Below are 72,089 nucleotides of genomic sequence, written 5' to 3' on the forward strand. Positions count from 1 at the left end.
TTATTTTTGGTTTGACTTAAGTGAATTGGAAAAATGTTTTGATTGAAATTCTACATTATAAGTTGATTTTCCTCGATATTATATAAGTGTGTTAGTCATCATAGCTTGATGCGTGAATTATTGTTGTCGGCTTGATTCAAGTGTGTTTGTTGTTTAGGTTTTTAGTCGAGTCTGTTTATTGTTGTGTTCTTTACTCGAGGACGAGTAAAGGTTTGCTTGGGGGAATTTAATAGGATAGATTTTTAATATCTTTTTAGTCTTAGTATTTTTAGTTTTATTATTATTATTTTATATTTTTAGTTATTTTTATGTGTGGTTGTTGTATTTTTCAGGTTGTCATTTGTTAAATAGATATTTGAGAAATATTTCAAAATTTATTTGAAATTTTATCTTCAATCAAGAGAAAAACAATAAATAGATATTTATTTGAATTGATTGGAGAAGTAAAGGAGAATTCAAACTTAAATTTTTGGAAAATTTGAGATAGTTTTGGTATTTTGACCATATCTCCTGACTCACTTATCCGATTTTTGTGTTCTTAAGTCTATTCAAAGACCTACGAATGCCTGTTTCACAATAAAAGTCAAATTCGGACGTTTACGTGGCGTTATTCGACTTACAACATTACGCAAGCTAGAGTTACGAGATTTGAAATTCAAATAAAGATATTTTAGAGCATTATCAAGTAACAAATGGAAACATCTAGAAAACTCTTTTCACAACTGTATCACTATAAAAATAATGTTTTATACTATTTTAGATCTCTCTCTCTTTCTTCTTGACCTCTCTCTACTTCCTCTCTTTCTTCTCTTACTTCTTTTTCTATTCTTTTTCATGAACTAAATTTCTTATCTAGGGTTTAATGTGGTCACTTGGATTTCTATTTAATGTTCTTACAATGTTCTATTGATTCTTCTTCTTTATTCTAATTTATATAATGTTTGCTTAAATCTAGTAAATAGCTGATCAATATTTTCTTGATTTATTGTTTTGATTCAAAATTCGAAAGATGAGAATTGAATATGCTATCATTATATAGACATAGGTTACATATTGGACGAAAATACCTATATGGCTTGGGTAGTAATTAGGTTTCTATGCTTAATGCTTGCTATATGTTTAAGTTTATCATAGAGATGTAGAAAAATTGCATGTAGGATGAGATCTTATATCTTGAAAAAGAATATGAGTCGATTTATGTTAACTTGCTATTAGAATAAAAAGAATGAAATTTAGAACTGATTAATAAAATTAGTAGAATGAAAAGTTGATGAAGTTAATACCCTAGGTGTTTTTATTATTGATTTTCATCTTTTGATTAGTTATTTTTGTTCATAGTTATTTAAAATTTTATAATTAGATTTATTCATCTAAATTTTGTTTGCCAAATAGAAATTAAAGAACAATTAATGGTAATTGGTTAATAGTCTTTGTGGGAACGATACTCTATTTGCTATCTACATTGCTTGAATCGATTGCGTGCACTTGCGTATCGTATTTCACCAATCACTCAAGGCTCGGGCCATTACAGAATTCTATCCAGAATAAAAAAATAAGTTACAAAATTCCTATGCCCCAAAATGTTTTACAATTTTTGTATATCAAAAAAATTTAAGAACATTTCACAACCCAAAAACACCATGAAAACCAAACCTTAAGAACATAAACATCCATCCATTCATATATTACACATAATATAAAAAATACATATGATACTCACAGAGTAATTAACATATGCATGGACTAAAGATGGCTCTTTTACTAATTGTTAGGAACAGTTCCTAGTGCTCAGTGTAAATTGGGGTAATGGTAGTATCGTATCCAACAAAAAAATTTTATATAAAAAACTTTATATGAGGATCCTTTAATATGCAATATGCTAATTAATATAATATGTATATGAAAAATACTACGAAATAATTTACCTCTTGTAACCTATCAAGAGTCCTTGAATCTTTTCGTATATTTTTCAATCTTCCTATCCTCGCTAGAGTACTCACAACTAGATCTTCCAAGACGTTCTCTTCGCCTCAAGATGTGGGTGGGCAGATAGAGAACAAGAATCAATATTTGTGAATCAAAGTATTCTCAACACATGAGACTCTTGATTATAGGCTAGAGAGAAATGTTTATCTTTTGTGTGAAAAAAACTGATAAGCTTTTCTCTTATGTAAAAACTCTTCTTTTCTTATTTTCTATCATATAGAATATATAGGTATTATTATCAGAATAATAATAATAATAATAATAATGATAATAATGATAATAATAATAATAATAAAATTGATAATCTTTAATAATAATAAAATAAATGATAATTAAAGAAAAAGTCTTACATTCGATTTTAAAACCCTTTTAAAAATATTTAATTAATTAATTAAATTAAATAAATAATCAATAACTGATCACCATCAGTAGTGGTTCATGCATAGGGCATTCCAAGAAGCCTTATGCGTGTAGCACTTCCCTGAAAAATGGGATTAGATTTTTCATGCATTTTTATTTTAATTAATTAATAATTAGAAATTCAAATAAGGTATCATCTTTTTAAGGAAAATATAACAACCTAAATTTCAAATTTCAAAATTCAAAATTTGAATTTCCATTATCATCTTATTATTAATTAAATAAATATAATAATCAAAACCAATTTTGACTATCCATATCTATCATTTCATAATTAAATAAAATAATTGATTAAAATGAACTTCTTTTATTTCTACACAATTTCGAAAATTGCATTAATGCAATAATAAATTATGCAACTTCAATTATGACATAATTGCATATTTATTCCAAAGAATAAATATTCTGTCAAATAGCCCATTCACATTTTGACCCTTGTATCAACTCTTACCTTGAATAGTGTTTATAGAGCCGCCCCGGGGACCTATGGACCAATAATTTCAAGTTCCAATAAATAAAATATTATTAACCAAAACTCTTTGATTCAATAATCATATTTATTAATCTCATGGTTACTTCACTATAAATATGAGACTGCACTCCTGAGAATTAAAGACATATATTTACTGAGTACTTTATTGTAACCATAAAACGTCCATTGATATAATCATTACGTACGAATTAATCGTCTATTGATGATTCATAAATAAGTGGGAATAAATTATTGTTTTACCCTTTTAATTATATCTTGATTCCTCTTATACCATTGACTTTACTAGTGAAGGTTAATTCATAATCTGATTATGAATTTGACGTCAATAACCTTTTCAATTCCAAAAGTCAACCATATAGGGAACCATCATTTAATCTATAAGAAGTTATAGATTCCATATCTATTAAGCTATGTCCCCAGTCATATATATCATTGAGTCCCCAAAACAGTAGTTCTTAGCCTGATCATTCTGACATACCTTAATGCATGAATCAAAGGATCAAATGACATATATAGGAGTTCATAATAACTTCTGGCATAAGATCAGTTTATATATGATCATCAGTTGATGTGTTTTATAATACTATGAAGCGATATTCAAATAAGTATTATTAAATCACATATGGTTCAGGACTACATACTCTCAATATGCAAAGTACCTCCACTAAAGTGTCCTACTACACTAGCAACCCGGATCTAGGTCACATGTATTCATAATAATAGCGTACCGCACTAACAACAATTAATGTAAAGATTCCATAACTTTATTTTACTGGAGACTATTTAAGTTCATTTTCTCAATCTTTATCCTCTCATACCAATATGAGATGGAGACCATATAAATTAACTTCAGAATTATCTGATATTTAGTTAATATTATTAACAATAATATAGTACATAAGCTACATATATACAATAATTCAATTCATTCATTTATTTCATTAAAATCTTTGTCAACTACAATTGCATTAAGGGAACAATTTCCAACAAATGTCATCAACGTAAAGAACTAAGGAAATCACCACTTTTCCTTTGATGTATTTATACACACATACTTCGTCGACATTCTGTTTGAAGCCATATATTTTAATTGTTTCATCAAAAGTGATATTTCATGATCTAGATCCTTGCTTTAATCCCTAAATGGATTTCAGTAATTTGCACACCTTTTGATATTCCCCATTCTGTATGAACCCTTCTGCTTGTACCATATAGATACTTTCATCAAGATAGCCATTCAGAAAAGCTGTCTTGACGTCCATTTGCAATATCTCATAATCATTGGCAGACGCTATGGATAAGAGGATGCGAATGGATTTGAGTGTAACCTTTGGCTACTAGCCTCGCATTGAAAGTCTCTACTTTCCCATCTACACCTCTTTTCTTCTTGTATCCACTTACACCCTATGGGCCTGACATCTTCAAGTGGATCCACAAGTTCCTAGACAGAATTGGAATACATCGATTCCATTTCTTGGTTCATGGATTCTTGCCATTTCTCCTTTTCAGGATCATCCATTGCTTCTTTAAACCTTAATGGATCGTCCTTGTCTATATCAGAAACAAGGACATGTGCTTCATGTTCGTAGCGAACATGTTGTCTCATAATCCTCCCACTACGACGTTGCACCGGGGTTTCTCTTTCAGGAATCATGGTTTCCTTGGTTTATCGTTTATCATTTAATGATGAAGATAACTATGATGGGATCTTATCAGCTATGTGTTCCTCCAATACTATCTTACTCCGAGGTTTATAGTTACTCATATTGTCATGTTCAAGGAAGGTCACATTTGTGGAGACAATTACCATTTGATCCTTTGGACTATTGAAATAACTGCCTCTTTTCTTTGGAGCGTAGCCTACAAAAATGCACACTTCAGACCTTGAATCAAGTGTCACTAATTTAGGTCTAAGAACATGAGCAAGACAGCCCCAAATGCGAAAATGGTGCAAACTAGGTTTGTTTCCATTTCAAAGAGTGTTTTGCAAATGGTCTTAGATGGGATTACATTCAAAATGTAAGTCGCCGTTTGAAGTGCATATCCCCGAAATGAGAGAGGAGGTGATGAGTAGCTTAACATAGACCTGACCATGTCCAACAAGGTTCAATTTCTTCTTTTAGAAAAACCATTTTGCTGTGGCATTCCTGGTGCTGTGAGTTGGGATAGAATACCATGCTCCAGCAAGAAATCTTTGAATTCTAAATCCAAATATTCTCCACCTCAATCAAATCGAAGTGTCTTAAGAGTCTTACCTAATTGCTTCTCAGCCTCAGCTTTGAATTTTTGAAACTTACCAAAGGTTTCAGATTTACTAAGCATTAAGTAAGTATTATCATATTGTAAATAATCATCAATAAAAGTGATGAAGTACTCATACCCAACTATTGCTTGTACAATGTTTGAACCACAAACATCGTTGTGTACAAGCTCCAAAGGTGTAGAGTCCAAGGACTTTACTTAGCTAGTTAGATAGTAGTAGTAATAGTAGTAGTAGCTAGTAGTAGTTACAGTATGTTTATGACTCTGGATTTTGGTTCAAGCCAGGACTTAGTTGAACACTCGTAGTAACACTTATAGATTTTATAAGTTTAACCTATAGTTTAAGAATATTAATTATAACGTAAGGTTTGATTAATATAATTGATTATGAAGATGATATCTATTATACTATAAGGTTTGGATAGAACAATAAGATCATGACACTTGTCATGTGCACGTTTATTGAAGAATTAAGTATTTTTGAGGAATAAATATATAAGAGGAATATTTGAAAACCCCAGAATCTGCCAGCAGCTTTAAAATCGTTAAATGACTCAGTCAAATCTGTTTACTTAATTAAAATTAGGCTGAAAAAGTGCAATTACGTGTATAATATTTCAGCATATGCCAATATATCGCGGCTCTAGGGGCGATACATTGCCACTCGGGGAATATGAAAAACATGTAACTTCGCACGAACGTTTCGACGAGCCTTGGGAATACAAGCCCAGGCGATATATCACTTACCATGGGCGATATATCGGCTCTAGGGCAAGTTTTTTCAAATGGTTTTGAAACCGAGCTCATTTTAATCCTTAACCTCTTAGCAAGCCTCTAAATCTTTTTGACCGAGTCTTAAGCCTCTGCTGAACGAATATTCAAATGACTTTAAATTAAATATTCATTATTTTATTCAAGCTAAAAGAAGATCTTTTCATTCTTGAACTCTATAAATAGGACCTAGTACCCAGCCATTTCTTTCATTCTTCAAGCAAAGTTCAAAGCCTTTAAGCAGCTAGGTTTACTTTAGAGTGTTAAACACATGGGTTGGGTTATAAGCTTTATCATCTTAAGCTTATTAAACACTTGGGAAGTAAGGTTAATAGTGTGTTTTTCGATGTCGAGGTGTAATTCGGTTATAGAGCATTTAAAGGTAATCCTATTCCTAGTTCATTTTTGTATGTTTCATTAGTTTCTTATAGTTTTCTCTACTCAAATCCTAACTCAATATTTTCCATTCTTAGTTAGGCATTTAAGTTCTTTGAACTTGAGGTTTCTTTTCGGTAAGCTCTGTTTGTCAGTGGTTTTAGTTAATTTCTTTTCATCTCTTTCTTTTAGAATACTCACATTCTTATTGATGGTTTTTAGGAGTGTTCCAAAATCCCCTCCTTGTTCTCACATCCCGGTATTGGTAAGGAAAATAGGATAGTTTCTAAATGCTTATGTGTATGTTTATGTATAATATGTTTATCCTATAGTACGTTATGTTATGTTTTATCTAGGGCTCATAGTTGCTTACTGCCCTAGTGTTTATCATTTTTATGTTTATAGTTATGATTTACCCTACCTCAGATATTCGACAGGGGACTTAGATGGGTTATCATATACTATCATGTGATCTAACCTACCTCAGATATTAGACAGGGGGCGTAGATGGTTTATCACATGTCTTAATGGCCATTAATAGTGTAGTCTTATACGGTATACGTCTTTATAGTCATATGTTTATGTTTTATGCTTTTAGTAGATTTTCCTTTCTGGGCATTAGGCTCATTCCTTTATTTTAATATGTGTAGGAAAATAGTTATGGCGGCGGAAAGATTCGTGGCAGCTTGGGATTCTGTATTGAGGAAGAATGGATTCGGTGGACTGCGTGAACGATTTGAGGACGAAGTTGATTTCAGTCTTTTTAATTATGATGTCTATGTATTTTCCGCGCTTGATTGTGTAACCAATTTATTTAAAATTTAAGTCATGTTTTATTTTATTTTCAAACAATGGGATCCCATACCATACTCTAAATTTTATGTATTTCGACATTTCCTTTATAGTATTTAATAAAGTTATGAATGTTTCATATGTATGTTTTCTTAAGAATAGTGTCTATGTATAAGCAGTTTTAATGGTCCAAAGTCTAGAATTAGTTGGGTCATTACAGTTGGTATCAGAGCAACGGTTCATTCGCATGAAGTTCTTCTCGATACACACGCTTAAGCTCCGGATCTAACCGCCAAGTAAGTGTTTATGATTATAGTTATTATGTTTATATGTATAGCTAACGATTTTAGCCTTTATGTTTTTAGTTAAGAATGAACGGAGCATTAACTTATGAGGATATCCGAGCCAATAAGGCCTTATAAAGAATTAGAGAACCGAGAAACACCGTAGGAGTGCTAGAAAGAATCACTCGAAGACTACTTTTGTTCCACAGGGAGACAGGTCACCTCCAAGAATCTAAGCAGATCATGATGAGATCAACAGAGTAATACGTTTTACTAATTAGACTTTTTAGATATTATCCTACTGTGATTGCAACCTTAGAAGAAATTTGGGAGACGATAGATGATGAAGATGAATTGCCGGTAGCTATGAGATATTATTTTCTCATACTTAGGTTCACTTCAAAAATGGAATTTCAGTTACAAATGAGCAAAAACATAGAATTTTTACAAATCTTCCTCGAGGGAATTTTGAGGCACAAGACAATGATGACTATGAAGAAATAGATGATGATATGTTAGATGAAGGATCGGATGTAGAAGATCTCGATTTTTAGAATAGATTAGTTTTGTTATTTATTTTATTTATTTGCATTTATGATTGTAAATAGTGAAAAGCTTTCTTTTCCAAATTAATATCATTGTTATTTTGTTAACATGTATGAGTTTGATTTTCCTTTGCAATCATAATAAATAATAAATTGAATAAATAATGACTAAGTTGGGTGAGGGTGGATACAAATCAATGAACCAAGTTCTCTATATTGAGAGATAGGGGGCCATAGTAGTGGGATTGATTTTACTGAGCCCAGCTCTCCCTCAATATGATTAACTTTGGAACAAAGATGAGTTTCGAGCCTGAGAATTAAGTCATATAGGATGATTAGAAACAGACTAAGAAAATAATAAAGGTGGCTTATTTTTCTAAGTATAGAAACCCACTCTAATAATAAAGAAGGCTTATGTAATTTTCATTAGAAATCATAATTAATAGGTCCGAGTTATGTTTGTTTATATTAAGTTTTTCCTTAGAGACTATTAGGGTAAAGTTCTAACATGTTTTCCTAAACTGTTAGAACTCTGCTAAGATGTCGCTCCGAAGATCTGCTCACACAAATGGAAATGCCTCCAACGCTGCACCGGTGAACAATGAAGCCCCTTCGGTTCGCAGAAGGGGAGTGGGTGCTACTGCCAACCGCAATGCGCCGTCGCCGCCACCGGTTGACAACACTGCGAAAACAGCCAAACTGCGTCAACAAGTTGTGGAGTTACTGCAGCAACAACGACAACAGGCTCAGCCTTAGACTCAGCCTCCACCTCCGCCGCAACCACAACCTCTGGAAATGGCCCCAGCACCCCAACAAGTAGGTCCATATGGAGGATGGCCAATGGCGAACTATGCGCCATACTCTGCTCAGCACATGGAGCCAGTTTATGAGAAGTTTCGTAAGCAATATGCTTCAAACTTTGAAAGGACAACAGACCCCTTCGAGGCAGAAGAATTGCTCAGAAATGTGGAGCCAATCCTGACGCACATGAATCTCGGCAACGCAGACCGCATATCCTGCGTTTCGTCTCTGCTCAAGTAAGATGCCAGAATATGGTGGTATTTAGTTCACTAGACGCATGATGTTGCTACCATGACTTAGACCAAATTTGTGGAGCTGTCCCACAAAAAGTACTACAAGTCAACAGTCATCGCTTCAAGAGTTTAGAAGTTTGCTGGCCTGAAGCAAGGGAGTTTATCAGTAGCAAAATATGCTCGGCAGTTTGACCGATTAGCTAAGTTTGCACCAAAAATGGTTCCAACTGACTTTCTGAGGGTGACCAAGTTCATTAGAGGACTTTGACCGAAATTGAGCTAGGGGTTAAGCTAGCAAACCCGGGTAATACTACCTATGCCGATGTTCTAGAAACAACAATTGAAGTAGAAAGGCTGCAGGCTAATGTTAGTAAAGAGGAGGCCAGTAAGCCTGAGCATAGACAGCAGAGTCAACCTCAGACTAGTCGGACCCACAACCACCACAACAACAGTAATCAGTCCAACTACAACAATAACAGTCAGAAAAGAAGGCATCCTAACAACAAGCAGTCCGACCATGATAAAAGTGTTAGGTTAGCTTATACATGATCTTTATTTATTTTCATGTATATCTAATATTAAACAAATTAATACGAGATAGCCTAAAACATGTTTCTAAAATTGAATTCAAAGAGAAACAAAGAATAGAATACTTACAGTATACGAAGCAGAATTAAGAGCCCTTCCTTCAGTTTCTCTAACTCTTGAATCCTTTCTGTCGCATAGTATTATCAAAAAACTGAATCGATCTTCTATTTTCTTCACAATCTTCCAATGTATCCTTAGAACCACCTAGACTAGTGTGGGAAATTCTCAACACATGAGAAAGATATAGAGAGAAGAAGACAAAATACTAAAGAGGCTTAGAAAATGACTTGTGCTTAGAGAGAATCCAAAACTATCAGAAAACCAGTGATTAAATTTATGTTTTGACTTCTCTCTAAGCACTCCTTTTATAGACTCAATTAGGCCATTTAATTTAATTAAAACATCAATAAAATAATAGCTATTTTGAAGCCCTAGGTCAAAAATATCATGTGTTTTAGGCCCGTGAAATTTCCCATTTGATTATAAGCCCATTGGACTTAAAAACAAGGCATGTATTATTTTGTATTGATTTAATTAATTAAATAATTATTTAAATCCTTTATCAAATTAATTATTTATAATTTTAACCTTGATTTAAAATTATTTATTAATTTAGATACCGATTTATCTTAATTAATAAATCTGCCATAATTTCTCTTTTCTTCTCAAAATTACACAACTCTCTGAAACTATCAAAAATTGACCTGGTCAACTTTGATAATTCTAATTGATGATTAAATCAATTAATTGAGACTATCTAGATGATTTTATCCAAGGTACAATGGGGACCATGGGCCTATGAAATCAAGATCCAATAAGTTATCATAAATCTAACAAATAAATTTACCAACTTATTAATTCCTCGTGACTCCACTATAGACTCGGAATTGCACTCTTGAATTCATAGAATGCTCTATAACAAATATAGATATGCTATTAATTATCCATTTTTACAACCATAATTGTCACTCAATCCTCTATAGATGGTCTACAATGAGATAGGACTGAAATACCATTTTACCCCTCATTGTACTTTATCCTTAAAACCCTTAGTTCCTTGTAAATGATATTTCAGCAAAGACACTACCGCCCCGCTTTGTGGTTGTTGCTGATGTTGCTGTTGCTTTTGCTGCTGTTGTGGCGGTGTTGATTGTCTTTGTGGTTGTTGTTGTTGTTGCTGTTGGAGTTGTGTTTGCTGCTGGGTGGGGGTAATCTGGTGGGGACTGCGCGCAGCCCGGAGGTCTCCATCACCTCTGGGAGAAGAGTGTCTAAGGCGTTTCTTCTTGTCGCCCTCAGCCTCTCCTCCGGAGCGCTTGCTCACCCCGGCCCTCTTCGCGGGGAACACAAGACCTTCCCCATCGCTGCTACTGCTCGAGACCACCATGTTCTCGGAAGGCCCCTTGACAGGAGGCTTCTCCACCACGGGCACGATCGACCTCTCCACCACCGGAGACCCTTACGCCTCGCCACTTGTATTTTTGGGTGTGGCAGCTTTACCTCCCCTACCAGCTCCGACCTTTCGTCTTTTCCCCTTGGACGGGTCTTGGCTGGTGGCGGCCTTCTTGATAAGAGAGGAAGCTCTCCCCAACATCTTTGCTTCAGGATGTTCTGCAAGAAATGTGCGAAGCAAGGTTAACCAACCAGCAAGCAATGTGAAAAAAGATAAGCAGAAAACAAAACAAGCAACAACATAACAGCACAAACAAGTCCCCCAGCAGGGAACAAGAAACAAAAAAAAGGGAAAAGTTTGAAAGGGACGACCATGCATGAGAAACGTGGATGGCCTTCCCCGAGCAAAACAAAACACCGCTTCCTGCTCCAGGAAGCTCCCGTATTCCTTGAAGCCCGGGAATGACATGCTGAGGGAAGAAGGGTCAACCATGATGACACCTTCTGGCAGACTACCGTCACTCAAACACCCGAGGAGCTCATCTATCCTATCGCAATATCTGTCAAAGGGGTATCCTACGCGGATCTAGCCTAAGGAAGTGGGGATCGAACCCCGCCTGAGAAGTCCGGGAAACCTCAGACAGGCTGGGGGTGTGGATCAATCGAAAACTAGTCTTACCTCTTCTGGAGGTACCAGCTCCCGGAGTCCCTTCATTGGGGTAAGCTGCGGCGTGGTGAGCCTCGATCTCTTCTTCCTCCAGCTGGGGGTCGGGGGACCTCTCCGCCCAACTAGGAGATAAATTATTCTCGTCCCGGGCCGCTTGGCAGATCACCTTGGACAGCTCCAGGGCAATCTGCTCCCGGATGTCGGCTGACACCTGACTTTGCCCCCTGCCACTCACTGGCTCAATACTTTGGAAAGAGGCGAGTAGCCCATACTCCCTCAAAGATTCGGTGGTCACAAGTCCTTCCACCTTCAGCTCTTCCTCCGAGAGCCCCTCGTAGAATTTTGACCTCCTTATCATCTCCGCACAGCGAGGTGTCCGCGGGACGGCTTCTGCAAAATCCAAACACGAGTGTTAGAGATCCTCCCGAAAGGCAAACCAAACGTAAAGAAACAAAGTTAAAAAGGAGAGGAAGGAGCACTTACCAGGGACTTTGAAGTCCAAAGATAGGGCTGGCACCCTCTTCAATGGGAAGCCAGTCGTCAGGAACCAGTACTCCCGGAGATCTGGAACCCTCGCGGTATGACAGGTGGGACACATCACGTCCGGGTACCTCTCCAGCCTGTAAAACCCCACCTTGTCTGGATGACCTCTCATGGGCTGAGACTTCAGGCCATAGAAGTATAGCACCTCCTCCGGGGTAGGGGCCTCCAGGTCCCGGGACTTGCAAAAGATGTACCACCCCGCTAGGAGCTTGTAGCTGGGGGGAATCAACTGGAAGGGGGCAATCCCCGCCTTCACACAGAAATTGGCAAAATAACTTCTTAGGGGCAAGTGCGCCCCACACACTATGTGTGCCCAGCTCCAGGCACCAAAACTCTCGTGACTCTGACTAGCAGACTCACCCAGCACCGACAGACGGTGCCACATCAGGCCTGGGATGTTCTTCAGGCCTGCCTCTGAGGAATACAGCTCCAGCATGCCGTAGTTCTTGAACAGGTTCGGCTTCTGGTCCGTCTCCCAGATTGAACTGTTGATAGTCGGTGGGCTAGCCGCGACCACTTTAGTTTTTCCTTTCCCCTTTGCGCCAGCGACAGGGGAACCTTTCTCCTGGGCAGATTCAGCCTCTACCACAGCGATGATTTGTTCCTTTGAGGTGTTCGTCACTGAACAAAAGAAACAAAGAAGAAAACACTCTAAGCAGTCAGCACCCTTGTCATACCCTAACGGTATCAAAGGCGTCGGGGAGACCCTCCCCGAAAACTGCTTGGAGAGGCTCCCACCGAGCTTGCCGAGGGGTTGGCACCATGCCACCCGAAGGACAGCAAGGAACCAAACTCAAACTCCGAGCCTAAGCCCGCCGAGAGAAGTGTTTTTCCAGAGGAAGACACCCTAAAGGCGTTCACGCTTATGCCCTAAAACAGCAAACCAGAACAGCACAAGCAAGACAAGGAACAACTTTCCAAACGCAAATCGTCAAAGCATGCAAAGAGATCACTTATTGGCTCACATCAGTCACATGCCTATCAAAGCCCTATTCACGCATGCATAAAGATGACACCGGAAGAAAACTCAACCCTAACAACTACCAACAATCTGAGGTTTAGAAGGAAATTTCAAAGTAAAAATACTTACTGGTATTCGGGTATTTGAAGATTGAGGGAGTAACCGGATCACTGCACCGCACGAACAGGTGAAGTGAAAGCTGCAAAGACAAGCAACGATTCGAACCTGGAACTTCGGCGAACAAACCTACTCCCAAAACGAAAGAAAAGTTTCTGGATTCCTTACCAAAAGAAGTGGCGAATTCGAAGGAAAGGAACTTGGAAGCTTGAAAGTTCGAAGATTTGGGCATCTGAGAATCTGAAAGCTCGAGAATTTGAAAGCGTAAAGAGGAAGAAAGGTCCGTTCCCTCGTTTTTATAGCAGGAAAGAAGTCATTTCGAATTCCTCGGATGGATGGTCCCGATCTTCCCATTCCACATGCATCAGATCCAACGGTTGGGGATGAAGCGCCGGTCCCATTTAAGACTCCTCAGATGGGAATATAGTATTTATTTCCCATCATTATACCATCTCGGGCCCAGTGCCCCATTAAATACCGTCAAATCACTACTCAGCCAGTCGCCTCACGCACACGTCTTGGTCACATAGCCGTTCCCTGCATGACGCGTGGCCCTTGCCGCACTTGAGTGTTTGAGTTCAAACAGAAGAAATTTCCTCTTTTTTTTTGTACTGACACTCAGGCGGGAAAGAGGAACTCTTCCAGGAACACAGGAGGTGACCCCTCGCCTAATCTAGAGACCAGAGCACCCGGAGGACTGTACAAGCTCCCGGACCTCTCAAGCCCCGTGACCTTGGGGGGTAAATGTTATCCAGATTTCCGGATAGCGTTTAAATGGATAGCCTCGGGGAAGCAGAATTATCAAAGTCTTTCACGAAAGGTGACCAGAGCTCGCGGATGGACAGAAAGGCCTCGCCTCTCCCGTTTAGTGTCCAGCATACTCTTTCAAGCAACCGCGACGCGGAAGCTCGTCGATTCTCCCGGGCTCCCGAAGGGATATCCGTCAGGGAAGGTCCTTCCAGGAGAAGCTCTTCAGGTTACCTTCGCGGATACAGTTCCGTGTCTCGCACGGAAGAAGACCAAGCGGTCGAGTCATGGAGGAGGCATAGTTAGAATGATATCCACCTGACACAGGATCCCGCCTGACACGCCCGACAGGTCGAGGCCGCACACATCCCAGCACGCCTAAAAGTACTATTTCGCCTACTGTTCCGCTGACAGCCTGGAAAAGACAGCTGCCTTTGTGCATTCCCCATACTTTCACGTAAATATACCCACATAGAGCCTGGTATCCAGGCGACTACGGTAATTGTATCCCCTATTTATGGCTGGTGTCATTAAGACTCATGGGGGCAGAGTAAAACCCTAATAAAAAACTCTAGCTATAAAGACCTCCTCATTTTGCAATAGAGGGGGGGAGAAGGGATTACAGAGGAAGAACTCTGTCAAAATCTCTCTAGCTTCGTCTTCTTCTAGAGAACTCGAGAGAAACATTGTGAGTTTGTGAGGTTCTTGTACACCAGCCATTTTACTGTAATTCTCTACAAGTATAATAACATCGACTCGTGGACTAGGGCTCGTTTACGCCTGAACCACGTAAAAAACTTATTTGTCTATTTATATTTCTGCACTTCTACAGTTCTTATCTTTTTATTAGTTTCTTTGTATTCGTTTCCGAAAAACTCGGTAAACATAAACAAATAATCATGAAAATAAAATATGTGAGCAAAGTGATTAACCAAGTCAAAAAATGATTTATATTCTTTTATTGATAATAAAATGAGATTACAAAGAATTTGGGTTTTAATTAGAGCATAAAATCCCAAAAAACTCCCACTTGCACTAATTGAAACGAATGCCTTAATTATACTAATCCCATTTCCTTCATATGGGTATCAAATGTAGCTTCTAGTAGTATCTTTGTGAACGGATCCGCAAGATTGTCTTTAGTTGCAATCTTCATAACCTTCACATCTCCCCTGGCCACATATTCTTGAATAATGTGATACTTCCTTTCTATATGCTTACTCCTCTTATGACTTCGAGGTTCTTTTGAGTTGGTTATCGCTCATGTATTGTCACAAAACAACACAAGCGGTTTATCCATTTCTGGAATAACACCAAGATCTGAAGAGAACTTCTTTAGCCAGACTATTTCCTTAGTTGCTTCTGACGCGGCTATGTACTCAGCCTCCATGGTGGAATTTGAGATTGTAGACTGCTTTACACTTCTCCAAATCACAGCTCCACCCCCAAGAGTAAACACCATTCCAGAAGTAGACTTCTTGTCATCGACATTAGTCTGAAAATCTGAATCGGTGTAGCCTATAGGGTTCAGAACACCACCCTTGTAGACTAACATATAATCCCTAGTCCATCTCAAATACTTCAAGATATGCTTAACTGCTATCCAATGTTTCGGTCCTGGGTTTGACTGATACCTGCTCACTACTCCCCCTGCATAGAAGATATCTGGTCTAGTACACAACATGGCATACATTGTACTTCCAACTGTAGATGCGTAAGGAGCTTTTCTCATTGCATCTTCCTCTTCAGGAGTCTGGGGAGACTGCTTCTTTGAAAGATTAATTCCATGGCGGGATGGTAGAAGTCCTTTCTTGGAATTTGTCATTGAGAAACGTTCAAGCACTTTATCTTTGTAAGCTGCTTGAGATAGAGCTAAGAGTCTGTTCTTTCTATCCCTGATAATCTGGATACCTAGAACATAACTTGCTTCACCCAAATCCTTCATCTGGAATTGAGTGCTCAGCCAATTCTTCACATCTGATAATTTCTTAACAATGTTTCCAATGAGTAAGATATCATCTACATAAAGAACCAGGAATACCACTATTTGATTTGCCTTCAATTGGTAAACACAGGGCTCATCAATATTTTGTTCAAAGCCATAGGTTTTTATTATTTCATCAAACCTAAGATTCTAGGAACGAGAAGCTTGCTTAAGTCCATAGATGGACCTATTCAACTTGCAAACTTTTCCTTCTTGTCTAGATACTTTAAATCCTTCTGGATGATCCATATAAATGACTTCGTCAAGCTTTCCATTAAGAAAAGTTGTCTTGACGTCCATTTGCCAGATCTCATAGTCGAGAGCGGCTGCTATGGATAGGAGGATGCGAATGGATTTGAGCATGGCTACTGGACTAAAAGTTTCCTCATAGTCCACGCCTTCTCTTTGGGTATAACCCTTGCCACTAATCGAGCTTCATAAGTCTCAATATTTCCATCAACACCTCATTTCTTCTTATAGATCCACTTGCACCCAATGGCCCTAAAGTCACTAGGTGCTTCCACAAGATCCTAGACGGAATTTGAATACATGGACTCCATTTCCTGTTTCATGGCTTCGAGCCATAGTTCCCTTTCAGGGCTAGCCATTGCCTGTTTAAAAGGCAACAGATTATCCTCACTAGTGTCACGAACAACCATATTGGTTTCACCATCCAAACCATAGCGAACTGGGTTCATAGAAACCCTCCCACTACGACGAGGCGCCGTGACTGTTTGCTCAGGAACAGTGGTACTTTCTTCATTTAAACTGATGTGGATGTGAAGAGTGGGAATTTCATTATCAACTCGCATTGATGACGATAGAACATTGGTTGGAGTCAATTCTTTAACCATCTCCTCTAAAACTACTTTGCTGCGAGGTTTAAAGTTCCGGACATAGTCATTTTCCAGAAAAGTAGAATTTGTAGAAGTAAACACTTTCTTTTCTGAATGACTATATAAAAGTCCACCCCGAGTACCTTTAGGATAGCCAACAAACATGCAAACTTCAGTTTGCAGCTCTAGCTTTTACTCATTTTTCCTCAGGACGTGAGCGGGACACCCCCAAATTCTATAATGGCATAAACTAGGTTCACGACCATTCCAGCGTTCTAAAGGTGTTTTGGGGATTGATTTTGACGGCACGACATTGAGAATGTCATTCACGGTTTCAATTGCATGTCCCCAGAATGAAGTTGGTAGAGTTGAGTAACTAAGCATGCATCTAACCATTTCCAATAAAGTTCTGTATCGGCGTTTCGCTACACCATTTTGTTGCGGAGTACCTGGGGCAGTAAGTTGTGATAAAATCCCAAGTTCAATTAAATGATCTTGGAACTGCATATCCAAATATTCTCCACCCCTATCAAATCGCAAGATCTTTAACGTTTTACCTAATTGGTTCTGAGCCATTGCTAGGAATTCCTGAAACTTTGAATATGTTTCTGATTTCCTATGCATTAGGTAAAAACATGAGTATCTAGAGTAATCATCAATGAAAGTGACGAAATACTCAAAACCACCCCTAGCTTGTACATTCAAAGGTCCACAAACATCTGAATGTACAAGACCAAGTGGATCTTTGGCCCTATCATCCTTTGCAGAGAATGGACGATTGGTTAGTTTGCCTTCTAAACAAGATTCACAGACAGGTAATTCACCTAAGGTGAGTTCTCTCAAAGGTCCATCCTTTGTAAGTCTTTGAATCCTATCATAGCCAATGTGACCTAGTCTAAAGTGCCATAAATAAGTCATATTATCGTTATCGGTCTTTTGACGTTTATTGGTTCTATGTTTAGCTACTTTGAATAAATCATTATTAAGAGCGAGGGGTTCGTTAGGTCGCAGAATATAAGGCCCGTTTTCCAAACATGCAATAAACAATTGTGATCCATTGAAAGAAATAGATACATTAAAACTTGTGAAAGTCATAACAAATCGTTCTAATTACAACATGGAAACTGAAATTAAATTTCTACTAAAATCCAGAAAAAAATACATCTTTTAAAATTAAAAATTTATTTCCGAACTTCAGACGAGCTCTTCCTCTATCTTGGACCGCAACGAACGCTCCGTTCCCAACTCTAAGCTTTAAACCGCCTTCATCCACTTCCTCCCACGATTCAAGAAGCTTTGTTTTTCGGTGCTAGAAACTTAGGGCAATCTCGTTTCCAATGTCCATTCTCTTTGTAGTGAAAGCACTTATCTTTACCTTTCTTGTTTTTCTTGTTCTTCCCTTTAGGCGTCTATGCACTCGTCTTTGCAGCCTTTGCAAGCTTGGGGTTGTTTATTTGTCCACCTTTCCTCTTGTTTCCTGCTTTCGAAGACGAAGCTGGATGAGCTTCAACCTTAGCTAGATAAGCAGCAACATCAGTAGTCTTATTTTCACTTCCTTTACTAGGTCCACCCATGACAGGTTCAATAATCTGAAGCTCGTTCATGAGCTGCGCCAGACCATAGTTGAGTTGAGCACGAACATGCAGACACGGTGCCATCCAAAAATTTACGGTTCCATCACGAACATGCAGAGACGGTGCTATCCAAGTATTTACGGTACCATCACGAGCATTGACGGTGCCATCATGAACGTGCGGACACAAAGCTCGTTCTGGTGATTCCTCAATCATGACGAACTCAGAGTTGTCACCAATCAACTCTATGTTGATATTCTGCTTCCAATTAAGGAAGTTTTCTCCAGTGAGTTTCTCCATCAAATGTTGAGAAAGTATGGGAGTAGACACTACTTAACTGAAAACTACATATTACCAATAAAATAGAAATCAATCACATTTGCTCAATAAAACTTCTATTCACACAAATTTCAAGAAATAGCACACATATACCAAATATATGTAAAATATGAGAAAAAATACCAAAAACAATCATATCTCTATTCTTTTAGGTTTTTAATTAATCTATGATATCCTTGTCCCGGTTGGCGAGAGTAAAAAATATCACTAGTTAAATAGAGTTGTAAACTCATTTAATAATGGACACCACTATTAACAACCTACTATTTGATCAAAATAAGAAAACAAAATCTCTTATTTTATGAGCTAGACCCACGGTTTCAATAATCATAGATTTAGTCCTAGTAGTCACCGTAGGAGTGAGTCTAGTACAATTTGACCTATAATTATCTTTCTTTCGAAATCTAACCTTGTCAAAATAACTAATGAACACCTTCCATAGGGGGACGAATCAAAGCGCCTCGAGGCCCCATTAAGTTATTGACTATGTTAAACCAACGGTGGAGATCGATTAAAATCCTTAAAATAAGCTCATTATAAAATTTAAAATAGTATTTTTATTATTTTTTTTTAGAAAATTAATGACTATGGTTTTCCAAAAAAAAAATAAACAGATAAAATTTTTAAAACCAAAATCCTATAATTTCTTATTAATTCTAAAGTGTCACATTGAAACAAATTCAATTAATTTAGAATTAATTTGTTGCTAATCAATATTTAGGTTTAACTAATATAATGAACCTATACAATTAAGTCCAACTCAGGTAGATGGGCCTTAACAATTGGGCTTGTATGGAGGAGGGCTGGGTTCATTATGTCGTTCCCACTTCAAAGACCCATATCTTCCATACAAGGTCCAAAAGACACGAATTTAAACCTTCATTTTATTAATTGTTATTAATAGATTAGGCCCACTATAGTCATGCAAAGCAAATGGGCCTTCACAAGTGGAATCGCCTACAAGAGAGGAATTTAAACTTTACATTTTCTAATGGGCCGAAATAAAACATATCATTTTATGAATATTTTATTTCGCAAAATCCCATATATCTAACAAACATATGGGCCACTATATGCATATAAGCCCAATTGGAAAAATACCACATATAGTGCAAATAGACATGTTATAATTGGATGGGCCTAATCATGTTACTATATGAGCAATTCTATGAATTTATGCAAAAATACCACAATTTATTTCATTTGCAAAAATACCACAATTAATTATCTAGAATTTATCAAAAATTCAAATTAATAAAAAAATTTCAAAAATAAGTCAATTTAAATGAAATTTATCAACAATTAACAATAGTTAATTTAAATTTCATTTATCAACAATCAACTTTGTTTTAGGTTAATTTAAAAAAAAAAAAAATTTAATTCAAATAGGATTTATCAACAATTAACCAAAGTTAATTTAAATGTCATTTATTAAAAACATATTTTATTAATTGGTTGAAAAAAATGATATTTTTCAAAATTTAACTAATTTTAAAATTTAAAATCAATATCTTAACTACTTTCCAAAATATCTTGTGTTGTTATAACTATTAGCTAATATTTTAACCATTAAAAATAAACAAAATATAAATAGTTATAACAATTCTAAAATATCTCAAAATAGTTAAACAAATTCAAATATCCATAAAAATATCTAACTAACAATATTCAAATTTCAAATAATTCAAATATTAAAAGCTATAGAATAAAAAGATATTTATATTTTCAAATAAAGATTTAATAAAAAAAATCAAGAATTTAAATGAAATTATCTTAAATATATGATATCTTAATTCTAATATTTTAATATATTAAAATATTTAAAATTAAGTTGTTTGTCTATTTTTAAATTTGAATCTTTCTAGAAAATATCTAATTATTTAAATCTCAACTAACAAAAATAACTTATTTAAAAAAAATTAAATGATAAAACAAAAAAGATATATTTGGTTTTTATTATAAATAATTTATATCCACAAATTTTATTTTTCTTTAATTTTATTTTTTTTCTTTGGATGAATAGTACCCATGGGTATTGTTCACTGTGCTGGTGGCTGGTGTACGCGGGTGGCGCGCGGGCGCGCGCATGGGTAGCCAGGCCAAATTTTTCCAAAAAAAAATTTGAGCAATTTTTCAAACCAAAACCATTTTCTAATTAATTTTTAACATGTTTTACAAAAAAAAAACATATATAAAAATTAATAGCATAGAAAGCTCAACAAAATAACCTAAAAATTGCTAATAATCACATAAAATCAATATGCTTTATATAAACATGTAAACCATCCAATTATTGAAACATATCAAATAATCCTATTTTAAACATGTTCATGCATGAAAATAAAGATTACCAAAGGCTCTGAGGCCAGTTGTTAGATTAGCTTATACGAGATCTTTATTTATTTTCATGTATATCTAATACTAAAAAAATTAATACGAGATAGCCTAAAACATGTTTCTAAAATTGCATTCAAAGAGAAACAAAGAATAGAATACTTACAGTATGTGCAGTGGAATTAAAGAGTCATTCCTTCAGTTTCTCTAACTCTTGAATCCTTTCTGTCGCAGAGTATTATCAAGAAATTGAACTGATCTTCTATTTTCTTCACAATCTTCCAATGTATCCTTAGAACCACCTAGACTAGTGTGGGAAATTATCAACACATGAGATAGATATAGAGAGAAGAAGAGAAAATAACAAAGAGGCTTAGAAAAGGACTTGTGTTTAGAGAGAATCTATAACTATCAGAAAACCAGTGATTAAACTTATGTTTTGACTTCTCTCTAAGCACTCCTTTTATAGACTCAATTAGGCCATTTAATTTAATTAAAAAATCAATAAAATAATAGGAATTTTGAAGCCCTAGGTCGAAATTATCATGTGTTTTAGGCCCGTGAAATTTCTCATTTGATTATAAGCCCATTGGACTTAAAAACAAGGCCAATATTATTTTGTATTGATTTAATTAATTAAATAATTATTTAAATCCTTTATCAAATTAATTATTTATAATTTGAACCTTGATTTAAACTTATTTATTAAATTAGATACCAATTTATCTTAATTAATAAATCTGCCATAATTTCTCTTTTCTTCTCAAAATTACACAACTCTGTGAAACTATCAAAAATTGACCTGGTCAACTTTGATAATTCTAATTGATGATTAGATCAATTAATTGAGACTATCTAGATGATTTTATCCAAGGTACAATGGGGACCATGGGCCTATGAAATCAAGCTCCAATAAGTTACCATAAATCTAACAAATAAATTTACGAACTTATTAATTCCTCGTGACTCCACTATAGACTCGGAATTGCACTCTTATAACCATTGAATGCTCTATAACAAATATAGATACGCTATTAATTATCCATTGTTACAACCATAATTGTCACTCAATCCTCTATAGACGGACTACAATGAGATAGGACTAAAACACCGTTTTACCCCTCATTGTATTTTATCCTTAAAACACTTAGTTCCTTGTAAATGATATTTCAGTAAACTAATTTAATTACTGAAATGAGATCTCTATCATTTAATACCTTGAACCAAACTAAAAGGAAACCATCATTTCACTTCTTCATCTGAAGCTATAGATGTTCATATTTATGATTAACACTCCCACTCAATTATACTACTGAGTTCCCAAGATGTAAGTATGGACTAGTCCGTAGGGTAAGCTTGTAACGAACAAGTCAAAGAACTCAAATAATACAATCAGTTAGAATACTAACCACTCGGAATTTAGATTGAATTGACCTATGGTCAACTATATGATATGACTAGAATAGATAATAACGGTATGTTTACTTATTTTATCAACTGTCAATATCGGTCTTATCCAATGTAACAAATACATCTGATCTTATTTACTTTGCTAATGTTCTAGAAAGAACATTACCCTGTAATTTGTAAGTAGATTATATCGTAGATTACCAAGTCAGTGAAAATATTGTGCACTGACTAATCTTAGGACTAACTTATTTTGAACATATGATCATATTTATATTCCACTATTATTACGTCACTATAAATAAGATTAGCTATATGCTCGAGAATTGATAGAAGTTTATATTAAACAAATAATCATGAAAATAAAACATGTGAGCAAAGTGATTAACCAAGTCAAAAAATGATTTCTATTCTTTTATTGATAATAAAATGAGATTACAAAGAATTTGGGTTTTTGTAGGATGGGTTATGTAGAATACCCGCAATGTGCTAAGTGTCAGAAGAAGCATCCTGGTGAATTTTGGGCAAACACCAAGGGATGTGACAACTGTGGTCAGGAAGGACACCGGAAGAAAGATTGTCCCCAGCTCAAGCCAGAGGGAAGAAGGATGAGAAGATGGTTCCTGCCAGGGTATTTGCCTTAACTTAAGGAGAAGTTGATTCCATCAATAAGGTGGTCACAGGTTAGGATTTTATCATCAATAAAATATCTTCTTTTTTATTTCATTCGGGAGCCACTCATTCGTATATCTCGTTAGGAATGATAGAAAAACTAGACAAACCTTGTGAAAGATTTAGAACTAGGTTTGTAACAGAGTTACCTTCGGGCAAAGTAGTTCTATCATCACGGATAGTACGAGGCGTACCGATCAAGATTGAGGACGTAGAACTAGACGGAGACCTGATAGAACTGGAGATCAAAGACTTCGACGTGATACTAGGCATGGGCTGGCTAGCAGGGCATGACACAACCATCGACTGCAAATGCAGGAAAGTGACGTTCGAGACTCTTGACGGCCAGAGACTATGCTTCATGGGGCAAGTTTCAGGACTACGCACCCCGTTAATATCATCACTCAAAGCTCAAAGAATGATAGAAAAAGGATGCCAAGCATACTTAGCCAGTGTTACTGATGTGGTAAAGAAAACACCACTTAAGGTTGGAGACGTCCACATTGTGAATGAATTCCCAGAAGTATTTCCCAACGACTTGCCAGGATTGCTGCCGACTCGGGAAATTGACTTCACAATCGAATTAGTACTGCGCACCAAGCCTGTCTCCAAGGCACCATACCAAATGGCGCCTACAGAACTCAAGGAGTTAAAGACGCAGTTATAAGAACTCTTAGACTTGGGTTTCATTAGACCGAGCCATTCGCCATGGGGAGCACTAGTTCTATTTGTGAAGAAGAAGGATGGAAGCATGCGGATGTGCATAGATTACCACGAGCTGAATAAGGTGACGATTAAGAATAAGTACCTGCTACCCCGGATTGACGATTTGTTTAATCAATTCTGAGGCACGACCGTATTCTCACAGATTGATCTACGGTCTGGGTATCACCAGCTCAAGGTACGGAAAAGGGCATTCCTAAGACAACTTTTAGAACTCGTTATGAGCATTATGAGTTTTTAGTTATGTCTTTTGGTCTTACCAACACTCCAAATGCATTTATGGATTTAATGAATAGGGTCTTTAAGGATTACATGGATAGATTCCATTGTAGTGTTCATCGACGACATCTTGGTGTACTCAAAGGATGAAATCGAGCACGAGGAGCACTTAAGGTTGATTTTGTTACGACTAAAGGAGCATCAACTCTACGCCAAGTTCAAGAAATGCGAGTTTTGGCTTTCGCAAGTGGCGTTCCTCGGGCACATTGTATCCAAGGACAGAATTGCACCCATCCAAGGTAGAGGTGTGAAGGATTGGCCAAGGCCAAAGAACACGTCAGAAGTAAGAAGCTTTCTGGGATTAGCAGGATATTATCAGAGGTTCATAGAAGGCCTTTCTAAGATAGCCACTCCACTCACCAACCTGACCCGAAAACAGCAAAGATTCAACTGAACTGATAAATGTGAAGAAAGCTTCCAGTTGCTTAAAGATAAGCTGTGCTCAGCACCAGTACTCTATGTACTGACACCCAACGATAAGTTTGTAGTCTACTGCGATGCGTCAAAGCAAGGGTTGGGTTGCGTGCTGATGCAGAATGACAAGGTGATAGCCTATGTCTCAAGGCAGCTAAAGGAGTACGAGCAACACTATCCAACTCATGATATGGAGTTGGCAGTGTTGGTCTTTTCATTAAAAATCTGGCGCCATTATCTCTACGGAGAATGGTGTGAGATTTATACAGACCACAAAATTTTAAAGGACTTCTTCACTCAAAAGGAGCTCAACATGAGGCAGTGCAGGTGGTTGGAGCTAGTGAAGGATTACGTTTGCGAAATCCTATACCACCCAGGAAACGCAAACATAGTTGCCGATGCGCTAAGTAGGAAGAGTTATGGAAGTCAAGCAGCACTAATCCTCTCTCTAGCTCGCCACTCTCTCTCTCTCTTTTCCTCTCTTCAACTCACGGCAGCCAAGAGAAAAAAATGCTCTTCCAATATTTCCTTCCCTTCTTAACCTAATCCTCTCATAAAGCCTCACCAAAATAAATGGTAAGTTCCCCAATCTACTCATCTAATTAAGCCTAAAATCCATTATAATAAAGAGTATTTTAAATAATAAAAATGTCAAAATTCCCTTACCCATAATAGCTATAATCTTCCAAAATTTAAGTTTAATTGATTGAGAAAAATAAAAGGAATAATTCCATTTGCCTTTTCCCACTCCTTGCCATCCACCATCTTTCCATTTCTCTTATTTATATATTTTTTTAATTAAATCAATTAAAATCTAATAAAAGGACATATAAGGTGTGTAGAAAATCTACACATGTGTACCATGCTACCATGCACATGCACACACTAAATCACTAGGGTACAACACTATCTACCATGCACCTTAGTGCATTCAACCAAATCTCACATAATCACATTTTTAAAATAAAAATAAATATATATCAATTAACAAGTAATTTCAAAAAAATATTCTACAAACAATTCTAACAATTAAATAAAATAACAAACAACAACTAAATAAAATAAACAACATTTATATAAAATAATTCATCACACTTAACACTTAAATAAAATAAATCACAAAATTTTAATAAACTAAAAAAAAAAATTTGGTGCACTACATCCAGTCAAATCTACTAGAAGATATACAGATTGGGCAAGAGCATGATGACACACTAGTAGCACATATGGATGCAGTTAGAGAAGGCAAGGCCATAGATTTCTCAATATCAGGTCAAGGGTTATTGATATATAAGGATCGGGTATGCTTGCTAAATGATCAAAGGATTAAGATGACAATTTTAGAAGAAGCGCACAGTACCCATACTCAGTTCACCCAGGGTCGACCAAGATGACTCACGACATCAAAGCAATATATTGATGGCCAGGAATGAAGAAGGATATAGCGGAATTTGTGTCTAAGTGATTTAGTATACCAGCAAGTGAAAGTAGAACACCAGCAGTCTGCAGGCTTATTGCAATCACTTAGCATACCAGAATGGAAATTGGACGATATAGCTATGGATTTCGTGACAGGTTTGCACGAACAAGTAAGGCAGCATGATTCAGCTTGGGTAGTAATAGTTAGACTAACCATGTCATCTCATTTCCTGCCTGTTAAAACATCATATACAGCGGATCAATACGCAGACAACTATGTCCAATAGATTGTACAGTTGCATGGAATCCCCAAGATAATAGTGTCAGATAGAGGATCGGTGTTTACATCAAGATTTTGGGGAAGTTTATAGCGAGCCATGGGTAATAAGTTAAGTCTTTGTACAACTTTTCATCCTCAGACAGATGGTCAGTCCGAGCGCACCATACAGATTTTTGAAGATATGTTACACGCATGTGTACTTGATTTCGGAGGATCGTGGAATAAGTACTTACCGCTGATAGAGTTCTCCTGCAACAATAGCTACCAGTCAACAATCGGGATGGCACCTTATGAGTTACTTTATGGTAAGAAGGTGTCGATCGCCGTTACATAGGGACGATGTAGGAGAAAGGCAGCTTCTTGGTCCCGAAGCTGTTAGAAAAGCTCAAGAAATAGTAGCGCTGATTAGAAATCGTATGTTCGCTGCTCAAAGCCGTTAGAAAAAGCTATGCAGATGCCAAGCGGCGTGATGTGGAATTCAAAGTCGGAGATCAAGTCTTCCTGAAGATATCTCCTATGAAAGGAGTGAAGCATTTTGGGAAGAAAAGCAAGCTTAGTCCCTGTTTTTATAGGTCCTTTTGAGATATTGGACAAAGTGGGAGTAGTTGCATATAGATTAGCCATACCGTCATCCCTAGCAGATAGCCACAATGTGTTCCACATCTCAATGCTACGAAAGTATGTGTCAAACCCATCTCACGTCCTCAAGTACGATACGATAGCACTCCACAAGGACTTGAGTTACGAGGAACGACCAGTTAGCATCCTAGATAGAGGGATGAAGTAGTTACGGTCCAAGAGTATTCCAATAGTCAAAGTCTTATGGAGTAATAGTTCTAAACGGGAAGCAACGTGGGAGTTGGAGGAAGACATCCAAGCCCGGTATCCAGAATTGTTTGGTAAGTAAATTTCGAGGACGAAATACTTTTTAGTAGTGGAGAATTGTAGAGTCCAAGGACTTTACTTAGCTAGTTAGATAGTAGTAGTAATAGTAGTAGTAGCTAGTAGTAGTTATGGTATGTTTATGACTGTGGATTTTGGTTCAAGCCAGGACTTAGTTGAACACTCGTAGTAACACTTATAGATTTATAAGTTTAACCTATAGTTTAAGAATATTAATTATAACATAAGGTTTGATTAATATAGCTGATTATGAAGATGATATTTATTATATTATAAGGTTTGGATAGAACTAATAAGATCATGACACTTGTACATGTGCATGTTTATTGAAGAATTAAGTATTTTTGAGGAATAGTTTTATAGAGGAATATTTGAAAACCTCAGAATCTACCAGTAGCTTTAAAATCGTTAAATGACCCAGTCAAAGCTGTTATACTTAATTCAACTTATGATGAAAAAGTGCAATTACGTGGCGATACATCGCGACTCTAGGGGTGATACATCGCCACTTGGGGAATACGAGAAACACTTAACTTCGCACAAACGTTTCGACGAGCCTCGGGAATACAAGCCCAGGCGATATATCGCCTACCATGGCCGATATATCGGCTCTAGGGCAATTTTTTTCAAATGGTTTTGAAACCAAGCTCATTTTAGTCCTTAACCTCTTAGCAAGCCTCTGAATCTTTTTGACCATGTCTTAAGCCTCTGCTGAATGAATATTCAAATGATTTTCAATTAAATATTCATTATTTTATTCAAGCTAAAAGAAGATCTTTTCATTCTTGAACTCTATAAAGAGGACCTAGTACCCACCCATTTCTTTCATTCTTCAAGCAAAGTTCACAGCCTTCAAGCAGCTAGGTTTACTTTAGAGTGTTAAACACTTGGGTTGGGGTTATAAGCTTTATCATCTTAAGCTTATTAAACACTTGGGAAGTAAGGTTAATAGTTTGTTTTTCGATGTCGAGGTGTAATTCGGTTATAGAGCATTTAACGGTATTCCTGTTCCTAGTTCATTTATGTATGTTTCATTAGTTTCTTATAGTTTTCTCTACTCAAATCCTAACTCAATATTTTCCACTCTTGGTTAGGCATTTAAGTTCTTTGAACTTGAGGTTTTCTTTTCCGTAAGCTCTTCTTGTCGGTGGTTTTAGTTCATTTCTTTTCATCTCTTTCTTTTAGAATACTCACATTCTTATTGATGGTTTTTAGGAGTGTTCCAAAATCCCATCCTTGTTATCACATCCTTGTATTGGTAAGGAAAATAGGATAGTTTCTAAATTCTTATGTGTATGTTTATGTATAATATGTTTATGCTATAGTACGTTATGTTATGTTTTATCTAGGGCTCATAGTTGCTTACTGCCCTAGTGTTTATCATTTTTATGTTTATAGTTATGATTTACCCTACCTCAGATATTAGACAGGGGACTTAGATGGGTTATCATATACTATCATGTGATCTAACCTACCTCAGATATTAGACAGGGGACGTAGATGGTTTATCACATGTCTTAATGGCCATTAATAGTGTAGTCTTATATGGTATACGTCTTTATAGTCATATGTTCATATGTTTATATGTTTATGTTTATGCTTTATGCTTTTAGTAGATTTTCCTTGCTGGGCATTAGGCTCATTCCTTTATTTTAATATGTGCAGGAAAATAGTTATGGCGACGGAAAGATTTGTGGCAGCTTGGGATTGTGTATTGTGGAAGAATGGATTCGATGGACTGCGTGAATGATTCGAGGACGATGTTGATTTCAGTCTTTTTAATTATGATTTCTATGTATTTTCTGCACTTGATTTTGTAATCAATTTATTGAAGATGTAAGTCATGTTTTATTTTATTTTCAAACAATGGGATCTCATACCATACTCTGAATTTTATATATATTGACATTTTCTTTATTGTATTTAATAAAGTTATGAATGTTTCATATGTATGTTTTATTATGAATAGTGTCTATGTATAAGCAGTTTTAATGGTCCAAAGTCTAGAATTAGTTGGGTCATTACAAAAGGTTCTTTGGCTCTATTGCCTTTCGCTGAGAAAGGATGTTTGGTCACTTTCCCTTCTAGGCAAGATTCACAAACTAAAAGAGTTCCAACTCTTAGTTCTCTTAAAGGTCCATCTTTTGTTAACCAGTTTATCCTATCTAGACCTATATGACGATGTCTAAGATGTCAAACATATATGTCAATCTTGTTTGAAAGCTTTTGTCTTTTGTTACCTTGCGGTGTTGCTACTTTAAATAAAGTGTTCGTTCATTTTGTTTGAGCATATATAGTCCGTTATTATGTTCTGCTTGACATATTGTGAAACCATTCGTCAAAATAACAATTGCATTATTACTAAAAGAAATATCAAAAAATTGTTCATGCAACATAGATAAAGAAACTAATTTTTTAGAAAATCCAGGAATAAAATAAACATTGTTCAAAACAAGATAAATGTTCCCAAAAATTAAACGAACTATTTCCTTTGCTCTTGCTGAAACGAGCGCTCCACTTCCAACTCGCATGGTCACCTCGCCATCTGCCAACTCCCTTGTTGACTCAAGTATCTGTATAGAAGAACAAACATGGTTAGTGGCTCCTGAATCTAAAACCTAGGATGACATATCGTCTCCCACTATATAAGCTCAAGTACAAGTAAATCACATTTACCTTTCTTTTTCAGCTCAGAGAGATACTTCTTACAGTTTCTCTTCCAGTGACCTTCAACTCCGTAGTTTCTCCTTGGCTTTTGGTGTCTTCTTGCTTTTCTTGGACTTCTTGCCCTTTCCTTTGTCCTTATCATTGTTCTTCTTCTTTTTCTTCTTTGATTTCTCCTCAAAGTTTGAAGGTTTCTCCTCTAACACATTTGCCTTTGTCTCTTTGGTAATATATTTGTTAAGAGACTCAAATGTCTGCAGTTCATTCAACAGCTAGGTCATGTTGAATTCCAACTTATTCATAATATAGTTGGTGGTGAACGTAGAAAAGGCAGGAATGAGCGATTCTAGTATGATGCTTATTTGTGTGCGCTCATCAATGACGTCCCCATGTATTTCTGCTTCACACATCACGTTAATCATGTGTAAGACATGTTCATGTATAGAAACGTCTTTCTTCATCTTAGTAGTCATGTAGGTTCTAGTATCCTCATGTCTACTTTGATCAGATTTCTACCCAAACATGGCTGCAGAGAATCCATTATCTCAAATGCAGTTTCCATGGGTTCATGTTTTGTTTTCAGAACCTCATTCATGCTCACAATCATGTAGCACTTTGCCTTATTATTGGATTGAACCCAGTCATCATACTTGTCCCGAACATTCTTTAGGGCAGTGGTAGCAGGCTCTTCAAGACATTTCTAAGTTAGGACAAATTTATGGTTCTCACAAATTAACATAACATTTAGGTTTGGCTTCCATCTTATAAAATTATCACCATTATGTTTTTCAAATGAAAGTAAAGCAGCTATTGGATTGCCACCTTTCTACATTACTGAAATAAATAAAATACACTAATATTATCATTTGAAAAATATCAATGTTTTGGAAATTAAACATGATGCATGAATGCAATAATTAAAACACATAAATTAACATTTACTTTTCTACAATAAAACTACCCAACAAATAAAGTGTTGCCTTAGTGTCGGTCAAGTTACATTCAGGTAATTTATAAGAAAATCTTATCTTTATAATTTAAACTTAAAATAACTCTTTATTTTCTCTTTTAAATATAAAGTACCATTGGTTTGGTCAAGATGCAATTATCCACCGTAAAAGCTTAATTGGATCTTTTTAAGCGTAAACCATTATTTCAGAATTCTTGACTTAACTTAGAGAGTGTCGCCTTAGGGTCGGTTAAGCCTAAAAATATATCACTCCATCCTATCTTCATAAGAAGCCAACCTTGGTATTAATATGTCTAGAAACCTTCCTTAGGGGGAAAGAAACTAAGCTTCCCCGAGACCTTATTTATATCTCACAGTTTTGTATTAATAATAGAGACCATAGGTCACAATGAGATGTTCACCTTCTCCCACTTACTATTTTAGATTAAATGTGTTTTATTAAACTAATCAATTAATTCCAAATTAATTACTAGTTTATTAATAACCCTATGAATGTAATTAATTACAAAATACATTTATAATTTCAAAAGAGCCTGTTTCAATAATTAATGTGATCTAGGTAATTACCCCTTACATTCATCTAACTCTACTATAACATTTTTTACAAAATTTTTGTTATCTTAAAGGCCTATAAAATCTATTGTCCTTATTATGGTGTGAATTACCAAGTTTTAAAATGCAATTGGTTTCTCCAAAAACAATTCACATAAACAAATAGGACAATCCTAAATAATCATGTATCTAAAATATGCATGATTAATGAGAAACTGTGTGGGGTTTCATGAATGGCATGTAATTGACTAATGCATGATCATGTTATTATTCAAACATCAATGAAAATTTATTTAAATAAATACAATAAATAAATAAATAAATAAACAATAAATGATGAACCAAGTACTATTGGGTATTTCTAAAATTTACAAACCTTGGAAAAAAATATTAAAAAAAAATTGCAATCTAAGCCTATGTAGCTTTCAAGACTCTCCAAGAATGATTCTCATCTCCTTTAGGCTTTCTTGCTAATCATTAGGAACTTTGTTATGCCCATCCTTTTAATTAGAAACAAACTTTCTAATTAATTTATTTGATCAAAACTAACTTTTAATTAAATAACTATTTTCTCATCTTTTTAAGTTAGTTGAATTTAAATAATCAAATTCAAATAATTATTTAAACTTAAGATAAAATCTTAACCAACTAAAAGATATTTTATTCTTCTAATAAAAATAAAATAAGATAATTAGACTTTTAAATTCAAATAATTTAAAATTAATTAAACAAATGATAATGGCACAAAATTAGGATCTAACGTGGGCACTAAGAATGCTGCCCTAGATCACTAGGGCCGACGAAATGGAGGAGCCACTAGGGCTTGACATGGTGCGGCTGGGTGACTAAAGAGCCGCAGGTGCTGCGTACACATGGAGCAGGAATTCGGCCAGGGCATGCACACATGTTCTGCGCGCGAGGGGAGCAGTGCAGTAGGGAGTCGCGGCATGGTAGGAAACAGCCACGTATGGGGTGGGTGCGAGTGCGGAGGCTTCGACCTGTGCTTGCGCGCATGTGGCTAGGGAGGCTCGGGCCGTTGGCTTGGCTGGTGGCTCGGGTCCTCCTTTTCTTTGTGTGCAAATTATTTAAAATTACATATTCAGAAATAAAATTTACGAAAAATCCTATGCCCTTTATGGCTTTCACAAGATCTAGAAACTCAAATTCCTAACCCAATAGCACCATATAATTAACGGTCCATCATTCAACCATACATTTAAAAAAAATATTCATCCATTAAATATACATATAAACATACATGTAGTAAACGCAAGAAATCCACCCACTATTTAATATATATATATATATGTATAGACTGCTCATATATAGACCCATTTTAATAAATATTAATACCAGTCAGGATCATATACATGTATAAACATTAAATCACATACAAAACAGATCAGGGTTTACCTCTTGTAGCCTATCAAGTGTCATTGAATCTTTTTGTATAAAATCAACGATCTTCCTATCCAGTAATCTGAAAGCTCACACCTTGATCTTTCAGACCAATCCTCAAACACACAAGGACGTGTGTGGGCACATAGGATTCAAAATGTTTATTTATGTGACTTTATATATGTACTTAACACATGAGATCTAGAGAGGTTTGAATGAGAGAAGAGGTTTAGAATTGTTTTCACGTTTAGAGAAAACTATCGCTTTAGAGGGATTCTATATTTTTTAATCTCATAAAAAAAATAATGAAAGCTTCTTCTGAAAGTCGTGTACTATCAGACTTATAAAAAAATATTTAATTTATTTAAATAATCTTTATTTTATTAAAAATAAAATTCAAATTGAAACTGATCTTATATTTATATTTAATTGTTTATTTCAATCATATTGAAAAAGAATAATTAAATGACTGATTAAACAAATTTATTTGAAATTCCAAATTCAAATCTCAGGGATAAAAAACCTTGAGTTAGGCGCCACACACTACGTTGTACAGTGTGTGTCGCCCAACCCTATTAAGGTTTCCCTAATTTTCTCATTTAATATGAGTAAATATATTTATCCCAACATAAATATGAGTTAATTCAAAATTAACTTTATCTTAAAATATCAGTTTTAAATTAAATAAACAAACATCATATTCTAAATAAGATATTTATTATTCTCTCTCTTTATATTAATCAAAACAAGATAAATATTAATTTTAACCTATAGTATTTCAAAATAAAAAAAGCTATATACTTAAATAATTAATTAATTCACAATTAATCAATTACCCATAATTGTCACATAATTATTTCCTTGCCCTAGAAAATTAATTCATTTGCAATTTAGTCATTCTCTCTACAAATCTTTCTTTTGACTTCCTTACCCTTGACAGTGTAGGACTAAGGTGATCTAGGCAACATGGACCTATAATACGAACTCCAATAAACCAGATTATTAATCATACACTTTAATATAATAATCTTATTTATTAATTGCATGATTACTCCACTATAAATATGGAATTTCACTCTAAGTATTTATAGAATTATATTTACAGAGTTTTCTCTTGTAGTCCATTGATATAATCAATATATATAGTTTTGTCCTCCATTATTGGTTCGTTAATTAGACCTGGTAAAAATTACCGTTTTACCCTTCTAATTACCTCTTGATCCTTTAGTACCATTAATTCACTAGCAAATAATTAATCTATAATCTAATTATAGATTTGAGCTCAATAACTATTCAGTAACAGAATTAACCCTCACAGGAACCAATATTCGATGTGTTAGGAAAGCATGAATTCCAAAATTGTAATTCATGTTCCCAGCCATCAATGATATTGTATCTCTAATACAAAAGTCATTAGCCTCGTTATTCTAAAGATCTTGACAAGCGAATCAACAGAACCAATAAACACAAACAGGAGTTCATAAATACTCAAGATTTAGATTGTTCAACAAATAATCATCTATTATGATAAGAATTAAATCTTTATGTCAAACGAGAAGTTTATAAAGATAATTAATTCTCATCGATCCTGTCATATATAATCTCTATTATATACAACACATGTACTAAGATGTCTATCCACATCAGTAATCTGAATCTAGATCACTCACATCTCGTATGCTTAGCAAACCGTACTAGTTACCATTTGTTGGCGCTATTTTTTGCCAACAGTGTATTAAGAGATAATAAGGTAGATTAATGCTTAGAAATAAACCGTAATGAAAAATGAAATGAATTCACAAGAGCAGAAATATTTTACGTGGTTCAGTGGTTAAAATCCACCTAGTCCATGAGTCTATATTATTGTTGTTTTCTCTCTATTTTAGCAGAGTTTCAGTATTACAGAATAAGTGCCCCTTTTCCTATCCAATATTCTCAGTATTTATAGTGAAATTCCACGTACAGGTTTGGGTAACTGCGTGAGTCAATCACGCATGTACATATTTATTACATTTAATACATATATTTCCCATTTATAATGGGATATGATTTAATGATACAATAAATGTTCTCCAAATATCTGGGATATTAAATATGAAAGCCTAGTCATAAATAACTGTATAATGGGATTCTGAATCTCCAGGGATCCACGGGTGTGCAATATATTCGAATTACCACGAGCTGAACACCTCCTCAAAGTTCGTACTTCGACTGCCGTTTGAATATTATAAGCTCACAGTTCACAACGTTCGTGTCTGTAGCTCGGTTTAAACCAAGGACGCCTAATACCATAAGTGTCTACATGAAACTGGAGTGGTCTACATGGATAATAAGGAGATATCATTCCCTTGGTTATTTCTCCTTTTATTTATTTGCCAGCTGGATCCGAGTTGTGTGAAGGAACTCGTACTGAAATCAGGGTACAACATTTGCCCCCCAAGCTCTTGTTCGTGTATGACATCGTAATTTTCTGACCTACACAGTAGGGGCTTTTGGTCTTTTGTTATACAAAACCATGCCTGCCCACTACTCGAGTACTGGACACGTGGTGTACTGCAATTTGTGTCTCTTTGGTTTTCGAGGACTGTAATAATTGTCTTGTCACCCTTTTGCCGTCGTTTTGTATATGTGACCTTGGCCCTGGGATCTTTTACTAACTTAATTGGATGGCCAAGATTAATCTACACAATTTACGTACAAAAAGGGTGGCCAAGTTTTAGGCTTCATCACCTTTCATTTAAAAAATTTCCTTTTCTGCACTTTCGAGCCTTTCTTCTTTTCCCGAAATCCCCAAAAATCGTTCACCGCACCCAGTCGCTTTGAAGTTATCCAAGAACTTCCCTTCGCAAAGTCCACATATCACCGCCGAAGAACACACTGTAAGTATCTCATTCTTTGGTTTTAATTTTTTTTTATGGACTTTTGTTCTTCACCATGTTCATCCGTAATCTTCACAGTAGTCATTCTTAGATTATTTCTAAATGTTTTTAGGGAATAGGTTTTGACTTAGGTTTAACAGGTGAGTCTGAAAAATATCTCTAGAAATAAGACATTCATAAAACTAGGAAATTTCTGGATAAAGGAGATAAAAGGATTTTAGGTTTCAAACTAGATAGCTTAGAGGTTAAGTTTCTTGGCTGGTTTTGTACTAAACCGCCTCCCAAGGTAAGTAGTAGTCTGGCAGTCTAACACACGGATCCCTAACTATCAAGGGTCTGTTAGAAAGCCAAGGCACGTAACTTAGGGTATCGCGGTGCATCACGTGATGGGGCTGAGGCTAACCTCAGCTCGTATAACAAAAGTAAACCATTCCTCCCTTCGTACCCTCGCGTCATAGACCTTAAATCCTCTTAGGTCGCCTACTAACTAGGTCGTTCTGCTCGTTAGGTGATCTGATGGCTCCTCACAAGAAAACCGCCTCAAAGAAGAATGCATCAAGCTTGTCCACCCAATAGAAGAACAAGGGGCAGGTCACTCCAGAGTCTCCTATCTCGCACTTCGGTTCGGTGGTGGAGAAAGAGCTGGTCATTGACCCAAATGCCTACTTCAAGGTTGAACGTATCGTATCAAAGATCATGACCCAGGTGAGGGCGAACAAAATCATGCTGAGCCACAACATAGAGGTTGGGACAGGAAATTTTCTTGCCCGACCTACGTTCGAAGGGGAACGGAGTTGCTGCCCTCTCCAAGACGACTTCGCGGCTTGGAGTGATAAGCACTTGAAGGCTGGGGCCTTTCTTCCCCTGGACCACTACTTCATAGAATTTTTAAATTACGTGAAGTTGGCTCCCTTTCAGCTCCCCCCAAATTCTTATAGACTTTTGACGGGGCTAAAATATTTATTTTTGTAGCATGAGTGGGAGGTCCCCGCCCCGTCAGATTTACTCTACTTTTTTTGCATCAAAGCTAGCCCAGAGTAGAAAGGGAAAGGTGACAGGTTCTATTATCTCATAAGGTTTCCCAACTCTGCCCCCGTCATCGAGCTTCCCATCCATCCCAAGGACTATAAAAACTTGTTCTTTATGTCGAATGGCTTTCAGAATTGTGAACATCGATACTTCAACCGACCTCGTAAGTTCCTTACTTTTGTGACTTCAGTACATGATATTTTTATTCCTTTCAAGATGTTTCTTTTGGACATGTCTTAACTTAATTTGTTTCTTGTGCATCCATATTTGCGAGGACGGGAAAGTCCGCGACCCTCAGAGGTCAATATGAGAAGTTATCCGGGCTTCCACCCAGTGAGAAGGATTAGCGCCAGGTCGTGAATGATGTTACGATGCTGGCCTGCAAGTTGATCAACGTAGGTCAAATGTTAGCCTTGAGGTCCCGTGCTACCCTTCCGGTGATCCGCGAGCTTCCCTCCTCTCAAGAGGAGGCCTTGCCAGCCACTGAGGGCGAGGAGGAAGAAGAGGACGAGGTGACTCTTGTGAGGAAAATGCAGGCTCCCAAGGCTTCCCGATAACCTTATTTAGAACGAGTTACGTTAGGGGCAGCAGCCAGCACCTCTGGCCAAGGTAACCCATTCCCCTATAAAGAATTAGATAGGGTTGTTTCCAATTTTAGGTTATTTCGATTTAACCAAAATTTACTCATCCATCATCATCTTCATAACCTAGATCGTAATATATCCCTGGTCCAATGCGTAGACCACCTAGTGGTACGCCATGATAGTAGTTACCCTAAGGGCACAATTGTTGTTGACAACACTTTAAACTTTAGATCTGCCATTTTTTAGGAGTATGGAAACAACCGTAGCACCTAGTCTTCTCTGCTCCAGGGTGCATTTGCCCCTAGATTTAGACAATATGCAGATGAATCCAGCCCTGAGGAAGGGCCTGAGCCTGAACCCCTTAGGATCCCAGAAATACTAATCGTAGACTCTCCTTCACCTCCATTAGTCCCAAGGCTGGAGGTCGTCATAATAGACTCCTCCCCCAGCCTGGAGGGTAGGATATTTGTTTATTTTCTTTCTTTATGTATATTTCTGACAACCTTATTTGCGAACTAATTCCTTTTTGTTCTTTTCAAGTGAAGAGATGGAACAATCTGAAGCTCCTGACCTCCGAACTGCTTTTCAGACGAAGAAAACCTGCTTTGGCCCCACCGTAAAGAGGCTCAGGATCTCAAAGAAAACCCCCTGCAGCGGCCAACACCTCCCGATCCCCTGTCAAGGGGAAAGACGCTAGCTCAACTCAGGAATCAGTTCCGGTGAGTACTGTTACCGATAGGGTTTCTCCTCCTCCTCCTCCTTCACCTCGATTCATTCCTCCTCAGGCCCAATTAATACAAGCTGAGCCTCTAGCCCCCACCGTTCAAATACCAGTAGATCCCCTAGTTCTAGAAAAGATCCCTGAAGCATTTCGGGGCATCATTTATGAGACGGTGAGCCATATGGTGGGGCATGCTTATAAGGCCACCTCGAGGGATCTAAGGACCATAAAGGAGTGCAGCCCGGAGAATGTCACGGAGAGAGCTATGGGGATGAACCTCACTATAAGTTGTCTTTCCTTGGTGAAAAATTCCTTATTATTGTGATCAAGGGTATATCTCTGACTTGTTTTGTTATTTTGCAGTCTGTCCTGGCCCAGTATCGCAGCATAGCCCAGGCTATGGCTAGAAATGATGAGCTCTAGGCTGAACAAAACATTGCCAACACTGCCTTGACAGCTACTCAAGAAGGCAAGCAGGCTACCAAAGCTGCCTTGGCAGCTGCTCAAAAGAGTGAGCATGATGCCAAGGCCGCTCTCGCCTCGTCCCAGGAAAGCGAGCAGGCTGGAAAGACTGCATTGTCTGCCCTCTAGACTCAAACTGCACAACTTCAGTCCGAGGGTGATGAAGCCAAAGCCAAACTGCTCGAGGCTGAGGCCACATTCAAAGAAGAAAATACAACCTCATTGTCTTCCATGGAAGAGATGATATACCATTGCTGAGCTTTCAACCAGGATGGGAACTTGTCTTTCATGGGGGTCGAGCTGCGGTACCGTACCTTGCAAGATTCAAGGCTCGGCTCTTGCAAGAACCGTCAGAGACTGGTGAGGTTTCCGGGGCAGCTAAGGGAGATGGCGAGGAGGTCAACTCGGCTGGGTGAACTGGTGGAGCTCAATGATAGCTTTCTTGTTTATATTTGTCTATAATTGCTTAACATTTTTATTTATTAAACAATTGCCTTCGTGCTTGGTTCGAGGTTTTTCTCCTCGGGATAATTTCAATATATATCTAATTATTTTGATCCATTTATCTCTCCTTTACTATCTCTCATGTTTATGAATCTTTAGACTTGTACATTTGAGATTTTAGGAATCAATTTTTAGATTGGGATAGATATTTAGAGCTTGGTTATATCCAAGTTTTGTGTGTTGATTTGTATCATACCTGTTAAGATTCAGGCCTTGAACCCAGTTATATCCGGGGTTTTTAATTTATTGAAACTTAGTTCGTGCTAGGTTTATTGATAACATGAGCTTTAAAAAGCCCTTGATATTAAATTTTTTTCCCAACTTTCCAAGTTTCGGACCTGATTGCGTCCATGGTTTTAAAAGATTTAATTCCTTTTTGTTCTTTTCAGGTGAAGATATGGAACAACCTGGAGCTCTTGACCTCCGAACTGCTTTTTAGACAAAGAAAACTGACTTGGGCCCCGCCTTAAAGAGGCTCAGAATCTCAAAGAAAACCCCCTTCAGCGGGCAACACCTCCAGATCCCCTGCCAAGGGGAAAGATGCGAGCTCAACTCAGGAATCAGTTTTGGTCAGTACTGTTACCGCTAGGTATCCTCCTCCTCCTCCACCTCGATTCGTGCCTCCTCAGACCCAAGTAATACAAGCAAAGCCTCTAGCCCCGACTGTTTGAATACCATTAGATCCCCAGGATCTGGAAAAGATCCCTGAAGCTTTTTGGGACATCATTTATGAGATGGCGAGCCATATGGTGGGGCACGCTTATAACGCTAGCTCGAGGGATCTGAGGACCATCAAGGACCGTAGCCCAAAGAATCTCATGGAGTCATCTATGGGAATGAACCTCACTGTAAGTTATCTTTCCTTGGTGAAAAATTCCTTGTTTTTGTGATCAAGGGTATATCTCTAACTTGTTTTGTTATTTTTCAGTCTGTCCTGGCCCAGTATTGCAGCATAGCCTCGATTCGTGAACTAAACGTTGCCAACACTAGCGTGACAACTACTCAAGAAGGCGGCAGGTCACCAAAGATGCCTTGGCAGTTGCTCAAAAGAGTGAGCATAATTCCAAGGCCGCTCTGGCCTCGTCCCAAGAAAGCGAATAGGCTGCAAAGACTGCATTGTTTGTCCTCCAGGCTCAAATTGCACAACTTCAGTCCGAGGTTGATGAAGCCAAAGCCAAACTGCTCGAGGCTGAGGCCGCAGTCAAAGAAGAAAAGGCGACCTCATTGTCTTCCATGGAAGAGATGTTATACCATTGATGGGCTTTCAACTAGGATGGGAGCTTCTCTTTTATGGGGACCGAGCTGTGGGATCTGTACCTTGCAAGACTCAAGGCTCAACTCTTGCAAGAATCATCAGAGATTGGTGAGGTTTTCGGGGCAGCTGAGGGAGATGGCGAGGAGGTGAACTCGGCTAGGCAAACTGGTGGAGCTCAATGATAGCTTTTTTTATATATATATATATATTTTTTGTAATTGCTTAACATTTTTTTTATTAAACAATTGCCTTCGGGCTTGGTTCGAGGTTTTTCTCCTCGAGATAATTTCAATATATATTAAACTTTTTTTATTTGTTTATCTCTCCTTTACTATCTCTCATGTTTATGAATCTTTAGACTTATACATTTGAGAATTTAGGAATCAATTTTCAGATCGGGATAGATATTTTGAGCTTAGTTATATCCAACTTTTGTGCGTTGATTTGTATCGTACCTGTTAAGAATAAAGCCCTGAACCCGGTTATATCTAGGGTTTTTAATTTATTGAAACTTAGTTCATGCTAGGTTTATTGATAACACGAGCTTTAAAAAGCCCTTGATATTAAACAATTTTCCCTACTTTCCAAGTTTCAGACCTGGTTGCATCCAGGGTTTTAAATGATTTAAACTTTAGTTTGCGCTAGGCTTATTAAAAATTTGAACTTTAAACAGCCATTGAATAATCAATATTTCCAAGCTTCTAAATTTCGGACCTAGTTGTGTCCAGAGTTTTAAATGAATTAAACTTTAGTTTGCGCTAGGTTTATTGAAAATTCGAACTTTAAAAAGCCATTGAATAATCAATATTTCCAAGCTTCTAAATTTCAGACATGGTTCCGTCCAGGGTTTTAAATGATTTAAACTTTAGTTCGCGCTAGGTTTATTGAAAAAAATTTATTTTTAAAAAGCCATTGAATAATCAATATTTCCAAGCTTCTAAATTTCGGACCTGGTTGTATCCAGGGATTTTAATGATTTAAACTTAACAAGCAAGCTTAATTTGTTTATCTCGGGGTTATATGCCCCCCAAGTAACCAGAATGTAGAAACTTTCTTGGTTGCTTTTACAAAACTAGAACACGAACTCATACTGTATTAAAGATTATTTAATATTTCACCTATTATTTAATAAAAATGGCTTTTATAAATAAGCCTTACATTGATTGTGGTACTACTGATAATATTTTTTCAAATGTAGGGCGTTCCAGGTCCGTGGGACTATTTCCCTATTTAGTCGAGCTATCTTTAATGTTCCTTCTCGCAAAACCTCAACGACCTCATATGGTCCCTCCCAATTTGGGCCTAACATACCATCCTTGGTATCTTCATTTGCAAGAAATACCCTTCGGAGAACCAGGTCTCCCAATCCAAATCTACGAGTCTTAACTTTAGAATTAAAAATAGTGAGTGATTTTTTTTTATAATAGGCGAGCTGTAACTGCAACTCTTCTCGTTTTTCTTCAATTAGACCGAGGGATATGTTAGGTAGTCCCTCATTCTGCTCTTGGTTGAATGTCATTTGCCTGTGAGTGGGCACCATGGCTTTGAATAGAAGGACGACCTCGATTCCAAAAGTTAAGGAAAAAGGAGTACGTCCTGTGGAGGTTCTGTGGGAAGTTCGGTATGCCCAAAGTACTTGCAGGAGCTGTTCGGGCCATAATCCTTTGCCTCATCTAACCTCTTCTTCATGCTTGCCTTTAGGGTTTTATTCACAGCCTCGACCTGTCCGTTGGCATGCAGATTCGCTACTGAGGAGAAACTCTTAGTAATCTCGTATTTTTCATAGAAGTCAGTGAAAAGATCACTGTCGAACTGTGTCCCATTCTCTAACACGATCTTTTTAGGAAGCCCAAACTGACATATGATACTCTTTACCACAAAGTCTAGGAATCTCTTTGATGTGATGGTTGCCAGAGGTTCGGCTTCTACCCACTTCGTGAAATAGTTGATCACCGCCACTGCGTAACGAAATCCTCCCTTTCCCATTGGTAGGGACCCTATTAGGTCGATTCCCCATACCGCAAATGGCCACGGGGATGTGATCATCGTTAGCTTGACTGGAGCAGCTCGGGCAACTATGGCGAAATGTTGGCATTTGTCGCACTTCTGGACATACGAGATTGCATCTTTTGTTACAGTGGGCCAAAAATAGCCCTGCCTCAGTATTTGCATTGATAGGTTTTGCCCCCCAGCATGATCTCAACAAAAGCCTTCCTGCACTTCTTGCAAAATGGTTTTTGCTTCCTCGGGCAGAACACATTGTATGAGAGGCAATGAATGACCACGTCGGTACAATGTCCCATCAACTATCACATACCTTGGAGCTTGATATAGTATTTTTCTGGCATCCTTTCTATCCTCAAGTAGCCTTCCTATTATGAGGTATTCTATTATGGGAGTCATCCAGGTCGGTCTTGTGTCGATCATTTCGACTTCTACCCTTTCTATTACTCTCGGATTCTCCAAGAATTCCACTGACACTATATTCAATGTCTCAGCTTCCTTGGTGGTGGAAAGCCTTGCCAAAGTATCAGCATGAGAGTTCTACTCGCGAAGTATCTGTTCAACAGTACTGTACTCAAATTTGGACAGCTCTCCCTTCACCTTGGCTAAGTAGGCCGCCATCTTGGTACCTCAAGCTTGATATACTCCCAACACCTAATTAATCACGAGCTGAGAATCACTATAGCATTGGACGGCTTTTGCCTTGAGCTCCCTTGCCACTCTCAGCCCAGCTAGTAAAGCCTCATATTCAGCTTCGTTGTTGGATCTTTCGAACCCGAATCTTAGAGCTGTATGGAATCTATGCCCTTCTAAGGAAATTAAGATGATCCTTGCTCCCAATCCATCTCGCTTGATGACCCATCCATCAAGATTTTCCATAATTCCTACACCAGTTCCTTCAAGAGCTCCGCTTTAAATCTGGTGCATTTAGCCACGAAATTAGCAAGGGCCTGAGTTTTGATTGAGGTTTGTGGCACGTACATTATCTCGAATTGGCTAAGTTCGATAGCCCATTTTAACAGATGTCCCGACGTTTCATGTTTTTGCAACACCTGCCTTAAAGGTTGGTCGGTCATGACGTTGATTGAATGGGACTGAAAATATGGTCGAAGCTTCCTGGAAGCCAAATCAGACAGAATGTCAGCTTCTCTATCAGTGGGTATCGTGACTCAACTCCGAGAAGTCTCTTGCTTATATAATATACTGGTTTTTGAGCACGGTCTACTTCTCGGACTAACATGGCACTGACTGAATTTTCTATCACAGCCAAATAAAGCAACAGGGGTTCTCCAGACATAGGCTTAGATAACACTGGGGGCTCGGCCAGGTGCGTGTTTAGGTTGAGTAATGCCTATTCGCATTCCTCAGTCCATTCAAATTTCTTGTTTCCCTTGAGCAAGTTGTAAAATGGGAGGCACTTGTCGGTATATTTTGAAATAAAATGATTCAACGCTGCCACCTTCCCAGCCAGGCTTTGAGCTTCGTTACGTGAGCTGGGAGAGGGCATTTCTACCAGTGACCTGATTTTATTGGGATTTGTCTTTATTCCCCACATGTTGACTATGAAACCAAGAAATTTTTCTGACGTCACTCCGAACGTGCACTTTAGAGGATTCAGCTTCATGTCATACCTCCTTAAGATTTCAAAGCATTCTTTTAGATCGAATGCACGGTTATCAGCAATCTTGGATTTTACAAGCATATCATCGACATACACTTCCATATTTCTCCCGATCTAATTAGCAAACATTTTGTTGACTAAGCATTAATATGTAGCTTCGGCATTCTTCAGCCCAAAGGGCATGACTTTATAACAATATACGTTATTCGAGGTCATGAAGCTACTATGCTCCTGGTCCGTAGCATTCATCGCGATCTGGTTATATCTAGAATACGCATCCATGAAGGACATGATCTCATGACATGTCGTGGCATCTACCAAAAGATCAATCCTTGGTAGTGGAAAGCAATCTTTGGGACAAGCTTTGTTCAGGTAGAGAAGTCGATGCAGGTCCTCCATTTCCTGTTTGGCTTTGGGACCAGCACGTGATTGGTAACCCAGATCAGGTATTTTTCTTCACGAATAAACCTGCACTTTAATAGTCGAGCTACTTCTTCCTCAAGAGCTTCACCTTAAACTGTTCACAAGCGTCTCTGTTTTTGGGATTTTGCAGGCATGTTCTTGTCCAAATTTAGATTGTGCATGATTACACTTGGGCTTATTCCCACCATGTCTTCATGTGACCAGGCGAACACGTCCAAATTCTCTTGTAAGAAATTGATCAGCTCCTTCTTCCTTTTATCATTTAGATTCTTCCCAATCTTTACGACTCTTGAAGCTTCATTGGGGTCAATGTTTACCTCATTGAGCTCCTCGATAGCCTGGAGCTCTGACCTATCTTCGCCTATCCGTGAGTCAATGTCATCATGTTGGGCCTCGTTAGTGTCCTCTTTTTCTGAGGTTCTTCTGTCCCACAAGTATCTTCTACCTCTTGGGACTCCTTGCCTCCATCATTTATGACCATAGCTTGCTGCCCAGGTTGTGATTTTCCCTTCATAGAATTCTATATCATTCCCTGGCAGCGAGATGATCACCTCTAACAGTACATATTCCCGCAGATGTGGGGAATTTTATTGCTAGATGGCGGATAGAGGTTATGGCTTCAAATTCCATCAACGTAGGTCGGTCCAAAATTGCATTGTATGCGGCTAGACAGTCGATTGCCACGAACTCCAGTAACTTAGAGACAGTTCGTGAGCCTTCTCCGAATGTTACTACAAATTCGATCATCTCGATGGCTGCTGACCCTCCACCAAAAAATCCGTACAGAGTCATTGAGGTTGCCTTCAATTCTATTACAAACAACCCCATTTTATCCAAGGTGGACCTAAAAATTAGATCCACGAACTCTCGTTATCTACTAGTGTCCTCTGGACCCTCCGGTTGGCGAGCTAAACGGCTATGACCAAGGGATCGTTATGTGGGAACTGGACCTGGCTAGCATCATCTTCTGTAAAAATGATTGGTTTTTTTTTCAATTGTTGTTGTTTCGATACCTTTTGTTTCGGTACAAACTCCACTCCGTTATGGGATTTTAATTCGTTAATGTACCTCTTCTGGGCCCCTCTACTTGTGCCTTCCAGATAAGGTCCTCCTGAAATGGTGGCTATATCTCCCCCTATTATCAAAGGATGATCGTCCTAATTCAATTGAACTCTAGTTTGAATTACTGGAACTTTGGGGGTTGATGGAGGATTTGGTCCAGCGGGCTGATTAGGAACCACCTGATTTCGGGCGTACTTGGCCAAAGGTCCCGCTCTAATGAGAGTTTCGATCTCATCCTTTAGCTTTCGACAGTCATCAGTGTTATGACCGATATCATTATGGAATCGGTAGAACTTCAAAGGATCTCTCTTCGCTCTTTGGTTTTTCAATGGTTATGGCTTCTTCCATGGAAGGCAAGTAGAATTTTCTAGGAAGATTCACTCCCTAGTATCTGTGGGGTCAGTATAAGTGGCGTAAACATGCTTGAATTTCTCTCTAGATTTATTTTTCTTTGTTCCACTCTGGTCGCCCTCACCATTTCCCTTCCTTTTGTTATTCCCCCCTTGGTTATTCTGGGTAACGGTTTGAGCCATAGCTGCAACGTTCGTTACCGCTCCAACGGGCTGGACAGGGATCTGGCTGGTTCCTGCGACAAAATCTTGCACCTCTTTCAGGTTAATCCATCTTTGAGCTCATGGCAAGAACTTGTCCACACTATTAACTCCTTTTCTCTATAATTCTTGCCATAGGTTGCCCCCGACGAGGATTCCTGTCCTTATATCCATGATCTTGCAATTGTCATCGGCATCCCTAGCTCGTGCAGCGACATTGGCAAATCTACTTAGATATGCCTTCAACGTTTCGCCAGGTTGCTGCTTTACATTGGCTAATGAATCAGCCTTAATCCGGGCTGTTTGGGAAGCCCGTAATGGTTTTTTGAAGTCAGAAGAAAACTTTTTCCACAAACTTATAGAATGCCTCTTGTATTGCTTAAACCACTGCCTAGCTGGGCCCTATCACAGTTGAAAGAAACAAAATGAACCTTAGATCGAGTTCGAAATTGTGGGCCATCATCATGGTGTTGAACAGCACGAGGTGGTCTGACGGATCTCCATCTCCATCAAAGTTTGACAAGTGTGGCATTCTAAAGCCTATCGGATATGTGGCTGCCATAATATTTCGAGTGAATGGCTGGAGCTCATCCTTTGAGTCGCAATCGTCTTTATCTTTTCCAGATAGAAGCCTCTTCATTTGGTCTTCCGTCAAAGCTAGCCTCTCGAGGGTTTTGTCTCTAGTCCCTAGGTTATGTAGGGGCTGTTCAACAACTCCCATCCTATCGTACACATTTGATGGGTTATTGTCCCTCCAAGCTCGAGCTTGGTTTGGTGGGGCATTCCCATTATCATGTACTATGGAAGGACCTCCCTCTTGTTGAAACTAACATCTTCATTCCGAGTTGGATTCCATCTCTGCGAATTCAGACGATCACGCATATAAGGTTGTGAAGTGTATCGACGACTTTGTGCCAAACTCAGCTGATTTCTCAGATCTCCCTTGGACATACCACTTTGATGAGTTTTAGTCCAGTAACTTCCATTTGTGAAGCTTACATCTCGTGGTTGAGGCTGAGGATCTGGATTTTCAACACGCGTTCGTGGGACGTAGGTATGGGCAGACAGAGGAGGGTTTCTCCTACTGTCTCCATAAGTTGGAATGTCCCGCGTAGGATGAGGCAATGTTGGATGTCTAATAGGTGACAGAGGATTCCTTATTGGTGAGGTAATCCTCGTCCCATCAAGGCGAACTTGATTAGCCCGCCTTTGTTCTGCCCCATTGTTTCTAGCTCTCTGCACCTGACAATCCGATTGTGACGTAGGAGGGATAACTAGAACATTTTGTCTCTATGAGCCTGTCCCATCCCCTACTCGGGGATTTCCATGGGCATTCCTAGGTGCTTATGAAGGAGGCACCGAACTTGGGGTCGTGGTTCTAACTGATCGACTGATATGCTGATGACCCCTGTGAGGGCCACTGAGATGAGCATTCTGGCGGTCTCGCCTTGTAGGCACAGAACTTGGGGTTGTAGTTCTGATTTATCGATTCGGTTTTGATCGGTTATTCATGTGGGACTTGTGAGACCCACTTTGCCTCTTTCCGACATTAACATCGGTTGTGAGAGGGGGTAACGAGCCAAAACCTCCTCAATTTTCCTGTTTTCCTTAGCGAGATGGCTTCTTAACTGAATATTTTCCATCTCAACAGCAGTTAAGTAGTCTGGGTTTGGATTTTTTGGCAATGTTTCCGAACTCCCAGTGTCTCCATGACCGACCGGTTGTTTTCCTGGACGTTGCTGGACTACATAGCCATGCTCGTTCGAAACAGCGGTATGATGGGCCTCCTGCCCACCAGGCTATTCTATCTCATTGTCGTGCATTGAGAGAGTGAGCACCATGATAAGATTCGATTGGGATTTTGATGAAGCACTAATTTCCCTCTCAATGAAAGCACCAAACTATTGACGCGGTTTTTCGCCAACAGTGTATTAAGAAATAATAAGGTAGATTAGTGCTTAAAAATAAACCGTAATGAAAAATGAAATGAATTCACAAGAACTCAAGCCTTTTACATGGTTCAGTGGTTAAAATCCACCTAGTCCATGAGTCTATATTATTGTTGTTTTCTCTCTACTTTGGCAGAGTTTCAATATTACAGAATAATGGTCCCTTTTCCTATCCAATATTCTCAGTATTTATAGAGAAATTCCATGGACAGGTTTGGGTAACCGTGTGAGTCAATCACGCATATACATATTTATTACATTTAATACATATATTTCCCATTTACAATGGGATATGATTTGATCATACAGTAAATGTTCTCCTAATATATGGGGGACATTAAATATGACAACCTGGTCATAAATATCCGTATAATGGGATTTCAAATCTCCAGGGATCTGCGGGTGTGCAATATATTCGAATTACCACGAGCTGAATACCTCCTCCAAGCTCGTACTTCGACTACCGTTTGAATATTATGATCTCACACTTCACAACCTTCGTGTCTGTAGCTCGGGTTAAACACATGACGCCTAATACCACAGGTGTCTACATGGAACTAGAGTTTTCTACGTGGATAATAAGTAGATATCATTCCCTTGGTTATTTCTCCATGTATTTCTTTGCCAGCTGTACCCGAGCTGAGTGAAGGAACTCGTGCTGAAATCAGGGTACAACACCATTCATTAAAGATTCAATACTTTAATATGTTACTGACTATTTTATTCATTATATATGATCTTAATTTTCTCCTACTAATACAAGATCATATTCACATGAATGAATACGGAATTTTCTTAATCTTATCATTTAATGAATTCAAATAATAATTATAACATTCAAATATAATAAAATTTCACTTTTATTTAAAACTAATAAAATGTCTTTACATGCTTTTAGGGCATTAATCCTAAAAGTTCTAAGGTCTAATAATTTAATTAATTTCACTAACTCTTAGTTCCATTAATTAATTTATTAACTATGAATTATTCCACTAAAAATTCATAGTTGAACTTTCAAAACTATAGTCTTATATTTTTAGAAGCTATAACTATAAAGTTGTCAATTGATTTAGTCATTGCATGCGCTATGACCCTCTGCTAGTCATTCATAATTAAAGCTGGTCTTAATGTTTGTTAACCTCTCTAATTATGTCTTTATAAATTAGTTCCATTGATCCTCTAGTGAACATTATTCTATAAATTTAATTATAGAATGAAATTTCTGTTCTCTAATAGAAATTGAGCGCTCTATGTTCAAGTCCCAAATCAACACTAAAAAGAACAACTAATTTGCTTTCATTTAAGTAAGGAGCATATTCCATATATGTTATGTATGTTCCCTGCCACTTGTAGTTCTATGACTCCAAGATATCAGGAATTCAATCATGGGAATATTGAACCTTACCCGATAATTCAAAATTCATAAAAGCACATATAGGAGTTCATTACTCACTTTAAGGTTAAGGTCAAGTCTCAAAAAACCATCGATTGATTAATCTATATTGTATCCGGTACCTCTATCTCTTTGTGTCGCTACACTTCATAGTGTAGATAAACTGTTCTGTCGTAAACAGAAGATAGCCCGTACTCATAATCTCTATTAAATAAAGCTCCCACTTTCATTAGCAATTATGTACAATTTTTATATTATTATCTTGAACTAAATCCTCTTGTATATATATATATCATTATACATACACTTAATGCAAGACTACATCAATAATATTGGATCTTCATGATAAATGGCATGTATAATTAAATACAAACATGAGTGCAAAATATTAACTTTGTTTAATTAATAGTAGTCATTCATAAAAAAATACATTTTAAGGGCACAAATCCCAACAATCTCTCACTTGCTCTAAAGCAGGTGAGACATGTCGCGTAATCCTAAATCTAAGAAATGACTATCAAAACTCGTACAATGTAGCGTCTTTGTAAAGGGGTTAGCATGGTTGTTTGTTGATTGTACTATCTCTCTTATGAGGTGATACTTACGCTCTATATGCGTGGCTCTCTTATGGCATCTCTATTCTCTTTAGATGGCAATTGCTCTGTTGTTGTCATAGTAGAGTACCATTGGTTTATCCATGTCTGGAACAATTTTCAAATCACCGAAAATTTCCTATGTCATATAGCCTCCTTTGATGCTTTGCTTGCAGTAACATATTTTGCTTCCATGGTGGAGTCAGGAATGCAAGCTTGCTTTATACGCCTCCATATAATTGCTCCACCCACAAGTGTGAAAATAAATCAAGACGTAGATCTCCTGGAATTTTTGTAGGATTGGAAGTTAGAATCTTTATATCCGATTGGAATCAAACTTTCTCCGTAATATACTAGCATATAGTTTCCCGTTCTCCTAAGATACTTGAGAATGTGTTTGACTACTGTCCAATGATCGAATCCTGGATTTGACTGGTACTTACTGATTGTACCCACAGTGCAGCAAATGTCAGGTCTGGTAAATAACATTGCATACATTAAGTTTCCTACTGTGGAAGCATAGGGTATCCATCTCATTTCCTCTTCCTCTTGGGGTGTCTTAGGACATTGGTTCTTGGAGAGGTGAACACCATGACGAGACGGGAGGTTTCCCTTCTTGAAGTTTCGCATCGCATACTTCACAAGTATTTTATCTATATAAGATGTTTGAGACAGTGCCAACAACTTCTTCTTGCAGTCACGAATTAATCGTATCCCAAGAACTTAGCTTGCCTCTCCCAAATCTTTCATTTGGAATTGGTTTGCGAACCAAACTTTTACGTCAGATAATTTATTCACATCATTCCCAATGAGTAATATATCATCTCTGTATAAAACTAGAAATACCACATTGTCCTTGACGATTTTCTTGTATACACAAGGCTCATCAAAATTTTGATCAAAACCATATGATTTAACAACTTGGTCAAATCTTATATTCCATGATTTGGACGCTTGCTAAAGTCCATAAATGGACATTTGCAGTTTGTAAACCTTTTGCTCTTTGCCTTGTTTTATGAAACCCTCTGGTTGTAACATAAAGATACTTTCATCAAGGTGGAGTACATCAACTCTATCTTGAGTTTCATAGCTTCAAGCCATTGTACCTTATTAGGATCATTCATCGCTTGACTAAAAATCAACAGGTCATTAAACTTGTCATCAAAAGGTTCAACTTGTGCTTCTTCGAATCTAGTGTAACGAACAAGTTATCGAACAACTCTCCCACTATGACAGACTATTGTAGTATCCTGGTTTGGTATTGTGATCTATTCTATTCCAAATTCTAAAGTTGGTTGTGGTGTGATTTTATCACCAAGTAACTCCTCGTGTACAACCTTACTTCAAGGTTTGAAGTCCCTCATATAGCCTTCTTCGAGAAAAGTAGCATATGTTGATACAAATATTTTCTTTTCTGTCAGGCTATAGATGTAACCTTCTCCAGTACCTTTCGGGTATCCAACAAATAAACATACTTCAGATTTAGGTTCCAACTTCCCAGTCTTAGCTTTTAACACATGTGTTGTACATCCCCATATACAAACATGCCTCAGACTAGGTTAGCGACCTGTCCAATAATTCTAAGGGTGTCTTAGCTATAGACTTAGATGGAATTAGGTTTAAGATGTATGGAGATGTTTGTAAAGCATATCCCCAAAATGATAGGGGCAATGATGAATAACTGAAAATTGATCTCATCATGTCCAACAAAGTCCTTTTCCTCCTTTTTGCAACACTATTTTGTTGCGAAGAACCTGGTGCAGTGAGCTGTGAAACAATTCCATGCTCTATAGAGAAATCTTAGAATTCCTTGTCAAGGTATTCCCCGCCTAAATCTGATCGTAGCATTTTAAAGGATTTGCCTAACTGATTTTCAGCTTCACCGCGGAATTCTTTGAACTTTTCAAAAAATTCCAATTTCCTTTGGATCAGGTATACGTAGTCGTATCCTGAGTAGTCACCAATGAAGGTGACATAATACTCATAACCACCTCAAGCTTGTTGTAAAGCCCAGACTAATTATAAGACCTCGAACCATTAAAAGCTACTAACACATAACTACTATTTTGGAATACATTCAATAAATAATAGAACTTTATTATAAAAATCCAAAATAAGGGATCTCGTTGTTATTACATAAAAATATAAAGAAAGCATAAACCTTCAATTATTTGTTCAAATACTGAATGCGAAAAATAAATACATAAATTGAAAAGACTAAAAAATATAGACTTCATCCTAGATCTTCCAGCAGTCCATCCCCAATACACATGCCAAAGCTGCCATGAATCCGTCCCACCATCCAAGCTTATTTTCCTGCACCATCTAAAATAAAAGGAATGAGCCTAATGCCCAGCAAAAAAATCTACTAAAACATATCATAAATCATAAGACTATATCATAAAACATATAATATAAAACATATGACGTAAAAATATGTCATATAGGACTACAATATTAATGGCCATTAACTCATTACTGTAGCATGTGATAAAACCATCAAGGTCCTCATTCTACTAATCGAGGTAGGTTAGATCACAAGGTAGTATATGATAACCAATCTAGGTCCTCTGTCTATTAATCGAGGTAGGGTAAATCATAACTCTAATCCACGATAATGATAAAAAAATATTGGGACTTGATTTGCTATCTAAGCAACTGTAATACCGAAGTAACTATAACATAAAACATATTCATATACATATATAACATATCAACATAACATAACATAACACATATATCTAACCTATTTTCCTTACTAAAAACTGGGATATTGGAGAGAAGAACGAGATTGGAAAACTCCTAAAACCAACAGTAAAAATCATGAGTTTCTAAAGAAATGGAGATGAAAAAGAGATCTAAACCATCAAGATAGAAACTTATTGAAAACCTTAAGTTTCAAGAAACTTAAACACCTTTGATAAACTAGAACTTTGATCTACACCTCAATACCAAAATTTCAATTTATCTTACTTCCCAAATGTTTCGAAAATCTTAGTGGAAAAGCTTTTTAATCCCAAAACCCTAGTGTTTTCTCTCTAGAATAAACTTAGCAGCTTGGAGCCTCTGAAGAATGCTTGAATGATGAATGCAATGGATGAGTACTAGGTCCTATCTATAGAGTTCAAGGAGTGAAACTAATCCCTTTTTAAAAAGAATAAATAAATTGAATAAATTTGAATTATCTGTTCAACCGATGCCCAGAACTCGGTCAAAAACGTTCAGGAGCAAATCTAGGTTGTTGAGGGCTGTTTCTAATTTGATTCCACAAAGATTCAAAATATGTCTGTGGAGCCAATATATCGCCCCTATAGGTGATATATCGCCTCCCCCATATTCCCAACCCTCTGTAGTTCGTTAGTGCGAAGTCGATGTGTTTTCCATATCAACCTTAGGCGACATATCGACCCCTATAGCTGCAATATATTGGCATATGCTAATATTTTAAACATGTTTTCAGCACACTTGAAGTTTGATAAAACAACTTTGACTGAATAAAACGTGGTCCTAACAGGAGCTGGAAGGTTCTAGAGCTTCTAGATCTATCTTTAATTAATTTATTCATCTAAAATCCTTAAATCCTTAATAACCATGCATGTGACAAGTGTCACGTTCATAATAATTTTATCTAAACCTTATGTTAAAATTAAAATTTCTAAACTATAGGTTAAACATGTAAAATCCATAACTTTTTCTACGAGTTTTCAACTAAATCTCGGCTTGAACCAATAACAACAAAAACTAAAATACAACAAGCTACTACTACTACTACTACTACTACTACTACTACTACTACTACTACTACGATTCTCCCCTACTTAAAAGAATTTCGTCCTCGAAATTTACTTACCAAACAATTTCGGATATCGTGCTCGAATGTCTTCCTCCAACTCCCACATTGCCTCGCATCTTGAACTATTACTCCACATGACCTTGACTATCAGAATACCCTTAGACCATAATTCCTTCATCCCCTTCTCTAGGATGCTAACCGATCGATCCTCGTAACTCAGGTCTTTCTAGAGTGCTAACGTATAATATTTGAGAACGTGAGATGGGTCTGACACATATCGACGCAACATCTAGATGTGAAACACATTGTGGCTATCTGCTAGGGCTAATCTATATACTATTGTTCCCACCTTGTCCAATATCTCAAAAGGACCTATATACCAGGGACTAAGTTTGCCTTTATTCCCAAACTGCTTCACTCCTTTCATAGGAGATATCTTTAAGAATACTTGATCTCCGACTTTCAATTCCACATCTCCCTGCTTCGCATCCGCATAACTCTTTTGTCAACTCTGAGCAGTGAGCATATGCTTTCTAATCAACTCCACTGCGTCTCAAGCCACTCTAATAGCTTCAGGTCCAAGAAGTTGTCTTTCTCCTACCTCATCCCAATGTAACGGTGATCGGCACTTCCTTCCATAAAGTAACTCATAGGGTTCCATACTGATCGTTGCCTAGTAGCTATTTATTGTAGGAAAACTCTATAAGTGGCAAATACTTACGCCACAATCCTCCGATTTCTAGTACACAAGCGTGCAACGTTTCTTCTAAAATCTGTATGGTACGCTTGGACTAACCATCGGTCTGAAGATGAAATGACGTACTGAGACTTAGCTTGGTACCCATGGCTTGCTGCAAGCTTCCCCAAAATCTCGATGTAAAGACTGATCCTCTATCGGATACTATAGTCTTAGGGAGTCCATGCAGTCATACTATTTCTCAAACATAAATGTCTGCGTACTGGTGTGCAGTGTACGTAGTCTTGACAGGCAGGAAGTGAGATGACTTGGTGAGTCTATCTACCACAACCCAAGCCGAGTCATGTTGCTTATTTGTTCATGGTAATCATGTCACGAAATCCATGGCTATGTCTTCCCACTTCCATTCCGAATACTAAGCGGTTGTAATAAGCCTGCTGGTTGCTAATGTTCCACCTTTACTTGCTGACATGTAAGGCATTTGGACACGTATTTTGCTACGTCTTTCTTCATTCCTGGCCACCAATATAGATCCTTAAGGTCGTGAGTCATCTTGGTCGTCCCCGGGTGAACTGAGTATGGGGTAGTGTGTGCCTCTTCTAAAATCTTCATCTTAATTCCATAATCATTCGGCACACACACCCATCCTTTATATCTCAAGAACCCATGTCCTGATATGGAGAAATCCGTAGTCTTGCCTTCTTCGACTGCAACCATATGTGATACTAATGTGTCATCATGCCCTTGTCTGATCCGTATATCTTCTAGTAAACTCGACTGGATGGACAAATTAGCCAGTTGACCCCTGACTAGTTCTATTATGACATTAATCAACTCTTGTTGTAGCAGCTTTTCTATTCGAGACAATGCTGCTCGATTTCTGTAACTCTTTCGACTTAATGCATCTGCGACTACATTCGCTTTTCCTGGTGGTATAGGATTTTACAGTCATAATCCTTTACTAGTTCTATCCACCTTCGCTGCCTCATGTTGAGCTCCTTCTATGTGAAGAAATACTTTATGCTCTTATGGTCCGTATAAATCTCACACCGTTCTCCATAAAGATAGTGGCGCCAGATTTTCAATTTGAAGACCACCGCTGCCAACTCCATATCATGTGTTGGATAGCGTTTCTCATATTCCTTTAGCTGACTTGAGGCGTAGGCTATCACTTTGCCATTTTGCATCAGCACACAACCCAAACCTTGCTTCGACGCATTATAATATACTACAAACTTGTCATTGGGTGTCGGTACACAAAGTACTGGTGCTGAGCATAATTTATCCTTGAGCAACTGGAAGCTCTCTTGACATCTATCTATCCAGTTGAACTCTTGCTGTTTTTAGGTCAGGTTGGTAAGCGGAGTGGCTATCTTAGAAAAGCCTTCTACAAATCTCCAATAATGGCCTGCTAGCCCGAGAAAACTTCTAACTTCTGATGCATTCTTAGGTCTTGACCAATCCTTCACAGCCTCTACCTTAGCTGGGTCTACAGCAACTCTGTCTACGGATACTATGTGGCCAAGGAACGCTACTTTCGATAGCCAAAATTCGCATTTCTTGAACCTGGCGTAAATTTGATGCTCCTTTAGTCGCAGCATAGTCAATCTTAAATGTTCCTCATGGTCAACTTCGTCCTTGAACACTACAATGAATTTGTCCAAGTAATCCTTGAAGACCCTGTTCATTAAGTCCATAAATGCGGCTGGAGAATTGGTAAGACCAAAATACATAACTAGGAACTCATAATGTCCATATCGAGTTCTAAAAGCCGTCTTTGGTATATCCTCTTCTCGTACCTTAAGCTGGTGATAATCAGGTCGTAGATCAATCTTTGAAAATTCGGTTGCTCCTCAGAGTTGATCAAATAATTCGTCGATCCGGGGTAGCATGTACTTATTCTTAATTTTCACCTTGTTCAGCTTGCGATAATCGATACACATCTGCATGCTTCCATCCTTCTTCTTCACAAATAGTATTGGTGCTCCCCATGGAAAATTGCTGGGTTTGATGAAACCCAAGTCTAAGAGTTCTTATAACTGTGTTTTCAACTCCTTGAGTTATGCAGGTGCCATCTGGTATGGTACCTTTAAGACAGGCTTAGTTCCCGATACAAGTTCGATTGTGAAGTCAATTTCTTGAGTAGGCGGTAACCCTGGTAAGTCATCAAGAAATATCTCTAGGAATTCCTTTATAATGTAGACGTCTCCAACCTTTAATGGAGTTTGTTGTGCCACATTCGTGATGCTTGCTAAGAATGTGTGACATCCTTTTTCTATCATCCTTTGAGCTTTGATAGATGAGATAAGTGGTGTTCGTAGTGCAGAAACCTTTCCCTTAAAACATAGTATCTAACCATCAGGAGTTTCAAACGTCACTTACTTGCGTCTACAGTCGATGGTTGGACCATGCCTTGCTAGCTAGTCCATGACCTGTATTATGTTGAAGTACTTGATCTCTAGATCTATTAGGTCTCCTTCTAGTTCCATGCCCTCAACTCTGATCGGTACTCCTCGTACTATTCGTGATGGCAGAACTACTTCGCCCGAAGGCAACTCCGTATCAAACATAGTTCTAAATCTTTGACAAGGTTTGTTTAATTTTTCTATCATTCCTAACGAGATATACGAGTGTGTTGCTCCCGAATCAAACAATACTGAACATATATTATCCAGGATAGGAATCTGACCTGTGACTACTTTGTTACTAGCTTTGGCTTCTCCCTGGGTCAAGGCAAAGATTCTGGCTGGAACCATCTTGTTGTCCCTCTTTTCTTCTGTTTTGAGCTGCGGACATTCCTTTTTATGATGACCTTCCGGACCACAATTGAAACAACCCTTGGTGTTTGCACGACACTCCCCAGGATGTCTTTTCTAACATTTGGAGCACTAAGGATATTCCACATAACCTGACCTATTATTACCGTTATTTCATGCTCTTTTGTCACTGTCGGCTTGCTTACTATCATGGTGTTTTCTTTTCTGCCCATTATTATTGTTGTTCTGGTGGTTGTTGTTGTTTCTACCATTTTGAGTCTAATTTTGCTGTCTGGATTCAAACTTGCTTGCCTCCTCCTTACTAACATTTGCTTGGTGCCTGTCCACCTCTATAGTCATTTCTAGAGCATCGGCTTAAGAAGTGGTTCCAGGGTTTGCAAGCTTGACTCCTAGATCAATCTTGGGTTTGAGTCCCCTGGTGAATTCGGTAACCCTCAAGAAATCGGTTGGAACTAACTTTGGTGCAAATTTGGCTAGACGATCAAATTGTCTAGCGTATTTGACTACCATCAAATTGCCCTGCTTCAGACTGGCAAACTCTTCCACCCTGGTAGCGATGACTACCGAGTTGTAATAATTTTTGTGAAGTAGCTCCACAAATCTAGCCCAAGTCATGGTGATGACATCATGAGTTTGCTGTACTAAGTCCAACATATTCTAGCATCCTTTTTCAGTAGAGAGGAAATGTAGGACATACGATCCGCATTGCCGAGGTTCATGTGTGCTAGGATCGACTCTACATTTATGAGCCATTCTTCCGCCTCAAAGGGGTCGGTTGTCCCTTCAATGTTTGGAGCATGCTGTTTACGGAAACGCTAGTAGATTGGCTCTATGTACTGAGCTAGATAAGGCACATAGTTCACCATCAACCATCCCCCATATTGATATCCTACTTGCTGGGGTGGTTGAGCCGCGGGCCGAAGCTGCGGCTGTTGTTGCAGCAGTTCTTCCACTTGTTGTCATAACCGGATAATCTCAGCGGTGTTTTCAACTAGTGGTGGTGCATTTATATTAGTAGTAGTCGTAGCATGTGTTCTCCTTCTTCAGACTGGAGGGGCTTCGTGAGTCTCGTTGGCGGTGCTGGAGGTATTTGGAAAAAGATTTTCACTAAGTACAATCACAAATTCAAAAAGAAAGAAATAAAGAAGCTATGCTAATAATAACTAGGGTAAATCTCTAAGGATCTTCTACATCTGACCCATCATCTAACATATCGTCATCTATTATGCTTTTGTACATTAGTGAATTGAAATTTAAACTTAGAGGTAAACCTAAGTATAAGAAAATAACATCTCATGGCTACCACTAAATCATCTTCATCATCCATAGTCTCCCATAATTCTTCTAATTTTGAAACTACAAAAGAAAAATACTTAAAAAGTCTAGTTACTAAGACATATTATTCCATAGCTCTCATCATAATTTTCTTAGTTGTTTGAAGGTGAACTATCTCCTTGTGAAATAGGATCAATCTTTGAGTGATTCTTTCTAGCACTCCTACTGTATTCCTTGGTTCTCTAATACTTTTCCATGCCTTAATGGCTCAGATATCTTGATAGGTCAAAACTCCATTCATTTTGACTGAAAACATAATGACTAAAACGTTACCTATTAACATAAACATAGTAATCATAACATAAACACTTATATTGGCGGTTAGAGGATCTTTTGCGTGTGTGTCAAGGAGAACTTCATCCATATGAATTGTGGGCTCTGATACAACCTGTAATGCCCCGACTAATTCTAAGACCTCAGACCATTAAAATCTACTAAGACATAACTACTATTTTGGAATACATTCAAGAAATAATAGAACATTATTATAAAATCCAAAATAAGGGATCCAATTGTTATTACATGAAAAGATAAAGAAAACATAAACCTTTTATTGTTTGTTCAAATACTAAATGCGGAAAATAAATACATAAATTGAAAAGACTAAAAAAATATAAACTTCATCCTCGATTTTCCAACAGTCCATCCCCAATACACATGCCAAAGTTGCCATGAATCTGTCCCGCCATCCAAGCTTATTTTCCTGTACCATCTAAAATAAAAGGAATGAGCCTAATGGCAAGCAAGGAAAATCTACTATAACATATCATATATCATAAGACTATATCATAAAACATATACTTTAAAACATATGACGTAAAAACATATATCATACAGGACTACAATATTAATGGCCATTAACTCATTATTGTAGCATGTTATTAAATCATCTAGGTCCTCAGTCTGCTAATCGAGGTAGGTTAGATCACAAGGTAGTATATGATAACCAATCTAGGTCCTCTGTCTATTAATCGAGGTAGGGTAAATCATAACTCTAATATACGATAATGATAAAAAAATCTTGGGATTTGATTTGCTGTCTAAGCAACTATAATACCCAAGTGACTATGACATAAAACATATTCATATACATATATAACATTTCAACATAGCATAACATAACACATATATCTAACCTATTTTCCTTACCAAAAACCGGGATATTGGAGACAAGAACGGGATTGGAAAACTCCTAAAACCAACAATAAAAATCATGAGTTTCTAAAGAAATGGAGATGAAAAAGAGATTTAAACCGTCAAGTTAGAAACTTAAACACCTTGGGTAAACTAGAACTTTTATCTAAACCTCAATACCGAAATTTCAATTTATCTTACTTCTCAAGTGTTTAGAAAAGCTTAGATGGAAAAGCTTTTTAATCCCAAAACCCTAGAGTTTTCTCTCTAGAATAAACTTAGCAGCTTGGAGCCTCTAAGGAATGCTTGAATGATGAATGTAATGGCTAAGTACTAGGTCTTATTTATTGAGTTCAAGGAGTGAAACTAACCCCTTTTAAAAAGAATAAATAAATGAATAAATTTGAATTATCTATTCAACAGATGACCAGAACTCGGTCAAAAACGTTCAGGAGCAAATCTAGGTTGTTGAGGGCTATTTCTAATTCGATTCCCCTATAGGCGATATATCGCCTCCCCCATATCCCCGACCCTCCGTACTTCGTTCGTGCGAAGTCGACGTGTTTTCTGTATCAACCTTAGGTGACATATCTGCCCCTATAGCTACTATATATCGGCATACGCTGATATTTTAAACACATTTTTGCACATATTCAGCACATTTGAAGTTTGTTAAAACAACTTTAACTGAGTAAAATGTGGTCCTAATAGTTGCTGGATGGTTCTAGAGCTTCTAGATATATCTTTTACTAATTTATTCATATAAAATCCTTAATAAACATGCATGTGACAAGTGGCACATTCTTAATAATTATAGGTTATAATAAATAATATTTCTAGGACCAGCTATATTAATCAAACCTTATGTTAAAATTAATATTTCTAAACTATAGGTTAAACTTGTAAAATCCATAACTATTTCGAGACGCTAAGTAAAATGTCGAGACACTACACACTACACTTGTACATCCAATGGACTGCAAACGTCTGTGTGAATTAACTCGAGAGGTTCTTTGGCTCTGACACCTTTAGAGGAGAAAGGTCTTTTGGTCATTTTTCCTTCTAAACAAGATTCACAAACTGGTAGAGTTCCGACCATTAACTCATTAGAGGCCCGTCCTTAACTAGTCTTTGAATCCTATCCAAGTTAATATGACCTAGTCTTAAGTGCCAAAGATATGTATCATCTAGAGGTACTTTTAGTCATTTTGGCTTCGGTTGTTCAGATTTGAACATTTCAATATTAACTAGTGAAGACATTTCAGATCTTATCACATATAGACCTTCCTCTAGACCTCCGTTACAAACATGTGAACCATTTCTTGAAATAATAATAGATTTATTATTAAAAGAAACTATTGACGCTGTTTTTCGTCAACTTAGATATAAGGAGCCCTAAACAATGTTGTAGAAAAAACAGAAGAATTCACAAGCTTTTTATGTGGTTTAGTAGTTAAAATCTGTCTAGTCCACGAGTCAATATTATTTATCTTAATACTCACTCAAAGATTTTTCAAAAAACAATTTTGCAGAGTATTCTCTAGTCCAATCTATGCGTGAGTACAAATGAAATTCCCCAGGCTATTTATAGACCTAGTCTATAGAATATCTTCCCCTTATTTTGGGAAGTTACAATCAATCATTCAAATATGAAATAAATACAAATAAATGCATTAATTACATAATATCCCATGATAATAAGGATTTAATTATCTAATAACAACAAATCCATAAGGAATGGGGATTTTCTAACAGTTGCCACATGCAAAACGCGTCGCTGAGCTCGATTATAAGGCTGATGTGTTTTTCGAGACCGATCCAGACTTCGAGATCGTCATTCTAGTCAATCTCCTCCTCATCTAGTGACTTTGCCGACCTCACTCTTTAGAGAAGATCAATGCCTTCGAGCTTGCAACTTAAGCTCGAACAATGTCACTCATGCCCGAGTGTTAATAACTGACCAGACATAGAATCATGTCAATTTATACAAGTGTACAACCAACACTTGTTATTTTTGAGCTTAACCATTTCGAGCCTACATTTCGAGACTATTTATTTATTCTCAAAATTTGGGTGTAATAGAAACAGAACAACATTGTTCTAAACATTTTGAAACAGAAATTTTATTCCTTTTAAAATTAGTAATAAACTAGATGTCTTCGAAAATTTATTTTCAGTAAAATATATTTTCGCTTGTCTCATTGCTCTGGCTGAAACAAAACCCCCTATCCGCATTTTCAATGTGATCTCCCCTACTTGGAGAACGCTCCAAGAGCTAAGCATTTACAAATCAGATTAAACATGATTAGTGGCTCCTGAATCAACTATCTAGATATAATAATTATTTTCCACTAAACAAGCCTCAGTGTCCAACAAATCATATTTACTTTCCTTTTTGTTCTTTAACTCCTCGAGGTTTCTTTTACAATTCCTCTTACAATACCTACTTGTATGGTAGTGGGAACAATTCCCATTGTAGTTGGAATGGGAAATTTCTTTGCCCTTCCCTTTTTTAATGCTAGGCTTATGAATTGTGTCTTCAGTCATTGGCAATAGATTCTTGTTACTTTGTGGACATATTAGAGTTTCCTCCAGTCATTATATTACTGTAGTTGTTAAACAAAAGAAAAATAATAAATACAACCATAAACTCATACACCATAAATCATAGTATTCGCATAATGAAATAAAAATAAACATGATGCAAGCTTACAAAAACCTATTCATATAAGTACAACGATGAGGTAACCACACAAGTAAGTGTCATCGATAGGATAGGTCAAATACTTGCTAGTTAAAATGAGATGCTTTCAATTGTTATTATATCAAAATTTCTGATATTTTTATAATAAACAATTACCGTTATTTTGGTAAAAAATATATCCAGCTAGGGTAGATATATTTTTTGTGAGTGTAACCTACTGTTTCAGGTTTCTTGACTTAACCCATGAGTGTTGTAACATCCCAAATTTGCTAATAAGGCTTAGTGTCTTGATTAGTGTGTCGAGAGGGCATAATTGGATTTATATGTGAAATTAATTGAATATATGTGTGATTATGTGGTATACATGATTTATATGGTGATATGAATATATATATATGCATGTTTATGTGTATTAAATATGCAAATGGGCCCATTTTTATTAATAAGGGAAAATTTGTAATTTTGACTCGTTGAGGGTATAAATGTAATTATATGTGTTATGTGACTGAGACCACATTATTATGTGGATATATTTTCAATATTCGGCTCGAGGCGATCCTAGTGAAAGGGTTAGCGGAAAAGTCAAAACGAGGTCAGATATCTAGATCGGGGTGAGCCTAAAGGTGTTTTGGGAACATATTGTGTATTCGAGATTTATTGGGTGATGGGTAGTTATTTGGTGATTTTTTGGGTATGTCGGGATTAATTGGGAATATTAAGTACAATTTGAGGATTAACGGGAAATGTGGCAAATGATGTTTTCGCCCTTGGGGGCATTAAGGAGTAAGGTTTGTTCTAGGGGCATTTTAGTCTATTTTTTTGGTGTTAAAGGGATAGACTTAGCCACTAGGACTCTGTAGAAGGAAGATAGAAGGAAACAAAACACACTCAGTTACTCTCTCTCTCTCTCTCGTTAGTTCTCTCTCTCTCTCTCACTCTTTCTCATAGCATTGGTTGGGGCTTTGGAAGATTGAAGGGAAAGGCAGAGTTTTTTTTTTTAAATTTGAAATTGGGAATTGAAGGATTAAAGCTAGGTATGTGATTAGAGGCAGCTCGAGGTCATGATCTAACTAAGGTAAGATCTATAGTTTGGTTTTAGGAGAATTTTGTTATGGTTTAAGTTTTCTTTTTAAGGTTTGAAGTTTAGTTTTGATTTTGAGTTTTAGTGGATATGGATTAGTTTTGGGGGTAATTTTGTTGATTATGCTAAGTTATTGAGAGTCCAAGACTCAATTGTGGCTTGGGTTCATGTTTATGGTGAATTTTGATGAGTTTGGCTCGGGGAAAACGCAGGAGAAGTGCTAAGAATTATGTGTTCGTGGGTCGCGTCGCGGCACTGTTCTTGGAGAGCTACGACCCACATGAACTCAGAGGCCTAGGGGGTTCGCTGAACCGCCTTAGCACCGCGACGTTGGGTAGGGTGGACCGTTGTGCGTGTCCAGTGAATGAACATGGGAGGCTCTCTAACTTGTAGAGGGCCAGGGCGTGTCTGAGGAGAGTCACGACTCAAATAGAGAATTTTGGCCAATTAGGGATTTTAATCTCGGGAACTCAAATCTAAAGGCTAGGGAAGGATTCTACTACATGGTTTAGTAGAATTCGAGATCCTAAAGACTAGAAATTTACCTTGAAGCTCTTAAATAGTCTATATTATTGATGGTTATCCATTATTACATTGTGACTAGGTTATACCGCTAGGGCTTAGGAATAGGGATCGTGCTCGAGATCGCCATACCTTATCCACTCGGGACTCGAGGTAAGAAAACTGCACCCTGGTTGTTGACGAGGCTTGGACCCTGTAAATGGATATGACTGTGGATATAAATAAGATTATTTGTTTAGGCATGCTTGTATAGTCTGCATATTATTTTGTATTGTACAATCTATACATTTGATTTTATTTAATGCGAAAGTCTAGCCTAAGGGAGTCGGGGCTGACAGTAAGCGCGCAGAATGTAGCCCGATCTAAGCAATCTGGGGTCAGACATAAGACCGAGGACTCAGCCTAAGAGTACAGGGCTTGAACGTCACTTAAATAAACAGAAGTGTTGATTGCACTTGTCTAACTGTATTGATTGTTAAAACTGAATTATGTGTTTGATTTAGAAGAATATTACTAAGCATATTATTATTATTCTCTTGCTTATTGAATATAATTATTTAAGTTTCTTGCCAAGCCTTGGCTCACGGGTGCTATGTGGTGTAGGTAAAGGAAAAGGAAAGATGGACCAGTCATGAGTTGGAGAATTTAGGGGCGGCGTGTACATTTGCAGCTGCTCGACTGCCACGGCCGAGGGATCAATAGGGACTAGAGCCAAAACTTAATTTTGACGCCTACATCATCCTATGTAGTAATTAATTTTGAAGTTGTAAATTCCTTGTAAACATAAATTTGGGATCCCATGTACAAACTCAAAAATTTTAGTGAAAAGAACTATTTATATGATCAAAGTATTTAAACCCTAATCCACTAATTGTCCTTAGTTACACATTTATATCCAAATGACTTGATTAGCAAGTCCAACACTATTTAAAATACACAGCGTAATGGTCGTGACTATCCAATGTGTTAAAAGCCCTATCGTAAAGAGGTCTACCTATTAAAATTCTAACCAAAACTCCTTCCGATAGGTAGGACAAAAACAAAGCCGTCTGAAGGCCTGATTAGAACCAACGTTTGTCAACCAATAGTAGAGACCATAGGTTATAGTGCCTTATAACCTTCTCTTACTCACTATTTTAGAAATAAAATGTTTTCTATTAAAATATCTCATATTTTAATTACCAAGGTTTAAATATTAAATCTAAATCACTTATGTAGATCCAAATTTCAACTCTTAAAATTCTAAGATTACCAAATTTAGAATAATTACTAACAATTACTAATTAATTCTAAACTATGTTTTTTCTAGGTATTGAACTCATTAATAATCCTAAAACAAATTAAGGTAATCTAGACTTGCTATTAATGTGACATAATCCAATAGGAAAATAACTATACTACTTTTCTATCCTTGGAGACATGTTAATAATATAATAAACATTCATACATAGCATGCTATTTTAATGACGCAATGAGTGGGCATTCTTATTCTATATGGCGTGTGAAGTGATCATATCAACATGTTACCAATCATACAATATAATTAAAGATGAGGTATTGACCGGGATGTCTTTGTTAAACAAAATTACAAAAATACACTAACGCATTCCTTAGGCTTCAAAGCTTCTTGTAATCTCCATGAGCTTCGTCCTTTGTTATGGGCCTTGGGAATTGCATACTTAAACCCTAACCCTAGGTTCTAAATGAGATGACCTAATTTTCAAACTTATGATTTTATCAAAAGTTTGTAAACTTTTGTTATTAAAATAATAATTTCATAAATTATTAATTAATAACTAATGGAAAGTGGTTACCATTTATTAAATAATAATTTCATAAATTATTAATTAATAATTAATAGTTTTCAAAACTATTTTCAAATTTTGGGGAAAAATAATTCAGAGAGAACAAAGTTCTCTATTTTTATCTCTTGGCAAATAACGTTAAAAAGTGCATCTGATGTAGTATCTTTCTCATGATATTATATTCTACTAATATAACACTAGAAATTGGACCAAACCCTAATTTCATTAGGCCTTTGCGTGGGCTACAGTTCATTTGGACTGTGGTTGGCGCCAACTACAGGGCTTTGGGCCATATGGTATTTTATCTCTTTAAAATGCTATTTGTTGGGCCTTTATCATATTATTTTATGCAATATACAATTATACCACAAAATTAAATATGATTAAACTAATTTTCAATAAAAATTAATTTAACATACTTATCAATATAATTTTATTTGCCACTAAATATTATTTCACAAATAATATTATTATGTGAGATTAAAAATAAGAGTTTATTATTTTTAATTAATTCCTTTCAATATCAAAATCCTTCCTTTATGTTATTGAGTTAGTACGGGGACAGTATGGATCTGTAGTTCTAAACTCTGATAATTTAATTAATTTCACTAACTCTTAGTTCTGTTAATTAATTTATTAACTATGAATTATTCCACTAGAAATCCATAGTTGAACTCTCAAAACTACATTCTAATATTATTAGAAGCTATAAATTTGTCCATTGATTTAGTCATTGCATGAGTTATGACCCTCGGCTAGTTGTTCATAATTATAGCTAAGTCTTAATGTTTGTTAATCTCTCTAATTATGTCTTTATCAATTAGCTTCATTGATCCTCTAATGAACATTATTCTATAAATTTAATTATAGAATGAAATTTCTGTTCTAGCGCTCTATGTTCATGTCCCGAATCAACACTAAAATGAACAACTAATCTGCTTTCATTTAAGTAAGGAGCAAATTCTATGTGTGTAAAAGTATGTTCCCAACCACTTGTAGTTTTATGACTCCAAGCTATCAGGAATTCGGCCGTAGGAATGTTGAACCTTACCCGATAAGTCAAAAGTCATAAAAGCACAAATAGGACTTCATTACTCACTTTAGGATTGAGGTCAAGTCTCAAACGACCATCGATTGATGAATGTTGAACTTCTATATTTTAACAGAGATTATCAGAAGTTCTTACTTTCATCGTGTCCCAGTCCGATACAATCTATATTGTATACGGTACATTTATCTCTTTGTGTCGCTATACTTAATAGTCTGGATAAATTTTTTTGTCTTAAACAAAGGATAGACCGTACTCATAATATTTATTAAATAAAGCTCTCACTTTATTTAGCGATTACGGAAATTTTTTATATTATTATCTTGAATTAAATCCTCTTGTATATATATATTATTATACATGCACTTAATTCAAGACCACATCAATAATATTGGAATTTAATGTTAAATGACATGTATAATTAAATACAAATATGAGTGCAAAATATTAGCTGTATTTAATTAACAGTAATCGTTCATACAAAGATACACTTTAAGGGCACAAATCCCAATATAAAGTTCCTCCATAACCACCCCTCGTAGCTCCACAGCCCATCAGAGAACAAATTTGTCAATGCTCGATCTCACACCTACGCACACAACGATCGCTCATCCAGCAACCCACGCAACCCACATCGCTCGCGTCGCACATGTCGCTAGAGAACTAGTAGTTTCTAAATTATATGTGCTTTGGAAAGTTCCTTATATATTTTTTCTTGACAAATCGATTTTTCAAATTTATAATTTTGATGCAAATATGTCCTTGGGACTAACACTATTAAAAAAAAAAGAGTGTTAAAAACACTTACAACAAAAGGAATTAAATACAATTTGGTTGTTAAACTTGGCGTGTATTATAAATTGGTGACTGTTGACCCTCGATTTAGCCAATGACACGGAGTCAAATGTACGACAAAGTATAAAACAAGAATGAGAAAAATGATCTAACGGAAAGGAAGAAAACACCAAGGAATTATAGTGGTTCGGCCCCAAAGAATGGTAAAGACCTACGTCCACTTAGTGATGTTGTTATTATTGAATCTCAAAGTCGTGATCAAAGAACTAGGGTTCTTGAGTTTCACAAACATTGAATGTATTACAATAAGACGATGTACAATTCACTATAGCTCTTTTTTCTCTCAATATTTAGCAAAAAGATTCAGGAATCAATAGTTCAAAAGTCCCTTACTTGAGCTATTTCATGCATATTTATAGGCTCAAGGAGGGTTACACATGCCAACGTGTCCTATCTTTCCTTAATAATCGCATATCAAGATAATAATGAAGAAATATTCAACGCGGTTATTATAAGATTACAACTTAAGAAGGAAATAAATTAGGTTATACGACCAGCCTGGTCGTATCAAAAATTAACCTTGATGATGTGGGGTGCTTCGGGTCGATAGTCGAGCAGTACTTTCGCCGCGTGTCAACCACGTGTGAGAAATTCTCGCCACGTCATCAGCAACTGTTTTTTGGGTAAACAGTGACCAACCTTATTATTTTTAGTATATTTTAAACTTTTAATGTCAAAAGAAAATTATAGCTAAATATGAAGAAAGAAAAAAATTGAATAAGAATTGATAAAAAAATTATAAATATTTAAATTAAATAAAAATTATTTCAGACTAAAAATATAATTTTTTTTAAATAATATTAGAATAAAAAAATATTGACAATTTAAATAAGAATTAAAACAATAAATGAAATTTAAATAACAAAAAAATATTAAAATACATAAATAATAAAGTTTAAATAATTTTATGAGATTACCACTTTGGCTCCCTGAATTTAAGTTCATTAAAAAATTGAACTCTGAATTTTCCTAAGGGCTAGAAATAACCTTTTTGAAAATCCAAATCTGTGTTATTTTAAATAAAAACTATATTACTTTAAATAGTAAAGTATTATGATCTATATCCATTTTTAATCAAAGTTTCTTTATAAAGGACAAAAAACGTAATCTCTTAAATTGCATTAGCATATATATAATTATTTATAAATGTAAAATTTAAAATTGATTAAAAAATCTAAAAAAAAATTACATAATTAATATTTATAGTACTTTTTTCAACATTAATATATTTATAATATTTTTTAAATAATTTTTATAATTAATTAACAAATAAAATAAATAAAATTGAAAACAAAACATATATACTTTTTATTGTTTTTATTTTTTGACTTTATTTATTATGAGTTGTTAATTAATTTTCAAAATTATTTATATAAAAATAAATATGTCAATGACTTCCAGGGTTCATTTCTTACTATTTAAAATAACTAAGGTTTATTTTTAGTTTTACTTTTAGTAACAAATATTAAATTTGGTAATTAGCTTAATAAATTAAGGCGGACACAAGGTAATTTCTATTAAAATAATATGATATCATCACAATAAAGAAACAACAATAAAATTTTAAATTATAATTTGTTCACTAATTTAAATTTACATGTTTATAAAATTCTTATTTATTGGTTTTTATACTTTTTAAAATTTTTTATTCATTTTAATAATTTTTACTTTTCAAATAAAAATTTATATTTTATTAGTTTTTTTTTTTTGCTAATGTATGCTCTTACAATTTTTTTTGTTCCTATTAATTTTTTTTTATTATTTTCTATTCAATATTTAGTTTTAGTTATAATTTAAGTTTCAAAAGTTGAAAATATATTACAAATAACAAGAATGGCATGGGACCAATTTGTTAATATATGTAAAGTTTAAAGCTAAATTTTATCTTATTCTTTTTCCTGAGTTTTTTTAACGGATTTTTAAACATTGTTAGTCATAGGGATCTATTTGCATCAAAATAGAAATTTTAGAGACCGATTAGCCAAAACAAAGTATGGGGACTAATTTACCAAAACACATAATTTGAAAGGACTATTCTACAAATAAGCCTAAATTCAATTTTCTTGCGTATTTAATATCTTCGATATGCCAAAGCTTCAATATAAATATTGTCACCAAATCCTACTTTCTTCGTTTCGGTTGATCCCCCTCCTTTTTTTTCCTTCTATTTTTAATATTTCACGGGGTTTCTTTTTTTTTTTTTTTTGTCAGGTCACGAAAAAGAAAATAAAAAGAAAGGACGACCGTTCCACCTTAATTACTACCACATGTATTCCAAATTCCAATTCATCGTGTTTCATGCCTAAGAGAAAAAATTATATGAAGTATGTTAAATTGTACGTAATTAAATTCTTCTACTTTGGTAAAATATATATATATATTTATATTTATATAAATATACATCATCAAGCTTTATTCATGATATGGACTGTGAGCATCAAATACAGCGCTGATATCTATTAAGAAAAAGATCTGATTTGTATTATTTCAACTGTGTAAAAAAAAAACTCTACTGAATACAAAGCGGTTGAGCCTCTTTTATAGAAAAAAGCTCAGTAAGAATATAACAGAGGTAAAAAGGTTACAACAGAAAGCTAACAAACCAATAACGAATAAGCTAACTCTTAACACTCCTTCTCAAGATGAAGTGTATAAATTTTGAACATTCATCTTGGATAATAAGTCTCTAAAACCTAGCTGGAAAAAGAAGTTTGGTGAGTAAATCTGCCAGATTGAGTTTTGATGAGACATGAATGAGCTTGAGAATGCCGGCTTGAATTTTCTCTCCAACGATGTGGCAGTCAATGTCAACATGTTTTGTTCTTTCATGGAAAACAAGGTTTTGTGAGATATGAATTGCTGTATTGTTCTCAAAATATAGTATGGGCAGGGTGTGGTGTTGGATTCCAAAGTCCTTCAAGAGAGCAATGAGCCAAGTAATCTCACAAGTAGCATTGGTCATCGCTCTATATTTGGCTTCAGCAGAAGATCTAGAAAGAGTAGGCTACTTTTTTTATTTCCAAGAATTGAAAGATTGACCAAGGAATATACATTAACCTGAAACAGATCTTCTTGTATCAACACAAGTTCCCCAATCAGCATCTGGAATTTTTTTGAGAGGAATGCCTTCAGCAGAGAAGTTTGACTCCACATAGGCATTGAGCTGAGTGGTACAGCTGGAGTAGGAGACCTTGACCTGGGGTGCCTTTAAGATACTGTAGGACGTGATGAGCAGCTTGAAGGTGAGGGAGTCCTGGAGTAGTCATGTTGTAGAGTCCCAGAATTTACTTAGCTAGTTAGATAGTAGTAGTAGTAGTAGTAATAACTAGTATTAGTTATAGTATGTTCATTACTGTGGATTTTGGTTCAAGCCGCGACTTAGTTGGAAAATCCTAACAATAGTTATGGATTTTATAAGTTTAACCTATAGTTTAAGAATATTAATTATAACATAAGGTTTGATTAATATTGCTGGTTATTAATATGATAATTATTATAACCTAAGGTTTAGATAGAGCCAATAAGAATATGACACTTGTCATGAGCATAGTTATTCCTAAGGTTTGGATAGAACCAATAGGAATATGACACTTGTCATATGTATGATTATTAAGTAATTATTATTTTAATGATAAAATAAAGGAAATATAAGACTTAGTCTTCCCCAGAATTTGTTAGGAGTTTGACATTTGTCACAATTTTATTTATTTGTGATTTAAATATTTTATTTATTTGTGATTTAGATAATTAAATAGATTTTTCGTAACTTTAGGGTACTGTAACTTCTGACCTATTTTTGACTCAGTTATGTTATGAATTTCGAAAAATAGTATTTCTAAAAAGTTTTAGATAATTTAATTAGCTTTCTAACGATATTCGAAATCGGAGTCATACAACTCCAAATATGTTAATTTTACTGTAGGTTACTTTAGAGTTACGGGATTTAGAAATTTAGAAGTTAGGATTCTATTTTAAATTTAAATTTAAATTTGGATTATAATTAGAAGATTTTTATTCCTAGAACTCTATAAATAGGACCTAGCACCAAGCTTTTTCATTCATTCTTCAAGCATTGATCAGAGCCTTCTAGGTGCTAGTGAGACTATAGAGTGATAAACACTTGGGTTGGGGTTATAAGCTTTGTCATTCTAAGCTTATTAGACACTTGGGAAGTAAGGTTCATAGAGTGTATTTCGGTTTCGAGGTGTAGTTCGGTCATAGAAATTTCAAAGGTAATCCTATTCTTAGTTCATTTTCTATATTGTTAGTTCTTATAGTGTTTCTCTACTCAATTCCTAACCCAATCTTCTCTATTCTTGGTTAGGCATCTAAGTTCTTCGAACTTGAGATTTCTTGTTGGTAATTGTCTTCTCGATGGTTTAGTTCATTCCTCCTCATCTCTTTCTTCTAGAAAACTCACCTCTCTATTAATGGTTTTTAGGAGTGTTCCAAAATCCCGACTTTGTTCTCATCATCCTCGTATTTTGGTAAGGAAAATAGGATAGATCTTGTATGTTTGTATGATATGTTATGATATGTTTATGTTATGATAATTTTATGTTATGATATGTTTATGCTATAATAAG

The sequence above is a fragment of the Humulus lupulus genome, chromosome 1 (assembly GCF_963169125.1).
Source record: "Humulus lupulus chromosome 1, drHumLupu1.1, whole genome shotgun sequence".
NCBI classification, from domain to species: Eukaryota; Viridiplantae; Streptophyta; class Magnoliopsida; order Rosales; family Cannabaceae; genus Humulus; species Humulus lupulus.